The 70,141-nt window shown below is 45.6% G+C and overlaps 2 protein-coding genes across 4 annotated transcripts; one reads left to right on the forward strand and one right to left on the reverse strand.

The window, feature by feature from the left end:
* Positions 1-1,882: 1,882 nt before the first annotated feature.
* Positions 1,883-46,634, forward strand: CEP41 (centrosomal protein 41). 2 transcript variants are annotated; one of them, XM_058724261.1, is made up of 11 exons: positions 1,883-2,116; positions 15,659-15,722; positions 29,747-29,794; positions 34,061-34,122; positions 35,170-35,239; positions 41,146-41,290; positions 42,986-43,137; positions 43,782-43,849; positions 44,937-45,051; positions 45,525-45,740; positions 46,432-46,634. In XM_058724261.1, the coding sequence occupies exons 1-11, from the start codon at positions 2,084-2,086 to the stop codon at positions 46,578-46,580; spliced, it is 1,122 nt and encodes a 373-aa protein (XP_058580244.1). In that variant the 5' UTR covers positions 1,883-2,083; the 3' UTR covers positions 46,581-46,634. The 2 variants fall into 2 exon arrangements, with proteins under 2 accessions (XP_058580244.1, XP_058580243.1); XM_058724260.1 differs by lacking the exon at positions 1,883-2,116 and adding an exon at positions 2,287-2,567.
* A 9,922-nt stretch (positions 46,635-56,556) lies between these two features.
* CPA1 (carboxypeptidase A1) lies at positions 56,557-63,077 on the reverse strand. 2 transcript variants are annotated; one of them, XM_058724264.1, is made up of 10 exons: positions 62,950-63,075; positions 62,372-62,453; positions 61,689-61,922; positions 61,339-61,440; positions 60,695-60,796; positions 60,409-60,519; positions 59,701-59,791; positions 58,996-59,195; positions 58,526-58,610; positions 56,557-56,827 (listed from the first exon to the last, which is right to left on the reverse strand). In XM_058724264.1, the coding sequence occupies exons 1-10, from the start codon at positions 63,033-63,035 to the stop codon at positions 56,640-56,642; spliced, it is 1,281 nt and encodes a 426-aa protein (XP_058580247.1). In that variant the 5' UTR covers positions 63,036-63,075; the 3' UTR covers positions 56,557-56,639. The 2 variants fall into 2 exon arrangements, with proteins under 2 accessions (XP_058580247.1, XP_058580248.1); XM_058724265.1 differs by lacking the exon at positions 58,526-58,610 and adding an exon at positions 58,430-58,431 and having other exon boundaries at positions 56,654-56,821; positions 58,992-59,195; positions 62,950-63,077.
* Between the last annotated feature and the right edge of the window lie 7,064 nt (positions 63,078-70,141).

Below are 70,141 nucleotides of genomic sequence, written 5' to 3' on the forward strand. Positions count from 1 at the left end.
CCTGTCTCCCTCTCTCTGCTGCTCCCCGGCTTGCATTTTCTCACCTCTCTTTAAAAAATGAAGAACATTAAAAAAAATTCTTCTTTAGCTACAAAACCCTAAAGCCTCACCCTAAACACCGGCATCTCTGATGGCTGGACCCAAGACCCCACATTCTACACTCTCTCTGCAGGCTTAATAAGGCAGCCCAAATTGGACAACCAAAATGAGTCCCGAGGCAAATAAACCTGATATTCCCATACCCTCTGGGAAAAAAGGAAGATGACCAGAAAAGTGAGCCCAAACACCGAAGAACGGAAGGTGAGCTTCCAACTCCAAAAAGGCTGTTCTGTTCTTTTGATTTACTGACCTCCACTGCTCTTTAACTTGATTAATGCGTTATCACTCATCTGTTCAGTCCCCCAAGTTGGAAAAATTATAGCTATCCTTGATGCCTTCCCATCCTTTGCACTCATTACTTCCCACATGTATAATAGCTGTTCGTTTGACCTACAAAGGCCTTTAAAACTCTTTTCCTCTCTTTCTTACCGCCTTTTAGTTTCGTTCCTTACCATCACTCTCTTTTCTTTCTTCTCTTTATCCTACGCATAATCCCCATCATCACCGCACCTCCACACGGCACTGGCAAACATTCATTCTAAGTAGCAAGGTGTCCAGAAGCCTCTGCATACTGAGATATCCTCCCCACTGTCCCCTTCCCATTTTTTTTTTTTTTTTTTTTTTTTTTTTGCAGCCTCTAAACTCTTCCTTATTCTAGTGGAGAAGTGAGAAACTGGGGATTTTAGAGGGGTTAAAAGACTGGAGAACGCTAGGAAAGTTCAGACAAACTCAGGAGGCAGGAAGGGGCAAGAGACAGCTGTGGCCAGCTTAAGATCCTGGAGGTCAAGCAGCCATAAGTGACTACACGATTTAAGGTGTGGCCTTGAGGGTGCAACGCTGAAGTGTCTGAGAGGACAAGGGCACGTGAGGCCATGTTGCTGAATGGGTCGTCTGCACAGACCCTGAAGGAGCTCAGCTGCATGCTATTATGCACAAGCAGAGACAGCCAGTGAACATGAGCAGTTCAGAGTAACCTTTCTCCATTCCTGGAAAAACAACTTCGAGCAAAGGACAAAGGGTTACTGTGTTGTTCTCCCATGTAAAAGTAAATAGTAATTTTGATGGATTTGGTGGGACATTTTGGAGCCAAAGTCAAACTGTGTGTGTGATTGTTTTGTAAAGGTGGCTGGGACTTAATTTTCAGATCTGGAATAAGAACAGGTGGCAGCTGATGGCAGGAGTCACAATGGTTTCCATGACAACGGGATTGGTTCTTAGTCATCCTCCCATCCTCCACAAAACCTACTGGAGCTTTTCTCATAAGGTGCTTATTAAATATTTGTTAAGCGAATGATGAATCACAGAATGGTGTGCGCGCTTTGCAATTAAAGCTGCCATTCTCTAGCTAGCTAAAGCGCTTTTAAGGCAACAATAATTACTGTATTGACGCATGATCTTTCGCATGATTTGCACATTAACCTAACCTGAAAATAAGAAACTACAGATTCTCCAATTCCTGAGGAACAGCGCTGTCTCATATCTTTTCCCTATTGTACAAGTAGCCCAGATGTTTGCTTAAGATGGCCTTAGGAGGGGAGAGTGCCCGTGCCATGTCTGTGCTTGCACATTAGCTCCTTGTTTCCCCCCAAAGCCCCCTTAATCAATTCCTGCTCTGGGGCCCCTCCCCTCCCCCCCCCCTCCCCCGGGCTCCGCATAGCCGCTCACGCGCAGGCGCCAGCCTGCCCCTCCCCCCACGCCCCTCTTCCCGCTCTCAGGCAGCAGCCTGCCGGGCCTTGCCCAGAGCACAAAAGGCCTCTGCAGCCGGCGTCCCCCCGTTGCCCCTGGCAACCACTGAGCGGCGTCTCGCTTCCCCCTTGACCCTGGAAAGAGAGAGTAAACAGAGCCTCCATTGGCTAGCCGGGGCAGGGAAGCCAATCGGAGTAGAGGTTGTAAGGAGGCGGCCGAGAGAGGTGGTCGGGGTAGGAAGTTAGGGTTAGAGGCTCCCGGCGAGGCTAGAATCCCGGCGTGGTCGGTTGGAGCAGATATGTCTGTCCGGAGGCACATTGGGAATCCCGAGGTGAGGGTCAGGTCTCGATCGCAGAGCCGGAGGGGGCGGGCGCACCGGAAAAGGCTCCACGTGGGCCGGGAAGAGCAGCTAGCGACTTCCGTCGGCCGGAAGGCGGGAGGCGGCCGCCGTGAGGAGGGGTCTGGAGAGCGGAGGGAGGCGGGGCGGGCCTGGGGGATTGCGAGCCAAGTCCGGCATCAGGTGGTGAGAGACCACCCTCCCGAACGTTCGCTGTACCCCGCCATTTGTCGCCCAGAGAAGCGAAGTGCCCGAAGACACAGCCCCTTCCCTCAAAGGGCTTACAGTCTAGGTGTGGCAGTTCCACAGTATAACGAACATGCACATGAACGCCCTGAACCCTAAAAGGAGCAAAATCGAAAGGAGCCATCGTTTCTGATTCTGGGGATACAGGATGAGCAGGAACAAGCAGATCAAGCCATGTGTAAAGGAAGCAAACTATGACGTTAGTTTACCCTCTTCCCGATGGGACCTTTTACTTTCTTGTCTGTTTCACCCCTAGTACCCTGCTGCATTTGTGCGCATTTAATTTCAACAAATGTTTATGGGACTCGTACACCGCCGTAGGTGCTAGAAATACAGAGAGTAAGACAAGGCATTTGTCCTTTAGTAAGTGCAGCCTAGTGAGGGAGACTTGTAAACAGGATGTGAGTACAGTGTGGTTTGGGAACAAGTTCAAAGAGCGCAGAGGAAAGATTGGACTCACTTACGGAAGTGAGAGAAGGTCCTGGAGGTGGTATGAAATGGCAAGGTGATGAGCCAGGTGAGGGAGCGTCCCAGATAGAATAGCATAAGCAAAGATGAGGAGGTGTGACACGGGGGGAGTGGACAGTTCCCTGTAGAGAAGCAGGAGTAAATTCTGGAAGGGTCCCCTGTGCCTCGTTAAAGTTACTTGGCCTTTATACGGAACAGGAGTCGCAATTCATTCCATTTCGCGGTGGATATCTATGAGCTAGGTTGAGAAAGTTGTGAGGCTAAGTTTGGGCTCTGCAGGAGAATGCCAGGATCGAATGTGATCTCTACCACGGAGGCGAGGGAGGTAGGTGTGGAGACCGGCAGTTTGCCACATATTTATCTTGCTTGCTGGTCTGAACTTGAGAAACCTTTGAGAAGTTGTAAGTAACTGAGCGATGTGGTCAGATTTGCATTTTAGGCCGATGGCTATAGCTGCTTTGTGGAGAAAGGATTTGAGGAGGCCAGGAATGGAGACAGGCAGATTAGATAGGTGGTATTTATGATACAGACTTAAAGTAAGGCCATCGAACTAGGGACAGAAATGAAAAATATTTAGGGAATTAAGTCGTTAAGACTTCATGATTAGCTTTGAGAAATGAGAGTGGAATGGATGACTTAGTTTCCCAGCTGGGGCTACCCATCGGTGCTGACACCCTTGATGAGATTAGAGGAGTGTAGGGGAGAGAAGCACGGATGCCCTGTGTGGTCATACATTTGTGTCCTAGAGGAAGAGGTCCAATTTCCTTGTTTCAGTGGAGCACAATTTCCAGTAGTTTCTTGAAAAAGAGTGCATGCGGAATAAATATTTTTTATTTCTGTCTAAAATGTTACGCATGTCTGAAAATGTTGTTATTCTGCCGTCACATTTATCTGCCTGCAAGTTTGGTTGAGTATAGAATTCTTGGTGGGAGACCATCAGCGTTTTGAAAACATTACGTTGTGGTCTTCTAGCATCCAGCGTTGGCTGTGGAGAAGTCCAAAGCCACGTGTTCCTTTGTATGTGACTTGATTTTTCCTTTCTGGAAGCTTGTAGAATCTTCTCTGTGTTTCCAGTGTTATGTCTCACAAAGCTATGCCTTGCTATGGGTCTCTTTTCACTCATTTTGGTGGGAACCAGAAATTCATGTCTATTCTGTAAAATTTTGTTGAATTATTTTGTTGTTGACTTCTTCCCACTTTCTCCATTCTCTCTTGCTTGAATTCATTATTCTCATGTTGCTTCTGTAAGACTGATTCTCTAATTTGCTTAAGTTTTATTTCCTGTTTTCCACTTCTTGGTCTTTTTCCTCTTTTGGAGATTGTTTATTTCACTTTATCTTGTAATCCTTCTATTTAATTTCTGCCATCATGTTTTTAATTCTTAAGAGCTCTGTTTTGGACCCTGATGTGTCCTTATAAAATACTTTATTGTGGGGTGCCTGGGTGGCTCAGTCGGTTTAGCATCCAACTCTTGATTTTGGCTCAGGTCACGATCTCGCGGTTTGTGGGTTCAAGCCCCGTGTTGGACTCTTCGCTGTCAGTGCAGAGCCTGCTTTAGATCCTCTGTCTCCCTAGCTCTCTGTCCCTCCCCTGCTCCCTGGTCGTTCATGCATGTGCGTGTGCTCTCTCTCTCTCACTCTCAAAAATAAACACTAAAAAAAAAAAAAAGTAATAAAATCTGAAAAAAAAAAAAACCTTTTCATTTTGAAATAACTATAGGTTCACAGGAAGTTGCAAAAACAGTACAGTCCCATGTATTTTACCCGCTTTGCCCCACTGATTATATTTTATGTAAGTATAGTATAATATCAAAGCCATGAAATTGACAGTTATATAATACATGTATAGTTCTAGGCTAGGCTGTTTTTTCACTCGTGTAGATTTAATCAAGATTTGCACAGGTTTATATTTGTAATCAAAATACAGAACTATTCTATCACCACAGGTATCTCCCTCGTTCTATCCCTTCCTGGTCCCATCCACTTTCCTCCTCCTCATCCTAACCGCTGGCAATCACGAATGTGTTCTCCATTTCTGTAATTTTGTTATTTGAGAATGTTACATAAGTGGGATCACATGATATGTGACCTTTTGAGATTGGCTTTTTTTCACTCAGACTAATGTCCTTGAGACACATCCAAGTTGTTGCTTATGGCAATAGTTTGTTCCTTTTTGTTGCTGGTTAGGATTCTGGGGCATGGATGTATAACAGTTTGTTTACCCATTCACTTATTGTAGGATATTTTGCTTGTTTTCAGTTTGAGGCTATTATAAATAAAGAGACGAACTTTTGGGTACAGCTGTTTGTATGGATGTTCATTTTCATTTCTCTGGGATAGAGGCCTGGGAGTGTAGTTGCTGGGTTGTATGTGAGCATATATGAGTTTTTTAGAAACTATGTTCCAGAGTGACTGTACCATTTTACATTCTCCTCACCAGTGTATGAGAGGTTCAGTTTTTGCACATTCTTGGCGACATCTGGTATTGTCGATATTTTTTATTTTAGTTGTTTTAATAGGTGCACTGTGACATCTCATAGTGGTCTCAATTTGCATTTCCCCAATGGATACTGAGGTTGAACATCTTACATTTTTCTCACGTGCTTATTTCCCATTTATATATCTTCTTCAACAAAATATCTGTTTTTGTCTTTTGCCTGATTTCTAATTGGATTTTTTTTTACTGTTGTTTTGTTTGTGTGTTTGTTTTTTTAGTTACTGTGTAAATGTTGATTATTGCCAAAGCAGTAATCATTACGGTTACATTTTCTTTCTTACCACTTTTTGTTTTTCCTGGAGTTTCTATCTGCCTTTATTTTATTCTGTACTATTTATAAAGTTTTGTAAATATGTAGGAAAATTTTCCTACATCACTATTTATAATTTTTTTCCAGTTATCTTTGCCAAAACTTTTGCTCTGGATTTGTGTCTGTGTGTGTGCGCACACACTTGTGTGTGTAAAGAGAGAGGATTTTATTTTGTGGTTTTGTTTTACCCAAATGTTGTAACATTTGATATATGGCTTTTTGACTTGCTTTTTGCACTTAACAATAAGTCTTGGGGATCTTTCCATGTCAGACAAATACAGCCCAACTTAATTATTTTCTTTTAACGCTTACGTGAGTACTTGGTATGGTTGTAGAGCTAAAGTTTTTAAAATTTTTTTAATTTGTCAAGTTTTAATTTTTTAGTAACAGCATTATGAGATATATATAATTCACCTATTTAAAGTATACAATTCAGTGGTTTTAATATATTCACAGAGTTGTGCAATCATCATTGATCAGAACATTTTCATTTCACCAAAAAGAAATCCTGTAACCTTTCACTATCACTCCCCAATTTTCCCATTGTCTTCCCCATCCAGTCTTGACAATCACTAATCTACTCTGTGTAGATCTGCCTATTGTCTACATTTCATATAAATGGAGTCATGCAAAATGTCTTTTGTGACTGGTTTCTTTCACTTAGCATAATGTTTTAAAGGTTCATCCATGTTATATCATGTATTAGTACTTCATTCCTTTTTATTACTGGATAATAGTCTTTGCATAGACATACTCCTTTTATTCTTTTTGATAGACATTTGGGTTGTTTTTACTTTGGAGCTATTATGAATGATGTTACTATGAATATTCAGGTACAAGTTTTTGTGTGGATATATGTTTTCATTTCTCTAATGATAGTTTTTTGAACTATTTTTTTTCCCTGCATAGTGTATTTCCTCCCTATTGCAATTTTTCTTTTTGGTTTGTTGGAGATGTTTGTACTAGTCAACTCAGGCCACCATAACAAAATGTCACAGACTGGGTTGCTTAAACAACAGAAACTTATTTGTGGCAGTTTTGGAGTGCTGGGAAGTTCAGGATCAAGGTGCTGGCCAGTTTAGTTTCTGGTGAGAGGTCTTTCCTGCCTTGTAGATGACTGCCTTCTCACTGTGTTCACTAGATTTCTTTCTGTGTGCCCTGTGCAGAGGGGAGAGAGCTCTTTTGGTGTCTTTGTTTATAAGGACACTAATCCTATTACACTTGTGCCCCACCCTTATGACCTCATTTAACCTTAATTACCTCCAAAGGCCCCGCCTCCAAATACAGTTACATTGGGGATTAGGGCTTCAATATAACCCCCAAACATAAATTAATAATTTAGAATTAAAAGAAGCCTGAGAACACTGCGATGAATTTGGGGGTGTGGGGGAGACACAATTCACTTCATAGCAATGTTCTCAGGCTTCTTTAATTTAATACATAATTTAATAAATAATCCTAAATTATGAATTTATGGTTTGAGAAGGAAACTTAAACAGGTGATTTGAATCTGTATATTTGAGAGGGACTTGCTGATGGTGAGCCTAACTACAGGAAGATCTCACTGGGCCATGATTTGGGGAACTATCCTCCCAAATCTGTAGGTTCAGCTCTTTCCTCTTGGGCTGGTTATTTTGCTCAGAGAATTCCTCTAGTCTCCTGAAAATAAAAGCCTAACTGAATTCCTGGAGGAATTAGAGCTAGGAGCTAAATTTCAACATTAGTATGCATCATTCACTTAATGCCCCTATTTTCAGTAATGATATCTCTGCCTTTCTCTGTCTGGATACCTCCCAGTCCAGAAACTCTTTTCAGGGAATAAATCTATAGAGATCTGCCATGGTGGAGGAGGGGAGGTCACTCAGGGGCACACAGGGGACAGGGATTTGGAGATCCAGTTGTTTTTCAATCAGCCTTCAAATAATCTTCCTTATTTCAGCCCCTCCTTTTACTCCCCACTTCTGGAGGTGCCTGGAGCTGTCACTTCCTAAGCCTTTTAAGAATTGTTCTTGGCCTTCCCTTTGATTTTCTTGAATCAGTCAAGTCATTTTCCTTTGTTGATCTGCTTTCTAGACTTCAAAAATCTATTGCTGTACCTTCTCCCACTCTCTCTGGTTTTTTGAGCTTTATGTCCTTAAAATAGAAGACAAAATTGAGGTTTTGGAAGGAAGTGAAATTAAAGGCCTGTGTTCAATATGCTATCTTCATCCAGTAGATCATGATCTGTAATTATTTTATTTGTAATCTGTAATTATTTATTTGTTTATTTCTGGCATACTTACAAGAACATAAACTTGTATGCATCGTCGCACTGCCTGGCATGCAAATAAACATTTGTTGAATGAGTACGTGAATATATGGCTGAGCTGGGAGGAGAAGTCAGGCTACAGTTCCTTATTTGGATATCAGAAGCATACAAATGGAATTCAACCTAAGTGTTTGGCCCACAGAGAAGCTATAGATTGAGAAGATGGAATCCTGGCCAACATGGTGCTTCAATGGCTGCCAGAAATGATCTATGTGTCATTGGAGAATCAGGGGAGAGAGGTATCACTGAAGCCAAGGGAGTGGAAACTGAAGAAGGTGGGGCTGTATAGCAGTGTCAAATGGTACAGAAAGGTCAAGTGAGTTAAAGAATGAACAGGAGCCATTTTTCAGCAATTAGGGGATCTCTGATGTTGGCCAGCTGCCATAGGAACCATAGTAGAATAGTGGGGACGGTAGCCATGTTGCAATGCAAATCAAATAGAGGAGTAAAGTGCAGATACCCAGTGTAGAGGTCCCCCCCCCCCCGCCCCACCCAAGTTGCTTAGCTAGAAAGGAAGCGGGGAGGGGAGGGTGTTCCAATTATATATCGGAATATATGTTCCGATTATAGATTGATTCCTCATGAATCACCCCGTGTTTAGTGGCTTAAAATAATAGTCATTTTATTATGATCTCTTATGGTCCTGGAGGCTGACCAGGCTCGACTAGGCACTTCTCATTTGGGATCTCTTGTGGTTTTTCAGGCAGACAGAAGCTAGGGCTAGAGCTAACTTGAAGGCTTCTTCAAGGCCAGTGATACAGTCTGTTGGCTAGGCCCTCAGTTGGGGCTGTCAGCCATACTACCTACACATGGCCTTTTCCGTGTGGCTTGGCCTTTCTCACAACATGGTAGCTGGATTCCAAGAACAAATGTCCCAGGACAGGTAGGTGGAAGCTGTATTGCCTTTTAGGATCTAGCCTCAGAAGTCATAAGGCAACACTTCCATCACACTCACTAGCCCATCCAGATTCCAGTGGGGCTGGGGATGGAGACTTTGGCCCCACCCCACCATGGGAGGAGTCTCAACATCACAGTGTAAGTGAGGTGGGAAATTCTGTTGCAAACATCTTGAGAAGTACAGTCAGCCATAGGTAGTAGCTGCTGGCAAAGTAGGGGCTGCTGCATATGCATACAGGGTCCAGGTTAGTGTTTGAGATCAGTAGAATTGGGCCAGATCCAAACTCCCATTTAAAAAAAAAAAAGTTCTTTAAAAGACCTATGTTAAGTGCGAGATTGCCTTAAATGAGGCTCTTTTCAAGATTGAATTCATTTCCTTCATTTGATGGACCTCCTGTCTATACAAAGGAGATAAATAGGGAAATTCTGAACAAAATGTACAACGGCATTTTTCAAAATCCTTTAAAGGGAAATCTTATTACATACGTTGCCATTGAAATACAACCAACCTTGTGAGTTCCATTTTGAGAGAGGTGGGAAGTCAGAAAAGCTCATTCGTGTTTGAATGATTTGAGATTCGGACAGTGCCGCTCGTTTTCTAGTGATTTTCCTTCAGAACAATCCCATTGTTGATTCTCATACTTCTCCCTTCCTCTCCAACATCCATGGATTCATAAACTGTGTGTTAGTAATCTGCCAAAATACTCTTACAATTATGTGGCTCACAGCTCAGTATTTTTGGTACCTTCCATTGTCTTCAGGGCCTACTCCAGGCCCTTCGTCTACATTCAGGGTTCTCTACTTGGAGCCTGCCTATCCATGGTCCCACCAGACAGCACAGGATTTCATATACCCCTGGTTCTTAACCCTTTTTAGGTCACAAATCTCTTTGCAAATTTGGTGAAAACGAGGACCCCCCTTCCCCATAAAAATGCACACACACACACAAAATTTTGCGTAGTTTCACAGGACTCATGGACTATCAAAAATCCATCAGAGGATCTGATTTTCAGAACCCTGGAATGAGTGTGGAAGAGTGGAGGCTCTGGAGCCAGACGACCCAGTTTCGATCCAGGTTCCATCCTTCTCACCTGTTGAGTAACCTCGAGAGGTCACTCCACTTTGTGCCCGTTTTCCTACTATGTATGATGAAGATAATGCTGGTATCTACTTCACAGGCTGTTGTGAGGATTAAATGAGATAATGTAGGTAAAATGCTTAGTCGAGTGCCTGACAACATGGTTGAATGTTCAATAAATGTTAGCATCGGCTGCCTTCATTACGGTTGTTGTACCTTCTTTCGCAAATCGAAAACATGCTGTTCTTTACACTTGCTTTTAAAGTGGCTTTGCTATTAGAATTGCCTCCACTCAGAATGCTCTTTCCACCTGTTTCCTCTCTCATCGTATCCATAGAAGTTCAACCCTTGAGACACAGCTCCAGTGCCATTTCTCCTGCAAAGTCTCCCACATCCCCCAGCCGTGTGTGAGTGCTCCCTTTGCCTCAGACTCCCAGGGCCGTCGTGTGGTGCTGACACGCATGCTGTGTGTTGCTCAGCTGTGAGAACCATCTCCATCCGTTAGGCAGTCCTGACTGCTCTTGCTGGTGCGAGGCCTCACAGCAGGTGCAGAGATCTGGAAGGTAGAGCCATGTCCCAAGTGCCGGAAGCAAGGAGTAATCATGATTAGTACAAAGAGCCGTGACAGTCCAGGTAGGGAATAGATGTCCATCTGACTGGGACCTTCAGAGGAGTCTTCTTGGAAGACATGTTTGTGCTGGGTCTTGAAAGCAGAGTGGAAGTGAAGTAGCTGGGGAGGCATGGCCACACGGGGAGGACATTATCTTTGGTCCTTTCTAGAGATGTAAGCCCTCAAAGAGTCTTTGACATTTTTGATTGCTCTCCAAGAGCCCTGATCATGTCACAAACATGAACTTTCTTAGCTTCCTCCCTCCTCCCGAGGAACTTCATTGTGATCGCCTATCTGGTATCTTTATCTTGAATACATAGCCAGTATCCAGAGCTGAGCCTTCTGCCTGGGCTCCGGGCCTCATCCTCTGCCCCTCCCTCATTTCCATACCTTCTTGCTCCATTTCCAACTTCTATTATCTAGCCTCTAAACATCCTCAAATCTCTCCTTTCTTCCAGAACAAAACAAATCAACAAGAAAAACTTATCCCTTAGCAACTCTCAAGGGGGAAGAAAAAGGCCATCTGGCTACTACCCTGTGTTTTCCTCCCTCCCCATCTCATACAACCTGCTGTTTTGCTTCTGCTTCTGTCAACTTACTGTAACCTCTTCCACCAGGGCCGTCAACAACATTCTGGTTTGTTCAATCCAAATTTACTTTGTTACTCTCTTACTTGGCCTTCATGCTTGCTCACTTGTTCATGTTTGACCTCTTGTTCGCGGACTCGACGGCATTGAGCACTGTTGACCACTCCCTTCTTCCTGAAACTCTTCTTTAATTTTCATGACCCACTTTCTTCTGGCCCCTCGTGAGTCTCAAACATGGTGCTTTTCTCTACCAGCCCTTAAGTGCTGGGCTGTTTCATCTCAAACGGTCCCTGATGGTGATTTTGTCCATTCCTATGGCTTCCCCTGCTGCCTTCATGCTGACAATCACCAAACCTTCTTTCTGCAACCCCAGATCTCCTGATCTCCAGACCCAAAGAGCCAGCTCGCCATTTCCGTCTTGGATAACCCACAGATTATGTCACACTGAACATGCCTCAACATGAGAAACCTCATGTTTTTCAACGTGTGCTTCCTCCTTAATTCCCTTTTTTGGAGGATGGTAACACTGTCCTCACCCTCTTATACCAGTCAGTTTTCAATCTTACTGATTTTACATCTTGAGGCTGTCTCCCCTTCCTCATCTCTACTGCCACTTTCTTAGCATCATAGATCTTCTTAGCACACCTACCTCTTAATTGATCTTTGTGCCCCCATCCTTGACTATGATCCTATTAGCTCTCCAGAATGCTGCCAGAATGAGCTTTCTAAAATGGAAACATAATCCCATCACTTCTTCTTACTTTCTTCAGTAACTCCCCAATCGTCTACACTAAGGTTTCTCAACTTTAGCACTATTGACATTTTGGGCCAGCTAATTCTTTGCTGTGGGGGACTGTCATTGTAGGGTGTTTCGCAGCATCTCTGGCTTCTACTCACTGGATACCGGTAGCCTCCCCGCCACAGCCACCACCCACCTAAAAGGTGTTCAGACATTGACTGTTGTCCCCGGGAGCAGGGGGGCAGCAAAATTGCCCATTTAAGGATAGTCATCTACAGGGAAAAAAATCCAGGTTCCTTAGCATGGGTGGATACAAGGCCCTTTATGAACGCCACCCACCCCCCCACCCGCTTCTTCAGTCTCATCTGACCCCATGTTGCCCCCTATGCTCCAGGTCTACCAGTTGCCAGAAACCCTACCTTCCACCTACCACTCCTTTAGCTTGACTCATTTTCTTAGCCCTCAGATTTCAGCCTGGAAGTCATGGCTCAGGACACAGTTCTTGACTCTTTTGGTCACTTGTCTTTGTTCACTTGTCTTTCTGCCCAGCACCACTGAGAGCTGGAGGGCTCTGTGTGCTTAGCATGGCGGCTCACTCCTAGTAGACACCCAGTAAATGTCTGCTGAAGGGTTGGTGCTCAATAAGGCTTTGTTGAATGAATGAATGAGTGAATGAATGAATAGTCCTTCTTGAAAGAACTTTTCTCAGCTCTTTCATTTTCCACTATTCCATCCTGTTTATATAATTGAAAAAAAAAAAAAAAAAAAGCCAGTTGGTCAGTAGGTCAAGAAACAGTCACCCCCAAAACAAGAATTTTAAGGAAAAAAGTATGAAAGTTCCATAAAGTCTGTGATGGTCTCCTTAGAGTTTTGCGTTGTGGTTGGCACTCGAAAGCCAGGAACGAGAAGTTGGACCAAATTGGGAAAATGGAAAAGAGACACTACATTTTTCTACTGCAGCATATGGATTTCTCATTAGTCTATGTAAGGGAAAACCGGGGGCGGGAGGGGCCCAGCGACTGCAGCTGTCCACACTCCCCCCCCCCATCATTCTGCTGCCACCACACCTGGTCCCCAGAGACACCCTCACTTCTTAGCTATGTTGGCTTAGGTATGGACAAATCCTCTTGGTTCAGCAGAGACTAGCCTGGAGTTTTTCAAAAGACACTTTGCTAGGAAACTAGCAGAAAACAAAACAAAACAAAAGTAAAAACAGGAAATAGCATATAGAAATTATAAAAATACAGAGTACAGAAAAAAATGAAAACAAAATCCCTTAGCCTAAGATAACTGAATTCTACTATTAGCTTTTCTTGACTCAATTTACCAGACACGTTTTCCCTGGTTTTTGGGTTTTGTTTTGTTTTGTTTTGTTTTTTGATGTTTCGTTTTGTTTTGCTATGATATTGTCTTCTTCTGGGATATCTTGCCCTAAAGTTCCCCCTTTTAGTCTTTAAATATTTCCCTTCTCTCGCTTAAGAATCTTCTCCGTCTTCATCTAGGAATTCCAGAGTTGGAATTGGTGTTAGAGTCAGTTTGTCTTAAAGACAGTAGATTACTGGTCAGATGGAAACGGGGGCTCTCCAGGCTTTCTCTAAGGATGAAAAAGCTTTGGGGTTCCACACACACATCTGAGGCCCAATGCTAAGCATTCAGGACAAAGGTTTTACTTCCCTAGAGTGAAATGAAAACCAGAGACAATGTCATGAGTTTTTTTTAATAACAATAAAAGACCATTCTTGGCAAAATTAGAAGTTGATAATTCTCTGTGGGTGCCCCCAGTTCTTAGAAATTCTTCCTAGTCTCTGAAATCCAAAACTCTGGCCAACAGGACATGCTGTAGTTAACTGTGTTTTCAAGAGCATATGATGGGGGTTTTAAATTTTAGTTCTCCACCTGATTTTTTTTTTTCTTTGGTCGATAAAGCACACAACTCCTAATCTTGGGATCATGAGTTCAAGCCCCACACTGGGTGTAGAGATTACTTAAAAAAAATAAATACATAAAAATAATCTCAAGAAATAAGAATAAAGTTTGGTGTTCCCTTCCAAGGAACCAGGTAGTTACTATAATATACTTTGCATTCTAGATATTCATTTGTTGACTGCATCTCAATAAATGTGCCTACCACGTACTAGGTCCTGGGTGTACACAGATACGAGTACGTCTTTGTCCCTGCCTCCAAGGGCATATAGAGAAGGGTGGGGTGTGAACAATGGTACAGGGTACTCTGGGAGCCTGGGAGAGGAAATGCCCAAGGACAAGTCGAGGAAAGGCATTCTAGGCAGACATTTGCTAAGCCTGAGGATCTGAGGGAGTGCAGCACATTAAGGGAGCACTCGGGCAACACTAACATGGAGTCAGGTGTGAGAGTGGCAGAAGATGAAGCCAGAAACGTATTGAACAGTTTTAATTTCATATTCCACAGCTACCCGTGACTGAACATACGATTTTCATACTTGTAGACCAGGAAAAAGCCTGAGCGAGAAAGCTAGATCTTTTTTTTTTTTTTTTTTTTTTTTTATGTCTATTTATTTATTTTGAGAGAGAGCGAGCAAGCGAGCAGGGGAGGTGCAGAGAGAGGGAGAGGGAGAGAATCCCAAGCAGGCTCCATGCTGTCAGCACAGAGCCTGATGTGGGGCCCGAACCCACAATCTGCGAGATCATGACCTGAGCGAAACCAAGAGTCAGATGCTTTACCTAACTGAGCCACCCAGGCGTCCCAAGAAATCTAGATCTTGAAATGTCGATTCACTAGCCTTCCCTCACTTGGATGGCTCTCGCAAATGCCAGTGAAACTTAATATGGGTAAAGGTCTTGTGCTTGGATTTAGAGGTCCCTCCCAGAGTACAGGACAAGGGAGACCTGACCTAGGCATTCTCTGATGACCACAAACTTACCCTGGGCCCATGATGGGCCTCAGTGGCCCCGAGAGCAGATGCCATCGCGATGCCATCGGTGGAGTGTCAGACTCCAGGCAAGCAGCAGGGGAGGACTGCCAAACAGGGTCCCGGCCCAGTAGCATCTGGGGGCCGTGCTCAGGTCTGGGTCCAAAAGCTACTTTTTAGGGGAGATGTGGAGAAAATCTAAAGGGTGTCCAGAGGAGATGGCCTCATCATACCAAGAGTAAAACTAAAAAAGAAGGACCAGAGAGCTGCCTTTAAGTTATTTGAACAGATCTCTGGAGGCGGGGGTGGAGGGTGTCTCGTTCAGGGTTGTGACAGTGGACTGGGTGGAACTAAAGGGAGACTAGTTTGGGCTCAATGTCAGAAATAATTTTTACGAGGTTTTTTTTTTTTTTTCTTCCTAATTATATAGTGCCGTGAGATTATTTTGACAAAAAATGAAAATATTTTGACGGAAACAAGATAACCATTCTCACCTATGGAAATGCTGTGGCGAAGAGTCCTAGATTGAATGGACAGTTGGACCTCTAGGGCTCTTTCCTTCTTTAAATTTGATAAAATTTGGGGTGCCTGGGTGGCTCAGTCGGTTAAGCATCCGACTCTTGGTTCGGCTTAGGTCACAATCTCACAGTTCATGAGTTCGAGCCCCACATTGGGCTCTGGGCTGCCAGTGCGGACTCTACTTGGGATTCTCTCTCTCTCTCTCTCTCTCTCTCTCTCTCTGCCCCTCCTGTTTCTCTCTCTCTCAAAATAAATAAATAAATGTTTAAAAAATCATTAAATTTGATGAAATTTTATCACCTGTTCTGTTTTTTAAGTATCTCTTTCCCACCTTTGTCACCCTTATTTTTACACTAACCTGATTAATTTGTGAATTTTCTTATTTTTTAGTATCTAACCAAAAGAATACCACAAAACCCAAGGTATCAGCATATCAAGTCAAGACTGGATACTGGTGAGTAAATACTAGAAAATTACAACTTTTTTTAAAAATCCGATAATTATTGATAAGAAGCAGGCTGTTACGCCCGATATCAGTCAAAGCGCAAAGCTTCTCATTGTCCTGCCCCATGTCCTTCTGGGCTCAGAATTTCTCTTTAAAACCTTTTTTTCCCCCCCAGATCATCAGTAAAAATTTCCACTTACAGACCTTAGCTTATGATAAATTGAGAAACTGATAAAAAACGTTGTTCGATAAGTTAACAAGGCTGAAGCTAAATACCAGGGGGTCGGCCTCTGCTTTGGAACAACTTAAGTATATTCCTTCAAGCTAGGAGTGGGAGATAATATTTGTGAGCATGTGTTCAATTCCGTAGTCGCTGAGCGCCGACCACACGCAAAGTTATGGACTGTGGGACATAGATGAGTGTGACTCGTGACTTTTGCAATCAGAGAGCTTAGATTCAAGTGCAGGCAGACAGACTTGAGTGAGTCACTAGAATACCGGGCAAAATTCAATTAGTGCTTCAGGTAAAATGAAATGAAGAGTCGCATCGCTGCTTATTTCCATGCTCTTAACATTTTTCAGTGCCACGATGCAGACCACTGCTTAGGTCCCTAGTGGATTTGCAGTCTTGTGAGATTTTGGTTTCTTAATTGTTTCGTTTTCCAATCCTTTAACGTCTGCTATGGACAATCCGTTCTAGTAAGATGGTTTTGCTGGTGGATTGGGGCACCACATGGCTTGGGCAGTGCTGAATTTGCCATCAGTAACCTGAGGACAACTGAGGAAATACGGATGAGCTACCGACTGGGTTTAAAGCTCATTCATTTTGTCTTTCCCTTTCACCAGTCTCCTTCAAAATTACTGTCTTCCATTATGCAGGTTTCCCCATATAAAATAGACTTTCAGTTGAATGTTCTAAATGAACCACATTTGCAGATACTATTTCTTGGGACCTTTCTTTCAAACATTTCCAGGCTGTACAGATACTTATCCTTGCAAATATCCTGTTTGACAGGAGGTAGAAACTTTTAGCTCCATTTTTGAGGAGGAGGAAATTGAGGCACGGAGATGATGTGATTTGCTTGAAATTGAGGCACGGAGATGATGTGATTTGCTTGATGTTCAATACAGGAGACAGAACTAGGATTGGAATGCAGGGTGAGGAAGTCGATGGCACACCAGGGGATCTGGTGTGAAGTCCTGGCCGCTGTCCCTTAGGCCAGCTGTCCCCCCTCCCCCCCCCCCCCCCAGCCTCATTCCTTCTACCACGAATGCCTTCAACTCCTCCGTGTCTTCCTGTCTCCCCTTTAACTGCAGCTGTGACCCACCCTTCTGGAATAAGCTATTCTGTGAAGGACGCCATATTTTTTCTGAGGAGTCCAAACAATATTTCAAAGACAGCTATAAAGGAATGCATTTCTTTTGGACCCTTCTTAAAATTAAAAGTGTTAAGACCTGAGGTTTACCTCAGATACACAGATTTGTCTGTATCTTCGGGTTTTTTTCTCCTGGAAATTGACAGAAATGAAAACCCATTTCTTTCCCTTCAACTCCCCAAGTCATAACCAAAATTTGACCTAATAGTACCTGATAGTAATTTCAATTTTTTTTGAAACTGAGAGACTCAAGTCTGCTTTTTATAATACATAGTAATTGCCTGTGTCCTTTCATATCGTCGGGTTTTTAAACTAGTGTTTTTGCTAATTAAACCTTTTATTTTGAAGCAATTATGGATTCAGATGGAATTTTAAGAAATAATACAGAGATTCCATGTACGCTTAACCCAGTTTCCCATAGTAACATCTTAACGGAAACTATCCTGCAGTATCACAACCCTGATACTGACATTGATACATACAAGTCTAGATACCGAGCATTTCCTTCACCAGGAGGGTCCCTCTTGTTGCCCTTTTAAAGGCATCACCACCCACTTTCTACCCTCAGTCCCTCCTTAACCCCTGATAACCACAGATCTGTTCTCCATTTCTATAGTTTTTGTCATTTCACAAATGCCGTATATATGGAATCATACAATATGCAGCTTTTTTTGTTTAATTGGCTTTGCACGCAGCGTAATTCTCTGGAGATTCATTCCGGTTGCTGCATTTATTGGTTGATACCTTTTTATTACTGAGTGGTATTCCCTGGTATGGATGTGCCACAGTTTAACCATTTATCTGTTGAGGGACATCTGGACTGTTTCCAGCTTTTTGACTGTTACAAATAAGGGTGCTATAAACATTCATGTCTTGATTTTTTTGGTGAATTTAAGTCTTCGTTTCTCTGGGATAAATGCCCACAGGCGCAACTCGTGGGTCGGATGATAGTTGCGTTTGCAGGTCTCTAAGAAACTGCCAAACCGTTTTCCAGGTTTTCCAGAATAGCTACCCCGTTTTACATTCCTACCAGCGATGACTGAATGCTGCAGTTTCTCCACATCCTCACCAGCATTTGGTGGTGTTGCCATTTTTAATTTTAGCCATTCTGACAGACGAGCAGCGGTGTCTCATTGCAGTTTTGATTTGCATTTGCCATCTGTGTGTCTTCTTCGGTGAAATATCTGTTCATGTCTTTTGCCTGTGTTCTGATTGGATTGTTTGCTTTTTAACTTGAGTGTTGAATATTCCTCGTGTATTCTAGCGACCAGGCCTTTTGTTGGATGGATGGCACACATTTTATTCCAGTCTGTAGTTTGTCTTTCCATTCTCCTTACAGGGCCTTCTGACGGGTAGAAGTTTGTAATTGTGGCGAAGTCCAGTTTATCAGTGTCTCCTGTTTTGCATCCTGCTTTTGCTGTCAAATCGAAGAACTCTTTACCGAGACCGGATCCCAGAGATTTTTCTATCCTGCTTTTTTCCTAAAAGTTTTATAGTTTTAGGTTTTACGGTTAAGTCCATGATTCACCTTGAGGTAATTTCTACATAAGATGTGCAACTTAGATAAGGATTAACTTTTTGCTTATGGATGGATGTCCAGGTGCTCTAGCACCATTTGTTAAAAGGCTGCCTTTCCTCCATTGAGTTGTATGTTCACCTTTATCAGAAGCCAGCTTGGCCTATTTACGCGGATCTATTTTGGGGTTCTTTATTCTGTGCCATTGACCTATGTGTCTGTCCCTCTGCCAGTATCTCAGTCTTGGTTACTGTAGCCCTATGGTAAATTTGATGCTTAAAATTGGTTAGACCGATTACCCCCACGTTATTTTTCTTTACAAATCATTTTAGCTATTCTAATTCCTTTGCCTCCCCGTGTACATGTTAGAATAATCTCATCTACATGTACAAAAAAGCATTGCTCTGACTTTGATAGGAGTTGCGTTAAACCTGTATATCAATTTAGGATGAATGGACACCCTTGCTATGTTGAGTCTGCCAACCCATTACTAGGGGACGGTTGGTCCCCCCACTTCTCTGAGATCTCATTTTCCACCGTTTCGGTTACCCAGAGTCATCCGCGGTCCGGAAGCAGGTGTTCCTCTTCCTGACGTATCTCAGAAGGTCAATAGTAGTTTCATGCCACGTCGCAGCCCCTGTGTCATTCACCTCGCTTCTTCTCATCATGCATTGTATTATCTCACGTCGTCACAAGAAGAAGGGTGGAAGATATTTCTTTTTGTTTCTTTTATTTTTGAGAGAGAGAGAGGGAGAGAGAGAGAGGACAAGTTGGGGAGAGGAAGAGAGATGGGGAGACACAGAATCTGAAGCAGGCTCCAGGCTCCGAGCTGTCAGCGCAGAGCCCGACGGGGGGCTCAAACTCGCAAACTTGAGATCATGACCTGAGCCGAAGTGGGGCACGTAACCGACTGAGCCACCCAGGCGCCCAAGGATGTAAGATATTTTGAGAAACAGAGAGAGACCATTTTCACATAACTTCTATCATAGTATGTATTATAATCGTTCTCTTTTATTATTAGTTATTGTTGTTAAATTCTTACTGTGCCTAATTTATAAATTAAACTTTATAATAGGTATGTATGTATAGAAAAACATAGTGTATATATAGGGCTCAGTACCTATATATGGTTCCTGGTGTCCACTGAAGGGAGGGGTCTTGGAACATATCCCCTGAGGATAAAGGGGGACTATTATATGTCTCTCCATTTATTTAGATCTTCTTTGGTTTCTTTCATCAATACTGTAGTTTTCAGCATAAGGGTCCTGTGCAGGTTTTGTTAGATTTACACCTAAGTATTCATTTTTTTTTTTTTTTGAGCAGTTGTAAATGGTATTGTATTTCTAATTTTGGTGTTACTGTGTTCATTGCTAACATACAGAAATACAGCTAATTTTTGTATGTTTCTCTTGAATCCTGGGACTTTGCTAAATTCACTTATTAAGTACAAAAGGAGTTTTGTTTGTTTGTTTGGGGTCTTTTGGTAGATTCCTTGGGCTTTCCTATGTAGATGATGATGTCATCTACAAAAAAAGAATAGTTTTATTTCTCCTTGCCAGTCTGTACGTGTCTTTTATTTCCTGTTATTGCTTGCTTTATTTATTTATTTATTGATTGATTGATTGATTGATTGATTGCACTGGCTAGGACTTCCAGAATTATGTCAAATAAGAATGTTAAGAGTGAACATCCTTGTCTTTTTCCTGATCTCAGGGGGAAAGCATTCAGTCTTTCATCATCAGGTACAGTGTGAGCCATGTATTTGTCTGAGGAAGTTTCCTCCTGTTCCTATTTTTGTGAGAATTTTCCATCATGTATGATTTGAATTTCAGCAAATGGTTTCACTGCATCAATTGATAGAATCATATGATTTTGTCTTTAGCTTGTTAATAGGATGGATTACCTTGATTTGCAAATATTGTACTATTGCTGCATCTGTGGACTAAACCTCACTTAGGGTGTATAATTCTTGTTACATATTGCTCAGTTCTCTTTATCATTTTGTTAAAGATTTTTGTGTCTATATTAATGAGGTACATTAGTTTGTAATTCTATTGGGGGGGGGGACTGTCTTTGCCTAGTTTTTTATTTTTCTATTTTTTTTTTAACGTTTATTTATTTTTGAGAGAGAGAGAGAGTGAGAGAGTGCGAGAAGGGGAGGGGCAGAGAGAGAGGGAGACACAGAATCCAGAAACAGGCTCTAGGCTCTGAGCTGTCATCACAGAGCCCAACGCAGGGCTCGAACTCCTGGACCGTGACATCATTACCTGAGCCAAAGTGGGACACTTAACCGACTAAGCCACCCAAGCTCTCCTGTCTTTGTCTAGTGTTAGTAGCATCATAAACATCAGCATAACATCAGCATCATAAAATGTTGGGAAGTATTTCCACTTGTTCTGTGTTCTGGAAGAGATTGTGTATTATGAATTACACGCTTTAAAAGGGTGGCCTTTTATTGTATGTACATGGCACCTCAATTTAAGGAAATAACATACCCATTAGGAAAAAGATTGAATCGAAAACAAAACAAAACCTTGGAGTTAATTTTTACAGTTGGTTAATTGGTGTTCATCCTTTCTTAAGCATTTGGTAGAATTCTCTAGTAAAACCATCTGAACCAGGAGATTTCTGACAGTTTTTAAATTTTGAATTCAATTTATTTCATAGTTACGGAGAATATTCAAATTACTTGTTTCCTATTGAGTGAGTTGTGCTAGTTTGTGTTTTTTGAGAAATTAGTACATTTCATCCGAATTTTCATATTTACGTGAGCAGGACTGTTTGTCCTCTGCACTTATTATCCTGCTGATTCTTGAAGTGCCGGCCCCCGTTTTGTTCCTGATACTGCTAATTTGCATCTGCCCCCTTTTTTCTTTGCTATACATTTGTCCATTTTACTGATCCTTTCAAAGAACAAACTCTTGGTTTCATCAGTTTTCCCTATTTTTTCTATTTCCAATTCCATTGATTTTCGCTCTCATATTTATTATTCTGTCCTGCTTTGCGTTTCTAGATTCTTCTGTTTCTAGATTCTTGAGGTGGGAGCTTAACTTATTGACTTAAGACTTTTCCTCTTTTTTTTAATACACATAGTTCGTGCTATGAATTTCTCAGCACTGCTTTAGCCGTGTCACGCAAATTTTGATATGTTGTATTTTTATTATCATTCAGTTCAGTGTACCTTTTCATTTCCTTTGAGACTTCCTTTTTTGATTCATGGATTATTTAGAAGTGTGTTGTTTCATTTACAAGTGTTTGGAGATTTTCTTGTTATTTTGATTTCCAGTTTGATTCCATTGTGGTTGGAGGACACGCTCTGTATGTTTTGATTTTTTTTTTAACGCATCCTTGTCCATTTTATTACTCAAGATATGGTCTGTCTTGGTGTATATCCCATAGGCACTTGAAAAAAAATGTATATACCCATACTTTTGCTTTCTGTATTCTTTCTTCTTTCCTGAAATTCCCAGGTTCCTTCTTTTACTTTTGCTTTCCGATTAGAGAACTTTCTTTAGCTATTCTTTAGGGCAAGTCTTTCGGTGACACACTCTCTTAGTTTTCCTTCATCAGCCCAATGTCTTGGTTCCCTTTCATTCCTGAAGGAAAGTATTTTCTCTGGGTGTGGGAGCCTAGGTCGACAATTCCTTTCCTTCAGCACTTGGAAAATATTGTGCCGCTTCCTTCTGGCTGCCATGATTTCTGATGAGAAATCTGCTGTCATTTGAACTGTTTTTCTTATATAGGTAAAGATACCCATTTTTTCTCTTGCTGCTTTCACGATTCTTTTTTCTTTGGTTTTCAAAAGTTTGATTATGATGTATCGTGGTGTGGGCTTCTTTGGGTTATTCTGTTTGGCATTCACTTGGCTCCTAGGTACATCTATAGGTTTACGTCTCTTGTCAGATCTGAGGAGCCTTCAGCCATTGTATCTTTGAGCACTCTTCCAGCCCCACCTTCTTGATCCTCTTTCCGTGCTTTGATGGCACCACATCATAGCCCAGCAAGGATGGAAATCAAGGCTCCCCACTTGACCTTTGCTGCCAGGTGAGGGTGGTGTTTGGCTGGAGTAAAAGCAGTTACTGTCTGACAGTTTTCCGGCTTGCTGGGCTGCCCCTTTCCCAGTCCTTTGGGCGGGGACAGCAGGCTTTGATGGGGATTCTTTTTTTCTTGTCTGTCCATTGGTGCTTCTGGATTGCTGGCTTCTTTAGCTCTAAGTCTAAGATATATGAGGCAAGCAGACAGACAGCCAGGCAAACAGACAAAACAAAAAGCTAAGTAACTCAACCATTATGCCATTCTTGGGTCCCGAGGTCTCTAGCCAGTCTGCCTTCCTCTTTCCAACCTATCAGTCCTCTCTTATATTTTATACATAATGTCCAGGGTTTGGGGTTTTTTTTTTTTTTTTTATTCAATCTTTTTTATAATTGATACGTTCTTTTCTTTTTTTTTTTAACTTTTTTTTAGAGCAGGGGAAGGGCAGAGGGAGCGGGAGAAAGAGAATCTGAAGCGGGCTCCACCCTGAGTGCAGAGCCTGACCCGGGGCTCCCTCTCACAACCGGGAGATCATGACCTGAGCTGAAATCAAAAGTCAGATGCTTAACCGACTGAGGCACCCAGGCGCACTGATATGTTATTTTCTTAAATTGAAGTATAATTTACATACCATAAAATTCACCCTTTTAACCTTTTAAGCAATTCAGAGGTTTTTAGTACATTCACAAGGTTGTGACACCATCATCACTGTCTAATTGCAGGACATTTTTGTCACCCCCAAAAGAAAGCCCATATCCAATAGCAATCACTTCTCATTCCTTACTTTTTCCAGTCCCTGGTGACCACTAACCTACTTTCTGTAGCTACGAGTTTGTCTATTCTGAGCATTTCATATAAATGGAATCCTGTAATATGTGGCCTTTTGTGTCTGGCTTCACTCAGCATGATGTTTTCGAGGTCCATCTCTGTTGCAACATCTATCAACACTTCGGTCTTTTTTACCGCCAAATAATATTCTGTTGTATAGATCTTCCCCGTTTTGGTTAGCCAGGCATCAGTTGAGGGACACGTGGATGGTTTATACTTTTTGGCCATAACGCGGCTATACACATTATTGTGCAAATTTTTGCGTGAACATATGTTTTTAATTCTCTTGGTTCTATACCTAGGAGTCACGGATGATCGTACGTGGTAACTCTGTGTTTAATTTTCTGAGGAACTGCCAAACCGTTTTCCAAAGCAGCTGTACCACTTTGCATTCCCACTAGTGATGTAGGAGGGCTCTATTTTCTCCACGTCCTCGACGATGCTTGTTACTGTCCGTCATTTTGATTATAGTCATCTTTGCGGATGTGAAGGGGTATCGCATTGTGGTTTTGATTTGCATTTTCCTAATGACTAATGATGTGGAGCACCTTTTTATGTGCTTACTGGCATTTGTATATCTCCCATAGAGGACTATCTGTTCAAGTCATTGGCCCGGTTTTTAATTTTTTTTTTTTTTTTTTTTTAATCGTTGTGTTACAAGAGTTCTTTGTTGTCTTCTGGGTACTAGGCCCTTATCAGAAGTATGATTTGCCAATACTTCCTCCCATCTACTGAGTGGTCTAGTATTTTTGTTGTGCTTAGCTGGGGGAGTAGAGAAAAGTACACCTACTCATCTTCCTGGAGGCAGAAGTCTCCCAAACCAGTTTTATAATAGCTTTTGGAAGGGCCAAAGTGTACTTCGTTGCTTAAAACTCAAAAGTATTTTAAAGTCAGTGTGGGAGAGCAATCTTATTCTAGTGTTCGATTTTTTTGTTGTTTCAAATTTAGAAATTATTTTAAAGTCAATTTCAGGGGAGGATTTTATTTTCATGTTTTTCTGTGCATTTTTATGACTCACCTCCCTGTGTATTCAGAGAAAGTATCCACCTGATGTGCCGTGGCCTATTACGTGCCACGATCTGTGTCCCTTTAGCTCTCTGGGTAGCCATCGGCCTGGGACAGCCAGCGTCTATGCCAGCATTCTATTCAAATGTTACCACTTGTGTGGGTGCCAAGAGGTGCGAAGGGTGAGGAGTCCTGGTTAAGGGAGCCCAAGAATAACCTTACAGCCCGAGTGGTAGGTTTTTAAGCTCCGCAGTCACAGCAGTAGAAATAGGCACAGGTATGAGTGAACATTCCTCACTTCTAGGCTAAATAGATGGGTCTTTAATCTTTTCTTACCAAACAGTGAGCAATTCAGAGTTAATCACAAGAAATCAAGAATTGCGTGGTATCTCCAGTCTTCACCCACCTCACCTCCCGAGTTCTTCAAAGACTGCTCTCTTCCTCCTGGGTAAAGATGATTTTTGATTTCTATGCTTCTGACTCCACTTCTCCTCTAAACCCAAACACTGATGTATAGCCATGGCTGGACATAGCAGAACTGTTTTGAACTTCAAATATTTCTTTTGTTCCATAGGTGCCTGGGTGTGTCTTACCCGCTCCCCAGCATTGCCAGACTGTGCCATGAATGGATCACGCTTCCGATGAGATCCCTGACGGCGTTTTGTTCAGTCTCCACCGCAGGGCTCTTGTGTATTCTCAAGCACCCTCTGTGGGTTTCCGTTCTGCAGCACTGCAGGCCGATTCAGGGACACTTGCCAAACCACAGGGCTCTCCCTTTGTCAGTGTCCCACACTCTTTTGTCGCCTGCGTTTATCCCCTCATTTCAGTCTAGATGCAGTCTCATATTTGAAATGTCTTCAGTTTCCTAAAATTCTCTGGATTTCCTCCACTTAGTCTTTCCTAGCCTTGTTGTTAAGTTTTTTGTAAATTCACATTACTCTTGTTCTCTCCCCACAAGCGAGTCGTTTCCTGTTTTCTTCTTTAGTCTTTACTTTTCCTGAATATTTGCTAATAGCCTTGGTCTTAAGCACTCAAACTCATTACGGACTGGGTACTCTTCATTTTTATTTGGTATTTAATTCTGTCCTTTTTTTTATGTCAAAGGAAGAAATGTATGTGCAAGCCTCTTACAAAGCAGAAAGCACTATGCACTCATATAACTTACTGAGATTAACAAAGGACCACTGTGCCTCTTTTCACGCTTTCTGCTCCTTCTGAGCCAAAAGAACTTCTCCGGAGAGGAGGGAAATATTGAAGAAAAATAAAGCAATGGAGTTGTCTCTTAGCAACTGAGTTCGTGCCTTATAAATCTTGCCCACTTTAGATTACTGCTGCTCAAAATCACTTGCTTTTCGTACTGGCTCAGTACAAATAATGTTATTAAATAATAAGGAAACAAAGGGAAAAAGTCTAATGAATGAGTCACCCAGTTTATCGATTGTACTCTGTCTTTGCGTAACACTATCGATAGAGTTGGGTTTATAAGCTAAGTAGAAGCTAAATACCACCTTGAGCATTTCGAGGCTACCTGAGTCTTGAAACCATATGGATGTCACACAGATCGTACATACATGGGTTGGTAATAGATCAGGTCGTGCAGAGCTTAAAGCAAATCAGGTGTACGAAAACCCAAGCCAAATTGGGATGTGATTACTTGTGTTGTAAAAGAATTTATTATAAGGATTCTTCAGACAGTACGTCTTCATAGTAAATTTCACTTAGCCAGTGATTCCTAGTGCCTTTCGTGCTAGACAGCGGAAGAGATAGAGATTCTGTGTGTGTGTGTGTGTGTGTGTGTGTGTGCGCGCGCGAGTGTAAACAGCCTTTGGCTCTCCGTATCAGAAGGTAGATAAGGCTTGCACACAAATAAGGCGGCTCGATGATAAATGCCTTGTGAGTGGGGAGCTGAGTGCTGGAGAAGTTCAGAGAAGGGAAAGGTCACTTCCAGCTGGGTGAGCTATTATGATTACATGGACAAGATGACCTGTTAGAGAACAGAAGACCAACGCAGACTTTGTCAAGTTTAGTAATTAAGGCAAGATTGAAGAGGCAGGTGTGACGTCGGCGCCTTCAGCTCTGGAGCAAGGAGTTTAAACTTCAGTCACGAAGCAGCGGGGAGCCGCTGACATTTTTTTTTTTTTTTTTTTTTAATCAAAGTCTTGTCTAGGAAAATTTATCTGGCAGCAACGTGTAATTTCAGTTAAAAAAGAACTGGTTTGCCGATAGTCTTTTAGACTCCCCTTGTATAAAACAAAGCTGCATTTATAAATAAGCCAATTATGGAATTGACTCACTTCTAGCCTTTTTAAGAGGTAGTCAGAAACCTGCTTTCAGATGCAATTAGACCCAGTAAGATAAGCTGTGTAGTTAAGATACAAGCAGTGTATGAAGGAGGGTAAAATACTAGATCTCGTACTTTCTACCATCGTTTTGAAGGATTTTCTTTTTTTTTCCTTTTGCCTCCATGAGTCGGCCATCCCCGGGTCTTCCTCCAGCTGAACCAATGCAGACGTCCTCCATTTTCTTTTTCCCCCCCTCTCCTTGGACAGAACGAATGTCTGTCATGAAAAGACCTTCTTCTCGGTAGCCCTCTCAGATCTGTTCTTAATTGTGCCAAGTATTTGTACACCTCTGCAAAAGACTGTTTTCCCTGCCTTCTCCTTCGGTGGGAAAAACAAACAGGAGGAGTGACAGCCTTACCTCACTGGGTTGTTGTGAGGCTCTGTGGCTACAAAGATGAAGTGTGTGTGGGGGGGGGGGGGGAGAGTCCAGAAATGTTGATAATCGATGGAGAAGTGGACTCGCGACACTCTTGTTAGTAGCCACCACTGTAGATTGGAAATGCAACGTTTTGATAATAAAGACCATATAATAAGGCTGGCTGTTGTTTTCCATGCGTGGTATGCCTTGGGGAATTCAGAGCATAAAATGGTTCCCATCTGCCCCTGTTAGGGAAGGAACACTCCCTCCGTATTGACCTCACGGTGAAACCGTGTTTTTGAACCAACACATCTAGAGAAGCGGTGTTGTTTTTGTGAGCCGTGTTACAAACAAGGAGGTGGGGAATATTAATCCTGGCTTAGCTTCTAATTTGCTGTGTCACTGAGCAAATCAGTCATCTCTTCTGCACCTCAGCCTCCTGTGAGGAGACTGCCTGAAGCTGCCCTAGCCAAAAGAAACCAACTGCCACGCCAAAAACACGCAAATGTAGGATCTCGGGAGCGCGGAACCAAAAGCTGTGATGTACAATAGCTGACGAGTAAGATGGCTGGTCGCTGAAGAGCTCACTTCTTCCCTCACCCTGCTGACTGGCGGGGGCGGGGGGGGGGGGGGTTCCCGCCTCAGGTCAAAATTGCGGGGGAGAGGGAAGTACGTTCCGGAGGAATTCCTGGTTCCCTCCGGAGATCTGGTCCCATCTCAGATCCATTCCAGTCTGAAGAACCTAGAAAAGATCATATTTGATGCCAATCTTGGTTTGTGGTGCTATTTGGACCTCTTAGGCGTTTTTATTTTTTTTTTAATTTTTTTTTTTTTTTAACGTTTATTTATTTTTGAGACAGGGAGAGACAAAGCATGAACAGGGGAGGGTCAGAGAGAGGGAGACACAGAATCTGAAGCAGGCTCCAGGCTCCGAGCTGTCAGCACAGAGCCCGACGCGGGGCTAGAACTCACGGACCGCGAGATCATGACCTGAGCCGAAGTCGGCCGCTTAACCAACTGAGCCACCCAGGTGCCCTCTTAGGCGTTTTTAGTGCCTCCCTTGAGAAGGCTCAGGCCTTCCCGCGGCCCTGACTACCGTCATGCCTCTCTGAGCTTTTGGAAGGCCGCAACAGCCTGACTCCAGGACTACACCGAGTCCTGCTGTTCTGTCCTGATTCGGAGAGTTGTGTCTTCAGACGGGAAAAAAAAAAAAAAAAATTTTTTTTTAACCCAGCAGAATTTTATTCCCGGATGGATTCATAAGTGAAGATTTAATACTAAGGTGATGTAAGTTGTTTTTTGAAAAGGTATTTTGGGTTTCAGAGCAAGAATTTTCTTTCTCTACTTCTGACCTCAGCCGTGCAGAAAAGTTCAGGATGGTCCTTAAAAACATCAGTCCACGCCATTAACTGGAAGCGTTTCTTTTATCTGAGGTTGGGACGGAATCTGACGAGCCCCTCTCAAGGCTTGAAAGTTAGGAGCGTGATTTTAGAAATGAGAAATTCTTTTTGACAGATTTTCCCTTTTTGCTGTACCTTTCAAATGCCAGGCAGAGCTTGCTGTGTTGAACTGAATCAAACCGAAGCATGCCCAGTAAAAAATAATAGCCCCTCGCTTGGGAACTAGACCTCAGTTCTTTCGGAAACCAAAATGATCCTGGCCGAGTTTTAGCGTGTGGAAACTCTCCAAACCACCTTGGCGAGAGCCTGGTATTGTAGAAGCAGGCTGTAGAACACGAGGGCTGGGTGCTCTTCGCAGTGGTGGGAATCTGCTCTTCTCAGCAGAGCAAATCCGTGATGAATACTACTGCACAGACTGTGTGGTCTAGTTCAGGCTGCAACATCAGCATGAATAGTTGAAGACCAAGTTCAGGAAAGCGAGGGAAACCACAAAGACTAAGTGCAGGGCAAGGGATTGCTTGGGTAGCCACAGCGGCACATTTTAGACATTCAGAGATCATTGCTTCTTTCCTTCTCTTCCGCACATCTTCCCCACGAAAAGGTTATGGGGGAATTTAAAAAAAAGGAGGAATGCCTTGACTTGAAAAAAAAAAAATTACAGGGGCGCCTGGGTGGCTCAGTCGGTTAGGCATCTGACTTCAGCTCAGGTCATGATCTCAAGGTTGGTGAGTTCGAGCCCCACGGCGGGCTCTGTGCTGACAGCTCAGAGCCTGGAGCCTGCTTCGGATTCTGTGTCTCCCTCTCTCTCTCTGCCCCTCCCCCGCTTGTGCTTTGTCTCTCTCTCTCTCTCTCTCTCTCTCTCTCTCTCTCAAAAATATATAAACATTAAAAATAATAATAAAAATAAGTGTTTAAAAATTTTTTTTAAATATAAAGTGATCATCCGTACTGCCTCGTGTTTATTTGGCCAAAACTTTTTCCTTGATTCCTCATCACTTAATGATGCTGTATAATCCAAAAGACTGTTAAGTATGTGTGGCCCATTTGCCTACAGAACTACTACTGTAGTTCTGTAAGAACAGGATAGGGAGGCTTAGGGAACACTTGTACTCCATTCTGTTTTTACAGAGTTACTCATTTTCTTCCGTTAAAAAGCCTATCTTATTCTCTTTTTAGGTAACAGCCTGACTAAATACACTGAGAAGCTAGAAGAGATCAAAAAAAGTGAGTAACCCTATTGAAGGTTTGGGATAATGGAGCCCATCCAGAAGTCGGTTATTAACAACCTTAACCCTTCCCTACAGCTGACACGCACAGAGAGCTGTGGGAGGTGGGTGAGCCTGGCAGGTGCCTAGAAGGATGTGGGAAACGCCGTGTACCGTCCCGGCCAGCTGCTAGGGTTGTTGCTTGAGGGCCAAGTTCTGCCCGACTTCCATCCCATAGGAGATGTTAGTGTTGGAATGTAGAATGAGCTCTACTTAAGCAGCGAGTGTCCAAGCTTCTGGTTTCGTTGTACTGCAGTCTCCACGACCTTTTCCAAGGTCACGATCTTTCCCATTCTCTTAGTTTTCTCCATACCTGAGATGGGAATAATATTATCTCTTATTTTATAACATCCTTGTGTGTATAAATTAGCCAGTATCCATGAAAGACACAGAGGAGCGAGGGAGAAAGCTTAAAGCGGTGCTATGCCTTAGAAATCCATGCAGTCTCTGCTCTCCTTCAATTAAAAATCATATTTCAGGCGTTCCTTCTTAAAAACTACTCATCTGCAAAGATCTGCTACTAGTCATTTTGCGCATCCCCCTTGCACAAGAGCATAATTTTTCATTCTGCGTCCCAAATAGAGGTAAAGTGTACACATCGAGGCGAGGATTAAAGAAGTAGGAGCATCTATTTTCTAAGATGGATCTGTTCATATCCTCAGCAGAAGAGCCCAGTGACAGGGGAGTATTTCGCTGATGGTAGCAAAGAGGCACTCCGACGGTTAACAGTTCAGGACTTCCCTCTGGTAATAGACATCTTTTGGGAAGAGAATACTACAAATCCAGAATTCGCCAGGACTTCTGTTACTACACAGCAGACCTTTTCATGTAAATGATAGTGTTTCTGCTTCTTTTGAATTGCTGGGGTATCGAGAAACCGCAGCCATCAGTGTGGACTCAGGAACAGCTTTATGCCGACTCTATTATTTGCCATGTCTAGCTATGAGGGCTAATGTTCTAGACATTTGGTTTTTAATGTGTCACGTCACAGTATTCTTTTCTTCTCGGGTCCTTTATATTAGATGTTATCGCTTTATTCCATTATACATGACACAAGTGTATATATTTTAAGTACGTAGTAACGTTTTCAACTAGGAAAAAAGTCTCATTTACTCACCCATGCTTCATTGTCGTCGCCCGTAATTCATCCGCAGCAGGTAAAGTTCAGCCGGCCTGCTTCTGTTTGGGTTTGAGGTCCCCTTTTGCCTCCCCTGTCCATTCGTAGCTTAGCGTAAGTTCTCACGTCCACACCAAAATCTGTCCCCTGAAAACGCCCCGTTCCCGCCCAGATTGCCAAGCCCTGTTGAAAACATTTCTTAAAAGCGCAATGTGATTTCTTTAATATCTAAACTTTAAATGGAGCTTCTCTTCCCCCACCCCACCCCCGCCCCCCAAATACCTCTAGAATAGAGTCCTTGAAAATGTTTGCTTCCCTCTTTAGAAGTTTCGGACTTCCTTTTAGTAAGACAGGAGGCCCCTCTCACCTTGTTTCACACACAGTTTGTGCTGATTCCCCGACTAGAATTACTTCAGATTCTGGTTTGAGATCTACGTTTTGGAAGCTATTTCCTTCTCTTTTCCCATTTTCTGTTGTAGATGTTCTTTTGGGTCGAAAGGGAGGAGAATATTGCCTTGTCTCCTGACACCCTAGATCCATCACTTTTCTCGGGTTACCTTAGATGCCGTGTCTTTCTGTGAAATCACAAACCTTGTTCTGTTACTTCCTTTGATTTGTCTTCCCCTGTGAGCCCAGCTTCCCTTTGCTAATAACGTGTTTTAACAGAACCCTGAAAACGCAGAATTCCTTTGTAATCTGAATCTTCTTTCAACTCTCTCTCGAGAAAACAGACACCCTGTGCTTATTGACCGCGCACAAAGCCTATTCTTGGCTTCTGGTGGTTAGATGACACCAGCGTGAAGCATCCTAGATAGTCAGGTCTCTGTCCTTCCAGTAACTCGAGAGAGTCAGACTTAGACTCCAGACTTACTGGAGAAGAAGACCTTGATAACGGATCTGCAACTCGGATTTTTTGTCTCCATCCCCGAGTTGGGGAGCGACGATGGGAGCAGAGGCTCCATTCTTAAAGCTCTGTTCGCCCTTGCAAGGACGGGCTGACGGAGTGTTCCCAGTCATCCTTTTCCATAACATTTAAAACTTAACTGTCAGACGTCTAGTTTGATCTTTTATCTCTGAGTAATAATGTCAGAAAGTCCCAGTGATGGCTGTCCTTCTAAACAAGAACCAGGTATGTAGCGTGCAGGCTCAAATGCACAGTGGGGCGTGTAGTGCCTAGAGGGTTCTAGAAATGCCAATGGGTAGAATGTGGTAGAGCCTGGTTTGGGTTTGGGATCATCTGTACGTAGTCAAAGGGGATTTGCATGTGTACCTTTTGTACTGCGCATGTGAAGAATTGGGGAAGTATTTCAAACTTTGTAACTGTACCAAAAGAAGATCAGTGGACGAATGCCGCAGCGCAAACCCCTCGAAAGCTGTTGCCTCTCTTTCTTGGCTGACTTATCACCATTTTGACTTATGTGAGTGGCTTTTGGTGGGCAAATCGGTGGTGACTGAGAGGAATGCTGTAGCTATTCAGTTGGATTTTTTTGCAAGCTTCTGCCCAACCTGCTGGGGCTGCATCCCGGTGAGTCTTGGAAGGTCCTTTGCATCTAGGTTTGTTACCTTGTTGTGTCCAGAGGAAGCTACCCTGAGAATTTTCTAGGCGTAGTGGTTCGTTGTGAGCCACATCGCTCTCTTTGAGGCGTCTCAGAACAGAGAAGCTTTAATGCGTTGTAACAGTCAGCCTTGATATATTTACAGAAGGCTAGTTTTTAACGTACTGTCATTTCCTGACCATGGTTCGTAAAGTGTTTGGTAAACCAAGCTAACATCATCCTCCAAAGTGTTCATTGTGTGTTCGTTTTTAGAAAATTCACGGAAATGATTAGTAACACCAGGTAAATCGTTTTAAATACTTCTAATCCTTTCCTTTGTTGCTAGGAGTCTTGGTTTAGGAGACTTTTTTTTGCTGTGAAGGCCATAGTAATTATCCATCTAACCTTTAATGATTCTGAAATAATGTGGCAATACTTGAGGAGTCGTGACCACCAATATGAAAATGGAGAAGAGTAGTGGAGTGTAGGGGGGTGGGTGGGGGGGAGTTCAATGCCAAAAATTCTTTAGAATCGGCAGTCATCTTCAGAAAATTGCATGGAAGCTAACTTTTAGCATGCCTCCACGGGACAGGTATTAGATCAAGTGAGATTGGCTAAAATTTTAAAACGACCATTCAAATGTGATATGAAGAAATGTTAACAAGTGCAGAAGTACCCCCTTTTGAGTTATGAGTCAGAACCAGAAGGATAGCGGTGAATAAATATGGATGTTTGTTTTTTTTTTAACTGAGGTAAACACACACACACACACACACACACACACACACACACACACATAACATAAAATTTACCATCTTCACTGTTTTTAAGTGTTCGGCTCAGTAGCGTTAAGTACACTCACACAGCTGCATGATAGATCTCGGGAACTTTTTCATCTCGTACAACTTAGCGTGTGGATTTTTACTGCAGGTGGAAATGCAGAGAAACTGATAGAGAAGATTATCAGGACCAGGCATAAGAACTGTGTGCCCAGCATTGTACCCCGGGGAGAAAAAAAGGTTGTCCCGTGTCTCCAGTGTAATTTGTAACCTCAGGAACAGAATTGTTCTCTCTTTGAGGCAGGGTTAGAATAGTAGGGTGTAAATGTCTCACCAACTGTTTGACCTGGGGCAACTCAGCTTCTCTGGGTCTCTGTCCTCATCTGTAAGATGCAGACGTTTATTCCTTGCTCTGTTCTGCAAAGGATTGAAAGTGGCTTACAACATGCATGCAAGGCAACACGGTCCAAAGAGAGATAGCCGAGTAAAAGGAAAATGGCAAATGGATGAAATAACATGAGGGGTAAAGTCACTAGACACAAAAGGGTGGCTTATAAACTCAACTCTAGGCCTCCTACCAGCTGAAGCAAAGGGGAAAAAAAATGAAGAGATGATAAACATACCTGCCACACTTAATTCCGAGGATGTCATGAGGATCAAATGTTAGATAATATATGTAAAAGCATATAAATAACTTGAAAATCATACCATGTAACTCGACGACTAGACAGAACGAGTACCTCTAAGAAAGAAAAGTATACCTACAAAATTATTTGTCCTATCCTGCTTTTCAGATTACAGATACAAAAAAGATGAGCTTTTCAAGAGACTGAAAGTTACAACTTTTGCCCAGCTGGTAAGTTCAGCGATCTTCCCATTGGAGTAAAGACTCTAATGAGTGCCGGTTTATGTGAGTATTTCTAAATTCCACTCTAGGTAATATTTGCAGAAGGGTTTCTTCTGTCTGTACATTTCACCTATGGGAGGATTAAGAGGTGTGCAGCTCATTCAAGGATGGTGTGAGCTATCTTCTTTGATAAGAATTTGATAAAGTAAAATGTGCATTCTACTTTTAAATCGTCGCATTTATGGTTTAGGTTGTATTTTTCCTTGCACACTTTAATTTCATGTTTCGAATCTCGAATTCTGGTGTCTAGAGTTTCATTGACATGGTGGATCATGGGTCTTATGAGCTGAGCTGTGAAAAGTGCTTTAAAAACCGTGGCGGGGAGGGGGACGGTATACTGTGTTGTGATAAATACATTCAGGGGCACCCGGGTGGCTCAGTCAGTTGGGCGTCTGACTTCGGCTCAGGTCATGATCTTGCAGTTTGTGAGTTCAAGCCCCGCATCGGGACCCTGTGCTGACAGCGTGGAGCCTGGAGCCTGCTTCAGATTCTGTGTCTCCCTCTCCTTCTCTGCCCCTCCCCCCTCACCCCCACTCTCTCTTTCTCTTTCTCAAAAGTAAATAAACATTAAAAAAAAAAAAAAAAATATATATATATATATATATATATATATATTCATAAGACATTGATTTCTTCATTGAATGTCGAATTGCTGATTCAATTCTGTCACGGTTAAGTATTGTGTGTTATGTTGGGACTGGAATGTGTATGACCATTTACGCATGTTTCTTGTCCTAAATTATCCTTTTGGACTTTTAAGTTTATTGTGTGATGTTTTAAACGAATCTGTGTTTCTGGAATGATCATCTGCGGTGTAATTCCCACTCCTCAAAAGTCAGGAGGCCTGAGATTTAGTCTCCAGTGGAGGACACTGACAGTTTCTTGAAACAAGAGATCTTTGATGTTTCCTCGTCTTTTGTTAAAGACAGAATTGCCTCTGTTTAAAGACTAACAAACATAAACACATCTACATATTTCATTCTTTTTTTCTATCAGGTCATCCAGGTTGCTACCCTATCTGATCAAACACTGGAAGTGACAGCTGAAGAGATTCAAAGGCTAGAAGGTAATGAGAATTGAGGACGTGGGGGAAATAACCGATTGACCGTGTGACCGAAGTTCTCACCCTGTCCACCTTTGCTCTTGTGTCCACAGGGAATTGGGACTTCGATATATCTATTTGTAATTAGATTGTTACCGTCCGAGACATGCTCTCTGGTGCTTTAATTGTTCATTCTTCTGTCTTTTAAAAAGCCATCTGGTTTTCCAGCTCTAACATTTGTAGTTGTTAATGTTTTTTTGTGTGGTGGGTTGGTTGGTGTGTTTTCGTGGTTTTAAACGTTCTGTGTGTGTTTAATATACTAATTACTTTTTCTCAACGGATATTTTTAGTGCCTTCTACCTACGTACAGGTCACAGAATTAGGTGCTAGGAGACTACAGAGACGACACAGCCCTGCTCACATGGAGTGGGTAGTCGCGTGTGCACACGTGCGCGCATGTGTGCGTGTTGGGCGAGGAAAATGAGAACAGAAGCGCAAAATTGCTAACGTGGCAGAAATTCATAATGAAGGATTAGAAAGAAGTCATCATTCGTTAAATATACATTGCTAAGCACTTCACACAGCTTTCTTACTTCACCTTACCAGAGACTCTGGAAGAAACAAATGCTTAGAGATGAGAAGCCCAAGCCTCAGAGGTTAAATGGCTTGCTCAAGGGGATACAGCCAGTAAGGGATGGGCGTAGGATACAAATCTGCGAGTCTCCGCTCATAACCAGGGTCTTCGCTCTGGGAGTTCTGAAGAAGGAAGGGTACTTTCCAGCTAGAAAACCGAGGGAGGCTTTCTTAAAGCCTGTGAGCTGAACATAACATGTTCATAACATAACAGAATCTGAACAGGTGCAAGTGACAGGCGAGAGTCTTGCAACCTGAGCAAAAAGGCACGGAGAGCGGGTTTGGAGAATCGCGTCATCTAGCCTGGCGATGACCCGGGGAGGCGTAGGTGCTAGGTTGGAGACAGGGCTGGGAAGATAGCTTTCCAGCTCCAGGTTTCCTTTCTTAAGTGCGAAGTCGAAAATAAAACCTCTCAGTGGCACTGTCGTGAAAAGAATACGCAGAGTTAAGGTCTTTATTCTATCCTGAGGCCCTCAACCATCAACGTGTGGCTGTTTATTGAAGGGGAATATGTTTTGTTAAGGTTGATGCAGGCCAGGAATTTGACTTCGGATTTCAAGACCAGTTTCTCAGGAAGTTCGAACACCGGCTTTGTGCAACTTAACTGTCATTTCCCTGGGCTTGTTTTTGTTAGGGAGGATAAAGAGCATCTGACAAAGACAGGAATTTATCTTTGACAGATGCCTCTCACACGGCAGAGAAATAAGGGTTCTTTGTAACAGAGATAATTGAGTCTCCTCATACAAGTACTCCCAATTTTAACCTGGTTATATAAGTACCTGGATTTGGTCCTCGAATTCATGGAGATTACAGCACCAGAACATATGGGCACATGCAATTTTCTCTTCTGAGATAAATTTGCACAGCAAAATAGGCTCTTGTAAAGTAGGACACCATAATGTGTGAGTAATATTAGTGTTTTTCTAGCGCTCTACACAGAATAATAACTCACTCAGGAATGCCTGTAGAACAGATTGTATGCATACTGGCTATTTTTGAAGGAGGAAAAAACCTCCTTTTGTGATGTTTGTTGTTTTTTTCCTGACTTCAAAGTATATTTCTAGAAAATTAGAAAATTGCAAAAAACATGTAAGGAAGAAAATTAAAATAATAATCCCTGTTAACATTTTGCCCTACTTTTTCCCCTAACTGCGCACCCGAATCCCTATTCTTTGTGCATACTTTTGAGTTATGCTGTTCCAGATTAGCATTTCATCGTGCCTGCTGTCCTGTGTCATTGAATAGACTTCAAAAGCTTAATCGTAAAGGTTGTGTCGTCATGTAACGTCTGTCCTTTGGACATACCATAACTGATTTAACTATTCTCCTACCGGACATGACAGCTTTTCTAATTTTTCACTTTTCTAAAATAATGCTGCTGTGTAAATACGTAAACATGAGTGTGGTTCTGATTATTCCCTGAAGATAAATTTTGCTGCAGATGGTCAAAGGGCGGAACCATTTTCAGACGCTCGGGCGCTGATTCCGCACTGTCTCCCCGTTTGCATTCCCGAACGAACCCGAATGGTTCTCCCCGTTTGCATTCCCAGCAAATAAATGAGAAGACCTGTTCCTCCCCATCCCAGGCAGTGCTGAAGAATTCTCATTTTTGCACGTGCTTGCCAACTTGATGGGTCAAAAGTAGTATCTGGTCATTTTCTTTTGAATCTCTCCGGTCATGAAACTGAGCCTTGTGTATGTGCGTGATTATTGGCCACACACATTTCTTCTTCTGAGAACATTACCTGTCCTTCCCCATTCTTTTTTTCTCACGGAACTCTCTTCTTTTACTGATTTGAAAAAGCTCCGTGCATTAGGGTCTCTTTAAACATTGGAAACAAGTACAGCCTTGAAAATGAGAAAAGGCTTCACTTGACAATGTGAAGTTTCCAAATGCAAATCTCCATCGTTAAGTAAAAATAAAACAACGACCAAACCAAGAACCTAAGCGGAGAGCAGTATGGATAGTGTTCTCCTGATATGTAAAAAGGGGAGGAAATAAAATATGTGCAAAAGTACGTAGTTGTTTTATTTCTGGAGGGAGGCATAAATACGTGCAGGTGTTTCCCTTGGAAGAGGGGGCCTGAGGGCCTAGAGGTCAGGAGTGGGAAGGGACTTCCTTTCCATAGTAACAAATTTATCTTGTTTGCATTTTTACCTGGTGCACATGATCTTTTTCCAATTAAAGCACTAGTTAATTTTTTTTAATTCTGTAAATTCACTATATTAAGCCTTTCTAATGCATGTATGTCATAGATGTTTTTCCTAATTTGTTACTCACCTTTTAATTTTCTTGGTGTTCATTTTTGACATCCACAAGGTTTGCATCTTTATGTGATTAAATCTATTAGCCTTCCGCGTTGTGCTTTCTTTTATTGCCTTAGACTCGTAAAATCCAAGCTAAGATAAATTATTCACCTATATTTTCTTCTATTACCTTGCTTGGTGGTTTGGGTTTTCTCCCTACATCAATCCACTTGTTACGTTTTGTGGCATATGATGTGAGGGGGTTATCTAAATTTGATTTTTCTAGAGAGGTGACACGTTATCCCACCACCATTTATGCAAGTGTTCTCCCTTCACCCACTCGTTTGCGATGTTACCTTTGATGTATGTTAGCTTTTATGTATATTCTGGGATTTGTTTCTGTGTTCTCTCTTATATCCCGTCGTTCTGGTTTGTGGTTCAGGTTCAGCCTTGTTTTGATCATTTATCTTTGCCACATATGTTACTATTCGGTAAGGCATGTTCTCCAAATTACCCGTATGTACGTGTGTGTGTGTGTGTGTGTGTGTGTTTTCCTTCTCATTTGTACAATCCCTTTAAGCTTTTCAAAAACCCCATTGGGATTGTTTTAGGACTAAAAATGAAATTTGGAAAGGATTAACATCGTTTCACTTTTGTCACCCAGTCAGGAATGTGAAGATACATCACTCTCTTCATTCAGGTTTTCTGTAATGTCTCTCAAGTAAAATTTGTCTAAGACCTATAAAGGATGTAAGTTTGTACGGGCCCTTTGCATTTCTTAATAGTCCTGTTTTCTAGGAGAACATATCTTATATCCGCAGTTGTTACTGGGAATGAGATGCTCTTCATGTTCCTTTCTAATTGGCATGTGGGAAAAACTGTTTGCCTGTTAGTATTTCTTTTCTTTATCTACGTGCACGCTTATTTCCCTTATTCTCAGAGGATTCTCCTGAAATTTCTAGGTAGATTATATCATATGAAAAATAAATTTTGGTGTCCTCTTTAATAACGAGGCGTCTTCTCTTTCTTTCTTCGCTCATCATACCAGTGGAAACAGCAAATTCTCAAACGTTTTGGTACAGTCTCCCTCCGCACGCTTCAGAATTATCGAGGACCTCAAATAGTTTTGGTGTGGGTGCATTATATCTCTCGATATTTATTTTTTTTAATTTTTTTAAATGTTTATTTATTTTTGAGCCAGAGAGGGACAGAGCACGAACGAGGGAGGGTCAGAGAGAGAGGGAGACACAGAATCCGAAGCAGGCTCCAGGCTCTGAGCCATCAGCCCAGAGCCCGACGCGGGGCTCGAACCCACGGACCGCGAGATCGTGACCTGAGCTGAAGTCGGACGCTCAACCGACAGAGCCACCCAGGCGCCCCTCTTTTGATATTGAGGGCATTAAAAAATTTTAACTGAGAGCTTAAAAATATGTATTCATATTCATATTCACTTACAAATAGTGATATTGAGCCCATGACACGCATAACTAGGCTTTTAATGCAAAATAGCTGTGTTTCCAAAACAAGCAAACAAAAAGTTTATTGAGCATGGCCTTGTTTCCCATCTTCTTGTAAACCTCCGCGTCTGACTTAAGAGTGGACAGCCGATTCTCGTATCTTCTGCGTTCACTCTGTGGCAATATGCTCTTTGGATTGAAGTATAGGAAGGAAATCTGGCCTCACACAGACCTGTAGTTGAAAAGAGAGAATCTTTTAATAGTTCTTTCAGATAATTATGGATATACATCTTTGAGGCTGTACTGAAACTTGACAACCGGTAGCTTCTTAAAGGTTAGTTGTAATGTGGAATCTGAAACCGGATCAGTGCATGGTTTGGATTCCATTACCTTAAGCTCCTTGGTCTGTCCTGTGCTTTGAATGAAGCTTTTTAGCCACGCATAATTTTCTAACCTCACTCTTTGGCCACTTGGAAAATATTGATTCGCCGAGTTAGGAAGATCTTCCAAATACTGACAAATTTTGTTCGTTACACAACATCTAAAAAATCACACTTACTGGGGCGCCTGGGTGGCTCAGTCGGTTAAGCCTCTGACTTCAGCTCAGGTCATCATCTCACGGTCCGTGAGTTCGAGCCCCGCGTCGGGCTCTGGGCTGATGGCTCAGAGCCTGGAGCCTGCTTCGGATTCTGTGTCTCCCTCTCTCTCTGCCCCTCCCCCATTCGTGCTCTGTCTCTCTCTGTCTCAAAAATAAACGTTAAAAAAATTAAAAAAAAAAATCACACTTATTAACATCATCGCCTGTTGTATCAGAAAAATCATTAAGTACAGGGAGGCACCCAAGCTCCTGAGGGCAGCTAGTTTCCAAAACTCTGATTTTGGGGTAGGATTTAGTCGCTACAACAGAGCCCATCAGCTGTTTTTTTCCTTGAAACGACAAGTTCACTTAGATCATTTTTGAGAGAATGTCTGCCACGTGCACGAGTCTAAGTAACTATAATTTTCCTGTCAGTTTTTCTTCCGGGTAAAAATGGTGTGCAGGGCAAAAGCAGCAATAATCACACTAACGCTTTCCCTCGAGGCCCCAGGGGTATCTTGGTTATCTTGGTATGGAGCAGACTTACCGGATGTGGGCCCCCGATGTCATTACACAGAATGTTAAAAAGGCGTATACTTAAAGATGAGACTTAATAGAATTATTATCACAGCTCCATCAGGGACTGGCTAAAATGTGACCACTGTATTTATTAACTGAGTGCGTTCGTGTTGGTGAAAAAAATACGATAATTCCTAATCAAACTTGGTGCCTCTGCCCTGAGTGTTACTAAGGCGCTCACAGTTTTAGCCACTGTTTCTTTGGCACCCTGAGGGGCAGATATCAACCCGGTAAAAGAGACCTCGCAGGTCCCCCTGAAAGGGTCTTGGGGACTCCTGGGATCCGCGACTACATTTTGAGAACTTACGTGTTAGAACTTAGGGGACAATTTAATCACCGTGATAGGATTTCCTTGCCTTGACCTCATTTCAGTGGGACTGCCCGACAAGTGAAATCAACTCTGAGGTCCAATATACCTGTTCATTTGCAAATTTTAGACAATGATTCTGCGACTTCGGAGCCCGATGGGGAAGTCAGTGCCAGGACCAACGGGAAGGGGAGCCCCGGGGAGCAGTCGCCAAGCCCTGTCCAGTCCACAAACAGCGCGGGAGCCGGGGACTCCAGTCGCTCAACTCTGCAGAGGTATGCCAATCAGATTCATGTTTTCACTGTATTTTACTTCATACTAACCTGGGTTCCAGTTTCAGTGATTTAATCGCCTTAGAAGCTGACTGGCAGTAGTCAAGTCCCACATTTTCATCCCAGCCCCTCTATTTTCTCTTGATATAAATGCCATCGCCTGAATCTTTTCACAGCATCTCGGTGCGTTTAGGTAAGAATATATTGATAGGAGAGCATTAATTTTCGCTCCTTAATTCCATTCTTCTCAGCCTTCCCGTGTGCAGGTTTGCTATTAGGACTCAGCTTTACATCTCCTATCTTTTGATTCCCACTCCCACCCCCTTTTCTGTCTGCTGCAGCTTATAATTACCCTGTCTGAGATCACAAGAAAAATAGAGTGCCCTACACCATACTCTGCTATTACACAGGTGCAAAGGAGCAGGAAAGCGGCCCTCGGTGTCGATTTGCAAACCGCATGTGATGCGTCCTTCTTGCTGTGGTGCAACCCTTTTCTCACAAACACTAGGCATTGATTATAAGACGGTGCTGATTTTCCGCACATAACCATCCCTTCTACAATGGCGAAAACAACTGTAGTCGAGAAACCAGGTCTACCAGAGAAAGAATTGCTATCATCGGTACCGCTGTTATTTTTCTGTAACTACTTTTACGCAAGAACTTGAAAATCGCATTCACGAGATGGACCAACGGGACTTCCGTTGAGGACGCGGTTTCCTATGAGACAGATTTTCTTCTCCTTTGGTGCAACGAAATATGCGCTCTGTAGCATCGAGTGACTGCGTTGAGCAGGTTTAGACGCAGAATTTGATTTGCCGTGCCGGGAGAGGAGACGTCAGTGCGTGCTGGCGTGTGGTCCGGCACGCAAGCCTTCACAGTTGCCTGGGAAAGGAGTCCTCTTTTCGTTCCAATACAGATATTTCACTACCTGCCGTCTTATTCATAACGCCTACTCCTCTTATTCCTTTGATTCATGTTTTTACTACATTTCGCCTCCAATCTGAATACGGCGACCAACCTTACGACCTTAGAAACAGAACTGTCAATGGTGAACTCACTCACTTCGATCCTCGTTTTTCCCGTCTCGTTATACGAATGCCGCCAAATCTGGAAGCCTCTTCAACTTCTACGCTGTGGCCTATAACCTGGGAATGAGTACAGATAACTATTGACTATATTAAGGTTCAAAATACGTATCGGCTAGGTCGCCCTATAAGTAGAGGGAATACATTAAAACGTTGCTGTTGGTTTGTATTACGTATGACGGACAGAGAAGGCCTCCGTGTTTCCTGTCCTATCAACCTTATTCTTTCCCCTTTCGCTCTGCTGTCTTACACTCCTCACATTCCATCGGATTAACTGTTGGCCTCTTTCTTTTCTCTGAATGCTGCTCTTGTTGCTGGAGGCAGCATGTGCCCTACAGTCTCTGTCCCCTCAGCCATGCTAAGGACCTAACATGCCTTCTCTGAAGGTGACACGGACACGTGGGTCCCTTCCTCGCGGTCCAGTGTGATAGAATAGGAATCCATAGGGTCGTGCATTCAGAGACAGAACTGAGACACCATATGCATTTTCCTTCTTCTTTGACGTGCCCTTTGAGAAGACATTGAGCACTCTCTTGCTATTCTGAAGAAACGCATTTGACCTTGAAGCCACGCACCCCTGAGTGGTTTCTGACGACCTGCTTTTCACTTGCAGCGTCATCAGTGGTGTTGGGGAGCTGGACCTAGACAAAGGGCTAGTGAAGAAAGCCGAGCCCAACACCAAAGACCGACCTTATCCCGACTGCCCCTTCCTGCTGCTAGATGTGCGAGACAGAGATTCCTACCAACAGTGCCACATCGTTGGAGGTGAGAGAGAGGGGACGTTCTAGCATCTGAGTCCCAAGAACAGAGCCCATTCTTTAGTCCAGGCCAGCTTGAGCCACATCCCAGGGTCAGCAATTCCGGAAGTGACGTGTTAACCAAATCCACCATGGGAACCTGTACGTTGGCTCTACCGTAATGCTCTGAGAGAGGCTTGGGACGTTCTCAGATGGCCCCGCGGCCTGGGGCTAAATGTCAGAAACGGTGACACGAAGCTTCATGTTTTGTTCATAGTGTCCTGTTTCTTTTCTCTCGAAAACGTGTCCACGTTTATGGCTTATTGATTTTGAAACTGTATTTCTTTGAACTCTTAGACTTGAAAAAAAAATTTTTTTAATGTTTCTTTATTTTTGAGAAAGAGACAGAGACAGAGCGTGAGCAGGGGAGGGGCAGAGAGAGGGGGAGACACAGAATCCGAAGCAGGCTCCAGGCTCTGAGCTGGCAGCACAGAGCCCGATGCGGGGCTCGAACCCACGAACCGTGAGATCATGACCTGAGCCAAAGTCAGACACTTAACTAACTGAGCCACCCAGGCACCCCTGAACTCTTAGAGTTTAAACCAGGCAGGAATTTGGGGCAAAATTGTACAGAAAGCAACAACCGTCCTAAGCTTTTTCTTCTCTCTGCAGCTTACAGTTACCCAATCGCAACTCTGTCTAGGACAATGAACCCTTATTCAAATGACATTCTTGAATACGTATCCTTTGTTGCATTTTATGGAGTTGGGTGGTTTGAGGACTGTACGAGTTGAACTTGCCATGAATCATGCTCCTAGGGAAAAAACCTCTGTGAAGGACCTTTGATATTAATTAGCTTACTTAGCATATTTTAGAATTTGGGTTCTTAGCTCTTGCTGAGTATCCTGACTATCCTGGCAGATGTTTCTAAGCCATCCTGCAGTGGGCCAAAAAACATTAGGTTAAAGGCTGTGATCTATTGAGAGTTAGTCCTAAGACTTTTGTTTTTTCCCCTAGAAAGCTTTCCCAAGTAAAACTTAAGGAAATTTTTTTCCCTCTGATTTAAATTTTTCCCTTCTTAAAATTTTACTTTTTTTTTTGCTTACAAAAATTACACAAATAGAAAATAATTTCAACTCGGGAAGATCTAAAAAGGAAGACTGATAATCACCACTGAACAACTCCGATTATGTTTTTTTGCATACTTTATTTCAGATTGTCCTCTATGTATTCTTTTGAAAACCAGAGTAGAAATCATACCGTATATATAATTTAGTATTTTGATTCTTCCTCTTGCCGTAGTACAGTGTATTTCCCCATGCTCTTTGTAAACTCCTTTTTGGTTGCACTACGTTATCTCATCTTATATACTCTACTATGATATACTAAACTGTTCCTCTCTAGTGGCTTTTGGGTCGTTCCCTTTTTTTTTTTTTTTTTTTTTTTTTTTTTTTTACTATTATAAATAAGGCCACGGTAGACACGTGGGGCACACAGGTTTTTTTCTATTTCCTCACCTGTGGAATGGAGGTTGTTAATACTTAACTTTTCAAGGTTGTGAAGCTACAAGAATCAAAAGGCATCAAGCAGGGAGCTAGTTCTGTCTTGGACCGTGGTCATACTAGTTTCTAAAAGATAAGACTACCCGCCTGTGTGGTTTCCACGAGAGGAAAAAATCCAGTAACTGCTGGGGTGATGGGGTTGTCCGACGTTCTCTGAACTCAGAAAGGGGAACCTTGACAGTTCTTTGTTCCTTGGGGGTTTCTTTAGCGTCTAGGAGCCTGAGCTCAGTGTGGGGGGGGGGACCTTAACTCATGTGACTCTTAGAAAAATGCTCACGGCAAGATCATCATTCTGTACGACGACGACGAGAGGCTGGCCAGCCAGGCGGCCACCACCATGTGTGAGCGGGGATTTGAAAACCTCTTCATGCTTTCCGGAGGTGAGTGGGCTGTATTCTGCTTAGGACCGAAAAGACAGAGAGTCGGACTCAGAGTCCTTCAACCCCTCCCCCGTCACCCTCTTCCTCTCCACGCGCAGAATTAAGAATTCTGGAAAGAGAGACAACCATGCTGGCTGCAAGGGGTCAGGAGTTATGTGAAACTTCCGTTAGCTCCATCGGCACATGTTTTTAATTCCAGAAATAATGCTGTTGCTTTAGGGCTCTGTAAGCAAGCCTTAAGGCTGAAGACTGCAGCAGAAGGATTTCTGGTGGAATTCACAGAATCCCACCTAACCACCATGTTTCTCATGTAATTTACTTAATGGCGAAGCAGTTAAGATTTCACGTCCTTGTGTTGGCTTGGGCCAGCAGACCAAAGACCAGGAGACACGCAGGCTCCTTTCCAGCTTTCCAGGTTTCACCTTAGCCTCACCGTGTTAATGCCGCCTTTTCTGATGCTCTTCCACACCTAGGTCTAAAAGTCTTAGCTCAGAAATTCCCAGAAGGGCTGATTACGGGTTCCCTGCCAGCATCTTGCCAGCAGCCCCTTCCTTCTGGCTCTGCCCGGAAACGATCCAGCCCCAAGGTGCCGCCTCCACCAGCTGAGAATAAATGGAGATTTACCCCAGAAGACTTGAAAAAGATAGAATATTACCTGGAAGAGGAGCAGGGTCCTACGGACCATCCTAGTAAGATATTTTGACCTGTAGAGATAACGTTTTGGGTAGAGAATGTTTTGTGGAGAACGTTTTGAGGTTTGCGGCTTGGAATATCGTCCTATGAAAAGCTTGATCTCTTATATTCAGATTCTTACGTTATTTGCAGGGCATGGGGAGTGTGCGGGTGCCGTGTGGGGAGGGGCGGGGGCAAGGGGAGGTGATCCCAGGTTGTGGGGAGAATTAGGCATTGCCAATAGAGAGAAAGGACTTATCATTCAGATAAGGTATGTATTTCAGGCTGAGTTGAGAGGCTAAGCTGAGGCACTTAGATTTCCTCTCCCGCAGGTTTTGTTTCCCTCTACAGCTTCTGGGCACCTTGAAAGCACGTCCAACCTTCCCTTGAGCACACTACTTTCTCTTGTCTTTTCCCTAATCACTCCTGTACCCGTCTCTACCAAGAAGAAATGAAGGCCAGACTAAGCTGGTTGGGATAACAGAGAGGAAGGGGGGAAAAAAAGCTCGCTGGGCTTCCTTTCGTCCCTGCCCCTTCCCTACCTCCAAGGATGAAGAGTAGGGTTTAGCCTAGAGTAGATGCTGAATAGGGCTTCATTAGCTTGCAAGTGGTTATACCGTACGACTTCATTAGCTTAAAAGTATACTTGGCAGATCGTCCCTGGAGTCATTCTTGCAGCTCTGCTCCCTGCTTTCTTGCCTCCTGCAGGCCGGCTGAGCCAAGCTAATGCCTCCGGAAGAGACTCCAAGGTTCCAGGCACCCGCAGCGGTCATAACCCGCCCGCCAGGGGCCCTGGTGGCCCCCCGAATCCCCGCTCGCTCAGCAGTGGCCACCTGCAAGGCAAACCCTGGAAGTAAAGACTTTGCCTGTCTTAGTCAAATAAATACTTTGTCTCCTTTCGGAACCCCTGAGCAGTTCCCAAGTCGGTCATTTTCAGCAACTGCTGCAGAGGAAAGACGACGCCATGTGCGATGGGCCCTCCTTCCTCTGTGTCCACCTCCCTTCCTGCATCCAACTCGGGGGGAGTGTTACAAAAACCAGAGGCATGGCAGGCTCTAGTGTCTTCCCTATTGTTTACAGAATCTTTAAGTTTCTGAACCTGAGTAAGAAAAAAAGAGTCTAATTTTTGGGGCTTTTTTTTTTTTTTCTTTCTACTTAGGTCCAGCTTATATTGGTTCATATCCTGCATTGTTTTGTAAGTTCTTCAGGCACATCCGGTACGTTCTTCCCAGCCAGTTCTTTTTCACTCGCTGTTCTTGGCTTCGTGGAGGTTGTCCTGGTGGGCTCTGCAGCCCCAGAAGCTGTCCCTGGGCGTGGATGATTCTCAGCTTTCAGCCACCCCCAGGGGCGGGCCCACTGGCTGAGGAGCTCTCTGCCCGGCACACGCCGCAGGCTCCGTGGTGAGTTTGGAGGCTGGCACCTTGAGGTTTGCTAGAGCCACTCTCACACTTCCTGAGTGCTGCTCCCCACCAGATGTTTTCCTGGAACCAGCACTGTGCTGACGTGTGCTCAGCCACCTTCACACGGGCCACCGGCTTCCTCCAGAAGAGCCCTGTCCGTTACACAGGCCTGTGTTAAGAGCCAGTGAGGCCCCCCCGCCCTCCCCGACCTGCCCCTCATTCATGGTTGGTTTATCGGTTGTAAATTTCCATTCCCCAGCTCAGGTCCATCTGTCTTAGATGGATAGAAATTATGGCCACTTGAAAACATCAGCCTCAATCGGGCCACTGCAGGCACACATGGTGAGGAGACTCCGAGGTCCTTTGTCAGAGCCGACAGCCCCTTTAAACCCTGGCTTAAAAATACAGTATTAGTCTAATTGAGTAATTAGTACAATTTCCTGCTTACTTTTCATTCTCACGACTGAGCTGTGATTAGGAGGTCGTGATTATAGATTCTGGTTTGGGCCAGAATTTTGAATCAGCATTAATTGAATTGCTAGATGACTGACATTCATTCCATTTAATTGGGGGAACAAAAGACCTCAGGTAAGGATGAGGAACTCCTGAAATCATCAGGAAAAGGGAAAGAGCCTTGTTAATTTTTATGGTCTGTGATCTGTAGCTGTGATAAGGGACCAAGGAATAAATTGTCCTCTTTGTCATGGCAACCAGCTTCTGAAAAGCCAACTGAAAATTGCCTATCCTTAGGTGGTTACTGCTGCTGGGTAAGATTTGCCTTAACGGGACTATTTTCTCGCCACCAAAAAAAAAAAAAAAAACAACTGGAAAAAGAGAAGGCACCGCAGTATTTCTAGCATGGGGGGGGGTGCGTAGTTTGTAAGAGAAACAAAGGTAATAAATATCTCATAGAGACATATGGAAAAATAACTTTAAGATTCAGCCCAGCTCTGTTTTAGTGTGTTTATTCTTCTCTACTTGATTTCCAAAGTGCAACATATTCCGATGCTTTAGAAATCAAAAAACCAGGGACATTGTTCAGATGTCAAGCTGTACCCAATTTTCCACAAGATTCAAGAATCTTGTATAAAATTCAGCCAACGTACACATAGCTTTAATGAGGAGCCTGTCATGTTTCCCCATAAATTTATTGCCTGAGAACTTAGTTCAGCCTTTTGCTAATGCCAGAATGCTCTGGCTTTTTATTTTCTTTACAGCATAGATTTTTTTAAAAATGCCAATTTTTCCACCCTCAACTTTCCCCTAGCATGGACAAGATTTTCAGCCATTTATGACACATATACATTTTCAAGGGGAAAAAAAAAAAACAAACCCCATCTCTCTCCGTAACAAAGTTCTGTTTATGCCATTTTAAAGTTGACTGGTCAGGAGTTTAGATTTCCCCACTCAGTTCTGTTCTGAAAGTGACGATAGTCCCCCTTTGTTCCTACACTGCATTCCAATCACCAAACCCCCCTAGTGTTTTAGAACCTACTGTATATATGTGGAAAGTCACTGTAGCCAAACCTATTAGAATCGCTGCGCGTTTAGCTGAGGCGTCTGGCAGGTTGAATATATTTATGTGTGTTTCTCCATGGTGCTTCGCCTGTTGGTAAGGATTTTAAATAACTACCCCTCAAAGACCTGTTCTGTTTCTGCTCTTTGCGTGTTAAGTGTCACTCGCAGACAGTTTTTACATGCTCAAGTGACCGTCCCAAACGTTCTACTTTACTGGTTTCTTCATTAGATTAACGGACATGTATTATTTAAGTGATCCGTGACACTCTGTGCAATTATGAATGCTGAAGATTAAAGTACATAGCTGTTAATTTGTTGTTTGCTATTACTATGCTGAGATCTGCCCACTTCTCTCGCACTCTCTGTTGAGACGATTTGGGGGAGCCACATGAGACGGAGGGGATTTGAAAGCATACCTCTTTTCACTGCATCTCCCAAGAAGGCACACAGTCTCCGCGTAAAAAATCAGGACGCCCTTCCAATTAGGGTAAGGGACCGAACTTAGCTCTCTGGACAGAAGGCCTGGGTTTCTGCTCTTGCTCAAGCAGGGGCCGACTGTCCCTTAAACACATCACAGCAGGACTTCCTTGCCAGTGTGTCAAGGGTGACAAGGCCTGGGAACTTGTGACCCCCCCTACATGATGGTGGGTGCTTTATTGATGTATAACTTCAGCTTCGCCTCAGCAGTGGTGATGGGCAAAGTCTAGATGATACGCTCGGTGCTTTATGAGGGTGTATATTTAAGGAGAAAGGAGAGAAGCGAGGAAGCAAGAAAAGGAGGAGGGAAGACTGAAAAGGAGAGCTATATAACTCATTTGAAAACAAAAAGAACGTCTCGGGCTGTAAATATGTCAGGTCTAATCCACTGAAAGGTATAGAATGATGCCAATGGCCTAAAAATCATTTTATCTTTTTACCTTTAGTAGAAAACCGGAATCAGCACAGTCACATTGGACTCAGTGTGAATCAGAATCGTTAAGAGAAAAAATAGTGTTCGTTAGCTGCTGAGGGGATTTTTCCTGTGCTGCTATCAAGGTTATACACAAATTCTTAAGACTCTAGGCTACTCACCAAGAAAACAGAACAAAACAAAAACCTTCTTTTCCCTAATTCCCTGGTGGCATATCAGTGAAATCAGAGTCCGAGGCTAGGAAGAAAGATGTAGGTCATTTTTCTTGTGTTGGTTTTGATTTCTGTCATGTTACATATTGGTCATAGATTCCGTCTTTATGTTATCCGACGTTTTGGCGGGGGCAGTAATGAATTCCTGTCCTCCTGGTTTTACATTCATAACTCCCCTTCTTGCCTGACTGACGGTTATCACTGAGAAACTTTCTTTCCCCACCTGCGAAATGTTCCCCGTGTCTTTCATATGCATTTATTTTCACAATTCTTTCAAAGATATTATTCCCATGATACTTTTCTTTCTTTACAAGAAATGTCAGAAACATTGATTATAATTCATCAGTTCAATTATGTGGGCATGATGCTAGGCTGATACGCAGTTCAATTAATTTTTTTATTAACAAACACGCTTCTCCTGTGAAGCCAGGAAATAAAACACACTGTGCTTCCAGAGCATTCAGAATACATTTGGTTATTAATACTCTGCTCTCCTAAAATTGCAGTAATTTTTAATAAAATTGTTATTGCGGTCCCCTCAAACTGATCCATAGGTCAGTTACAGCATAAAAAAAATGTAACGGTGGAAATTTTTCCGCACTGAATTCTGACAAAACAGGATTCAGTGCCTGGTTTTATGTGTGTTTACAAAACAATATTTGTCACGCCGCGATCCCCTTATGGTCTCCCTCTCTGGCTGATCCTCCTTTGTTGTGAACGCGGAAGCAGATTCTCTCCGCCTGCGTAACATCTTGAGACACTTGGTAAAAACGTGTGACAGACAGAGGCCACTTATTAAGTGCTCTTGAGTGACGGACTGCATTTTTTTAAAGGATGCAAATAGGTCTTCTGTTCGAAATTATTTTGACTATAAGCTCCCAGAGGGTGAAAATGGCCAATGATACGACAGTGACCTTTAGTAAGCGTCCGTGAACAATCGGACCTGTCGAGAAGGAAATCCGGGAGGCAATGCCCATGGTGGTAGCCACTCAATGCTGGTCTGCCATTCTGGAAACCCGGAAAGCTCGTTATCTTTTGTCTCCCTGTATACATCCTGCTTTTGTAGGAGAGGCGTTCACAACCCTGAGATTTTTGGATTACCTACTGCAGGAGGCACCCTGGGAGCCATTAGGGGTGTCGTTATTACCCTGGCCGTCTGCAGTCTGCCAGGCCTGTTTGCAGGGTCTCCTCGGGCTCAAAGTAGCCTCTAGAATTCATCACGCACAGGTGCACACCGTCCCCACCGAGAGTGGGTTCTTTTTCTCTTTTGTTTCACACCTTGAAGCTCGCGGGAGAATAACCCCAGCACACACGCGTGGAGTGCTCCCTCTGTGTCAGGCAGTGTGGCCAGACTCCTCCTACGCGTTCTGACCCTCAGCTCTCGCGACGGTCCCGTGAGATGGGTGCCCCAGTGTCAGGGGAGGAGACTGAGGATCAGGTGGAAATTAAGCAACTCATCATGAGGCCCTGACTCACTGAGCTAAAGGTGGAGACGCCAGGAGCCAGCCTGAGGATTGGGGCTTCAGATCAAGTTCTCGCTCAGCCGCTCAGCTCTGTGCTCGCTCTGCGTAGGTGCGGCCACGCGCTCCCTCGGCGATGCCTCCAATTTACCCACGCAAATGCAACTTTCCCCTGGCTGTTGGCCTCCCTTCCCTCCTCGTCACCAGAGATCCCCCCGCCCCTCCAAAAGCCGCCTCCACCGCCCCCCACACACCCCGTCTACACAAAAGGCAACAGGAATTCAGAGGCGGCACATCTCCTGGGAATACGTGTTTCCCTATATCCACTGTCTGCATCGAATGACCGATCTCGAGGACCGGTGCGCCAGGGTTTCTGAGATTGGTTTCGTTCCTGAGTGAACCCTAATGAGGTCTCACTTAAGGAATGGGACTTAAAAACTTTTACCTAGACCGTTGGAAAAGAAGTGGGCTTGTTCTCGTAACTTGAACCATTCACTTAATAAACCATACTGCTAGGACTTCGTGTCTGATCTTTGCTTTGCTTTGCGGTGATGTCTCTGATTTAGGCGGGGACCCAAGGTGCGTGAATTGGCTCACGGCCACAGGCCTGGGCCTCCCGGAGGAAGCCGTGGCAAGCCGCAAGCCTCTGCCTCGGCCCCCGTTCCCAGAGCGCTGTTTTCCACCGTGCTGTTTTGAAACCCGCTGCCGTGGTTGAGCAGGAGACTTTCAATTTTCTTCTTTGCATTTGGCAATAAGCACTTGGCAGTCTCGGTCTCTGGGGCTCTTAGATGATGCTCGCGATCTGGGTTGCCAAATTAATGCAGATCTTGAAAACTTTGGGGAAAATCCATTACCCTTTGACAGTTTTTCAGATTTGACGGGCACCCCGTGCCTTTTTTCTCAGAGCTCTTCCTTCGTGTGGCCAATTTGAATGTTATGGTTGGTCATATCAGTTTCCTGTAAGTAGCATCTGGGACAGAATGATGTTTCTGTCCTTAGAGTCCTTAGAGCGAGAGCCCTTCTGCATCCTCAAGCCCACCTAGCCCCACTTGCCCTTGCAAAGCACTTGCTGAGATGATGAATGGCCATGCACTGGATGAAGGACCAGTGAGGTCATACCTGGATTGTATTCAATGACATTTCAATTTTAACTTCAAGCCAAAACCAGAAAGCTACACATGCGTATCAGCGTATTCAAGAGACCACCCGAAGGATTCTCACGGACCTCCGATGGCTCACAGGCCACACGGAGAACCATATACAAGGGTCTCAGAAAAAAGTCAAATGAGTTCCTTTAAGAATAAAGATTTTTGAAAAGCCCTGGAGAATAGGCATTAGCGTAATCAATTCCCCGGATTGCTACAGGAACTGAATGTGAGCAGAAAGGGCTCTTGGGGATTTTCGTCTGAGCTATGGTAGAGTGCTTAGGGAACAGCTCCCAACTGGGAGCGGGAGAAAACCCCTCCCTTGGTAGAAACGCGGTTGCTTCCAGCTCTATCGGGAGGGTAAATTTTTCCAATGATAAGATACATTGTTCTGGGCAAGGTGGTAAAATGGAAGGCCAGAACAGAAGAAATGAGTTGAGGCAGATTGTAAAAAAAGAATCTGGGCGCAAATGAAGATGACCGCTTAGATGTTAGATGTTGGTATTAAGTTGATTTTAGATAACTTTAGCCACGGGGTTATTTGGTGTGTGTGAACTAGTTTGGTTTTTTTCCTGATTATAAAAGCTTACTGCAACAAATCCAAAAAGGTACAAGGAGGAAAACCATCACCACTATCCAGGGCAACCTCAATTATCATTGGAGAGTATATCCTTCCAGGCATTGTGTATGTGTGTGTGTGTGTGTGTGTGTGTGTTTCAAACAAAAATGAAATTCATACTCAACATGCAACTTTGTAACTACTTTTCTTTAAGCAACTGTATAAATCATATACTATAAAATCCATGCAGTTTAAGTATACAATTCAGTGTTCAGCAAATTTACGGAGTTGTGCAGCCATTACCACAATCCTATTTTAGAACATCTGCATCATGTGGCTGGCTTCTTTCAGTATTGCGTGACCCATTTCCCCACGTCTACACGGGCTGCAATGGCTTCACGAGACTCCATTGTTTAAACATGTCATAGGGGTATCAAGACTGGTGTCTGTTTAGGCTCTTTTCCTTTATATTTCATTTTTTTACTATTACGGCCTTGTACATACATGCATTTGAATTTGTCTGAATATTTTTATAAACTAAATTTCTCCAAGTGGACTTTCTGGGTTAAGGCAACAATACATGTGAAATTTTGATTTATGTGGCACCCACCTTCTGCCCCCCAGGAAGGTGGAAATCTGTCTTCACACCAATGGTACATGACAGGTCCCATTTCTTCATACCCTTGATAGCACTGAATTGTCAGTCTTTTTATTCTTTGTCAATCTGATGGAAGAAAAATGATTTATTTGCCTTTCTTTAATGTACAAAAAAATCACTCGGAGGATCAGTATGTCTCATACGTTTATTGGCCTTTTGTGTTTCTTCTTTGGGGAATTGCTTATTTTTCTTTGGAAATTTTAGTCCTTTTTTATTCAAAACCCCTTTTCTGGGGCGCCTGGGTGGCTGAGTCGGTTAAGCGTCCAACTTCTGCTCAGGTCATGATCTCACAGTCTGTGAGTTCGAGCCCCGCATCAGGCTCTGTGCTGATGACTCAGAGCCTGGAGCCTGTTTCAGATTCTGTGTCTCCCTCTCTCTCTCTGACCCTCCCCCATTCATGCTCTGTCTCAAAAATAAATAAACGTTAAAAAAAATTTTTTAAGCCCCTTTTACTTATAAGAACTCTTTGCCCTTCAAGAATATTAATACTTTTTCATATACGCTGCGATATTTTCTGAAAGTATTATTTCTCTTTTAGCTTCATGCTTTTATGTATAAATTTTTCTTACCCACAGATTTGTAAAACTATGTATCTGCAAACAAAATGTAAACCTCTTCCTATACTTGAAAATAGAAAAAAAAAGTATTAACAAGTTCCGTATCTCCATTTAACAAGTATTTATTAAGTGCCTACTCTGTGCCGTGTATTTGGCAGACCAGTAGGGGTTACATGTTGAACAAAACAGTGCAGTCTCTCCCCTCATGGAATTTTCTGGTGCTCCATTCCTTGTCTTACCAGGTTTCTTAAGACTCTTGCTCAGGGGCGCCTGGGTGGCTCAGTCGGTTAAGCATCCGACTTTGGCTCAGGTCATGTCTCGTGGTTCAAGAGTTCCAGCCCCATGTCAGGCTCTGTGCTGCCAGCTCAGAGCCTAGAGCCTGCCTTGGATTCCGTGTCTCCCTCTCTCTCTCTCTGCCCCTCCTCCGCTCGTGCTCCATCTCTCTCTCTCAAGAATAAATAGTAGGGGCGCCTGGGTGGCTCAGTCGGTTAAGTGTCCAACTTCAGCTCAGGTCACAATCTCACGGTCTGTGAGTTCGAGCCCCACGTCAGGCGCCGGGCTGATGGCTCAGAGCCTGGAGCCTGCTTCCAATTCCGTGTCTCTCTCTCTGCCCCTCCCCTGTTCATGCTCTGTCTCTGTCTCAAAAATAAATAAACGTTAAAAAAAATTTTTTTTTAAATAAATAAAAAACATTAAAAAATTTAAAAAAAGGAAAAACACTCTTGCTCAGAGCCTCACTTTCTAAACTACAACTCAGGGAATTCAAAATAACTCACGAGCCTACACTCTACAGATTATAAAATTCTTAAGTTCATTCATTAGTAAAAGTAGAGAACATTCACTCAACAAACATCTATTGGGCATCCGTACGTCAACTATTGTAGGTGGTTTTGGAGATTGAATGCCAAAGTGGTGCCTGCTCTCAGGAAGCACAATTAACCTTAAATTAAGCAATTCTATCCTGGAAGCCTAAGTAATCCAATTTTGTAAGATTTACCGTCCTTGCTAACTTAACATTTTTTTGCCTATCCATTTTTATTAAGCAAAAAATACGACTGGCTTTTCACTGGCCCAAACTGAGCCATTAAAATGGGTTCCATTCATAGGTTGGATGGAAATGTTTCCCGAAAGATCACTTGAAGGGAGTGTTATAAAACCTTTAGGTCATTTGTCCGTAAAGACTAAAACACCATTTTTCCTTGCCTCCTACACTTCCACGTGTCTAAGTTTATGTACGAGAGATAAATAGGTATATATCCTGCCTTGTACATTTTGCTTTTTAGAATGGTAGCAAAATGTACATTTTGCTTTTTAGAATGGTAGAAAGAAAGAAAGAAAGAAAGAAAGAAAAAGAAAAAGCATTTGACCTACAGGCCATGCTCTATGGAAAAGACAAGACTTTTAAGATCTTGGAGCCGGATGCCCTGTAACACCTCAAATGGCTGATACAGGGCAAGACCGCCACCTTCACCCCCAGTTTCCATCTCTGGGGAGCTACCAATCCACCCTCACCCACTCCCCAGTGACTTCCGTGGGAGTAACCCCTGCTCCGCATTCGCGTCCGAAGAGACTCGGAAGGAACAGAAGTTAGACTCTTGCTCTGACAAGAGTCGGGATGCCCTATGTATTGTACTGGCCGCCGAGCGTGATCTCATAGCCAGCAGAATCACCAAGCCAAAGGAGGAAACCCAACGAGTTTTAGGAGCTCTGGAGAGTGTCAAGAGGAGAGCCTTCTATGTGAGAAACTTTGCAAATGATAAGGAGTAATGGTGGTCAAATAGAAAAGGAAGTGGAGACCTGAAGGATGCTAGAAAGGATGTGACGTATGAGAAGAAAGCTTCTGTCCCTAAAGGCAAAGTCGTTACGAGGCACCACAGTTAGTAAAAGATTCTGGGATTGGTGTTTGTTCTCTATCTTCAGTAAATTATTTCATTCGACCTAATCGTTTTCTTCCGATTTAATCCAGGAGTGGGAGACCGTATCTGGCTTTACAGAAATGGGCCGGGCCTGGCTGCAATGTCTATTTGGGACAGCGGTGGCCACCAGGATTATTCTATCTCATACTTAGAGTTACGGCTCTTGTAGATACATGGATCCAACTGGCTACACTCTTGTACGAGCTGAATTCCTGACCACTGCAGGGTCCCAGGCATTCGATCAGCAGCTGTGGCTGCTGCTTGCTACTAAGGTATGAACACATCGCCCCACCGATGAGCTAAGCCCAGGGTGGTCTAATTAAAACAGACACCACTTGGATCCATATTCAGAGGACCTCGGAAGGCAGGGGCAATCGAGGGGTCATCTAGTCCAACCACCCGCACATTTCCGGCGAGGCCTGCAGGAACTAAATCACTTCTGCCCTAGCTTGAAAAGGCGGACGTGCCACGTACGTTCCCACATGTAAGCCCCCAAGATTCTGTTCCACGTACACTCAGACTTTATTTGGTCGCCCGGGCGGGGCCAGAGAGGAGGAAGAAGAGAGGGCCGAAGGACCAGTTCAGTAGGGGTGATTCAGGGTGTATTCCATGATGGTCTGAAGTGCCAGCCACGTCTCCTGGGCCGTGGGGACGATCTGGGAGGCCGGCAGCAGGAAGCCATAGCGCCCCGTGTCCCGGAGCTCGAAGGTGTAGGAGTACTTGATGCCCTGGCTGTAGGTCCAGTCAATGGTGCTTCCGCTGGCTTGGTCTGGGGCAGGAGCAGATGCCGGAGAGCAAAGGTCAAAAACTTAGAAACACTGGTACGGGCTGGGCCAACGGTCCTAAACCCGGAGCCTCATGCAGGGTTGACTGGAGTCAGCGGCTACTAAGTGCCTGCTGTTGACCAAGCAGCCTGGCTCCCTCCCAGGAAGTCCCCCAAGGGGTCTGAGCTCCAGAGGCCCAGACAGGAGGACCGGCAGTGGATCTCCTATCACAGGGGAATGCGAGAAAGTTCTTGCTGTTGCAAAAGCCCCGCTGAAAACCACCTCCCTCCAACAGCTGCTTTGGTCAAACCTCCAAATATACCAGAGTTACCCGCTTGAGTAACCAGGATCTGTCCCCTGGGGCTCTGGTCTGCAGGAGAGAGTGCAGAAGGCCAGAGGCAAAGCACAGGCCCCTCGTCTGTCTTTCTGGAGGGAATTTTGCCCAGGTTTGCGGTTAACAGCGGGTAACGAAGTTGGTTTGGAATTGGGCAGGGGTGTGGGAGGTGGACTGCGTATCCGGACTTAACCTGGCAACGCCGACTGAAGCGACAACCTCTGGTGCGGTTTGAAACCCATTTCCAAACGAGGCCTGAAGTCCAAAAGCGAGGCCAGCCCTCAGTAAGACCGTGGCCCACTCATCTACCAAGCCCTGGGCGCGCGGGGGCGGAGATACGTGAAGGGTGCCTGCAAGCCCTCTCACCTCTGTCCTCGGCCTCTGACTCAGTACTTCTGCCTGTCGTCGGCCAGCAAACTTACTGCATTCCTCAGGGCCCTACGGGATCTGCCCCCCCCCGCCCCCCACCTGTCCCCGACGACCCCCGTGTGCTCTCACCCTGCGGCCATCACCTAGGGCTCCATGTTGTCCCTGCTATCCCCCCAACACACCAGTCCAGATCACATGGCAGGGCCTTTGTTCTAGAAGGTTCCTCTGCCTGCGAGGCTCTTCCCCCAGATAGATAGCCTCTTGGCGCCCTTCCTCGTGTCCTTCAACACTGGCCCAAATTTTCCTGTCTCAATGAGGCCTACCCTTCAACCCACCCACCCAACTTCCATGCCCGATATTCCTGACTCCGCTCACCAGGTTCTAGTTTTTCTTTTTCTCCCTAGCATTCGTGGCCTAACACACTGTATCATCTACTCATTCGTGTTTATTGTCACTCTTCCTGACTAGAACGTACGTTTCCTGATCTTCGCTTACTTCCAACTATTTGCCAAGCACAGCAAGCAAGGCCTGGTACAGAGTAGGTGCTCAATGAACATTTGCTGACTTAATTCCATTCTGACATAACAGTGCTCCTCACAGGAGCATTGCACGTACAAGTAAGCTGGGAAAAGATAGGACATATTCTCTCACTGAAAGGCATTGGAGGAAGAGTATTTTTTTTAAGGTGAGTTTCTTGGTGATCTACAAACGCCGGCGGAACTCTCCATGCCCTCCTAAAGCTGGACTTAACCCCAGACAAGGGGACAAAAGTTCTCAGAGGAACTGATAGGCTTGTCTGAAGGTATCGACGAAGGCAGAGTTCACTTCAGGAAAGGGCCCCACTGCTCCCCGAGGCACCGCCGAGGGCTGTTGTCCTTGCCCATGCTCCCAGATCTAGGCACACCCCTGGCTGCTTCCTCCAGGAGGAACACCGCATCAGGCAGGAAAAGCCGGCTAAGCTTCCTCCCGGTGCCACCCCAGAGACCGTGCACCCACTTACAAATCGTTTTGATGATGCTGCCGTACTTGAACTTGGTCCCATACAGAGAGGCCAGGGCCGTCACAGCAGACTTGGCCAGCTCATCCTGGAGAAAATGCCAAGCGATACCACCTGTTACGTCCAGTAACGCCAGGGCCAGGGTAGCCCAGCGTCTAGCTGGGAAGTAGCCCAGCAGAGAGCACGGGGCCCCGCGCACAGCGGGAGCTCAGCAGCCCCGCGATCCCCGAACCCCGCAGGACGTCTGGCTGGCCGTTGATCACACCGCGGCTCCAGATTGAACTTGTGGTACAAGCTCAAAGTCTAGCCCTTCCCCTTGCAGTGTCATGGGACAGAAGTGACTCAGCCACTCTGTACCTCAGTTTCCCAGACAGAAAGCGAGACAAGTCCGCCTTGCCGGTCTTCCCAAGGCATCAGGGGTCCGTGGAAAGGGGTGCTGGGCACGGCAGGGCAAGCAAGGGATCAGCACATACCAGCTCGTCCCGGTCGGGGGCTGGCTCTGCCTTGTAGCCGTAGGGATACAGGAGGAGCTGGGAGTAGCTGTGGATGGAGATGAAGGCCTTGATGTTCCCGTGGCTCTTCACAAAGTCCACGATGGACTTGACCTCCACTTCGGAATTTGCAAACTTGCCACGGTAAGTGTCCGTGCAGGGGTTGCTGCTGGCTCCGGCCACTGTGGGAGGAGAGGGGGGGTAGCATTCCTTAACAGCCAAGCAGCGTGGCTTCCACACCCTCAAGTTCTTTGCGTGGAAATAAGGGTGGGATGCAGGAGGGCTCACCCCCACCTTGGAATTAAGGAAAGGCCAAGGCCTTTTATAACCTGGGGGGCCTGCCTCCCTCCCCAGCCAGGTGGACGTGCCCAGAGAGGGAAGGAGGGCTCCCCAAGCAAGATCCATTCTTGCAGTGAAGAGACCACAGAGAGAAGGAGCTGAAGTTACTCTAGAAATCCCCTACATAGGTTTCAGACCTAAGTTCCAATGGGGGGAGATTTGTTTCTACGGACGAGGAGCAAGAAAATCTCAGAGGCCCTCCTCCCTCCCTGGGAGCCTCAGCGGAGAGGCTGACATCTCTGCCCTCCCTGCTGGGGCAGGAAAGGGGTAGGGGGGGTAGCAGGACACAGGCGGGGAAGAAGCCATCTGGGTTTCCCGTCCCTGCCCCCAAATCACACTGGGCCTTACTCCCAAAGCCAGCATCCCAGTTCCGGTTGGGGTCCACCCCAACACAGGAGGAGCCCGGTGTGAGGGATCGAGTCTTGCGCCACATGCGATTCTGAGGAAGGAACCAGACACCTGTCGGTCACCGTGCTGGGCCGGGGGCCAGAGCCCGCGGAGAGCAGTGCGGGCCGTGAGCGGCCACAACCGACACGAGGCGCTCCGATCAGGAGCATGGGCGTGGACACAGCACGGATCAGAAGCCACGTTCAAGGTTGTCGGGAAGGTCTGTCTGCAAAGGGGGCTCTTGGTTGAAGGAGAACAGAGGCAACAGTGGACGGCACTTGGCCAGAGGTTTCTACCGGCGGAAACGAAGGTGCCCCTCCCCCCGCCCCCTGCCCCGACACGCGGGATTGGTAGCAGGCTGTACCTGCCATAAAAATAAAATAAAGTTAGGAAATAAGGTCCAGGGCAGCGGGTCTGGGGGATTTTGTCCCCCCTCCCCATCCCCAGATATATGGCAATGTCTGAAGACATTTTTGCCTCTCTCAACGGAGGGGTTGAGAGTTGAGGGGCCTCATCAAGAAGGCCTAGGATGAGAACCCTGGTCCAGCAGAACAGGTCTGTTTGCCTCTCCTTCAACTTCTGGGGGTTGAGATTCGGGGTGAGTAGCCTGCGGGGCTCAGAGGCCAGGGGCCCGCCGTGTTTTCCCCAAGAACGAGAGGAAGTCTGTACCTTGCTGTGGGTGAAGGCAAAACCATCAGGGTTAGTGACAATCTCCAGGAAGATGTCCATGGAATCAAGAATGGCAGTGAGATTGAAGTCCTGGCCATAGTCTTGTGTGATCTGGTGGGGGGGACACGCAGGCAGAGTGGGTCAGGCCAGGCATCGGCCACCCTAGAGTAACGGACATTTGCACCTCTGCATCCCTGCTTCTGGATGCAAAGGGGAGGCCCGGGCTCCCGTGGGCCTTGACCACCAGCCCACCAGGTGAGAACCCTCCTCACCTCCCCAGGCTTACCTTCTTGGCAAACCAGACCCCGCTGGCCTGGGTAACCCACTCCCGGGAATGGATCCCCGTGTCAATCCAGATGGCGGGACGGTTGTTTCCCCCGGTGCTGAACTGAACAAGAAAAGCAAAGAGATCCAGCTCGGGTCTTATCTTGCCTCCTTGAAGGGGAGCACACGCCAGGCCAGAGGCCATCGGCTCCCTGGGTATCTCAGGTTAAGGCTTTCCTTGTGGGGCCATCACTCAGGTGAGGGGTGGGGGTGGGGCCCGCGCAGGAATCCCACAGAACTTGGCCTCCAGCCTTCACCCTGGCCTTGGGGCAAATATGACTCAGCCAGAACTCCGGGCCCTACTCTTTTCCTCTGCCCAGACACAGTTCTCTGTGGGGTGTCACAAATAAACCATTTTATCTGGACTACCCGGACTCTCGGATACTTTCCGCAACGGGACGCTTGCTTGAAAACACTCGGTCACTTAAAAGTTTCAGAACCATGTGTGCCCGGGTATGCCTACGGCTAGACCAGCATAGAAATTGCGACCTTCCCAAATGTCAGCACGGGGGGTTCATATAGCAGAGCGTTCTCGGTGACCCTGGGCTCACCCACGGGCCCCCACACACAGATGTGGGTGCCCATTTTTGCCTAGGTGCCCGTTACCTTCAGCACATAGATGGGACGCCCCTCATAGGTGTTGCCGATCTGGAGCTTGCTCACAAGCTGTGGGTGCTCGGCCACCAGCATATCCATGAAGCTGTAGATCTGAGAAGGGAGAGAAGGGGAGGCCGGCTGTCACCCGGACACTTCCCCCCTGCAGCAGCGTCAGCCAGCCTGCCACAGGCCCTGCAACGTAGCGGAGCGGCAGCCCAGACCCCCCTCCCCCCCCATCCCCCCGGAGACGGGGCGGGTGCTGTGCATGCCCAGGTCACCCCTGACTCTGGCCGCACTCTGCCAGCCTGATGCAGAGCTCCGTGCCGGTGCGGTGCAGAGTGGTCCCGGGGGCCCCTCACCTCCTCCAGGGTGTGGTAGGTGGCATAGTTGAAGGTGTCGGTGGAGCGGGACCGGGCCTGGAAGGCGAACATCTGCTCCTGCTCCTCGTCCAGCAACGACTGCACGTCCTCAATCATGATCGTGTACCCGAGGCCGTGGGCCTCCAGGAAGGCCTTGACAGCCTGGATGCTGGGGAAGGGCACTCGGACGTCGATGGGAGAGCCGGGCTGGCCAGGGCCCCGCCAGAAGTCCAGCTGGAGAGGACGAGAACGGGCACCGTCACGGTGAGCCGGGCAAGGGCCAGCCGGGAGGGGGTGCCGGCGCCAGGGGGTCACGTACACCTGGGGCTACGGCGTGGGCGTTAGGGGCCGGGGACCGAGGGGAAACCGTGGGCCCTGGACGGCGTCCACCACGGTCAGGGAAATGGCCCGGGAAGCATCGCGGAGGAGCTTCAAGATGGCAAGCAAAGAGAAGCGCTAGAGAGAAGGCCCTCCCTTTGCTCGGATGCTCAAGGGCAGGAAGAGTCTGGAACTAGGAGGTTAAATCATTTCCCGACAGGAAGCAGTCCCACGGGTCCTTTCTGGGTGGCTGAGGAGAGCAGGGCCAGGCCCCAGGTGGCCCCAGGGGATGATGGGGTCCTGGGGTGGGCCCGGCTGGCCTGGAAGGAGCCCTGGGTCCTCCTGGAGGACTCCCCACTTCCGACCTGCAGGTGCTCGAGGTCCTCCAACTCCTTCACCTTCTGGACCTGGGCTTCATCGGCAGCAGAGATTCGGAGCACCTGGTGCCTGGGCAGAGAGGGAGGGGACACTGGGGGCCTGAGCAGCTCTGATTGGCCCTCCACACTCCCCAGGTGGGAGGACGCTGCATCCAGTGGCCTGGAAGCCCCAGGCTGGGCTCGAGCCTCCGGGCTGAGCAGGGGGAAGCACGAGGGGTCTTCGCAAGGGGAGGCCCAGGCTCCTTGGAGCCTTCTGGACACAGCTGCTACCCCGTCCCGATTTAGACTATTTCTCTCTCTCTCCAAAGCCCATCAGGCCTCCTCCCACCTCCCCTCCTGAAAACTCCTCCTTCAAGCTCAGATTTCTCGGGGGCTCGGGAAGCTGCCCAGAGGGACCAGACCCCTTCCTTCTCAGCCCTGGTGCCCGGTCAGTCTGCCTCCTAGGGCCCGCTAGTCTGCTCCTCTCTGGAGTCATCCCATAAGTCAGTCTCTCTCCTCCAGACACTGGCTGGGGGCGGAGTCCTCCCGTCTCCTGTCTGAGCACCCCCTTCGCTCCATACCCTTACCCCACAAAGTCCTCTTTGCCAAGGACAGCCCCTAGCAGCACACTCCAAATCAGCAGCCCCCTCATGCTGCAGCCAGCTGGGAACATCAACTGAGGCCGAGAGAAGGTCCTGGGGCTTTTTAAACTCTCCCAGGTCTCCCGGGTCCTTCCGACCCTGCCCGAGAGCTGGTCCCCTCCCCGCCCCGCCTTGCACCTGGGCCCTGTCCCACGGGGAGGGAGGATGAGGGCCCCGATCTCTGATACCTTCTCGCCCTCCCTGATAAAGTGGCAGGGAACAGGGCAGCTGGGGAGATAAGCCAGGCCTCAACCCCTTGGCCATGAAGTGCGAGCCTGAGCCTGAGGGTCAGCTGGAGCCTGAGGGTCAGCTGGGAGCCTGCTCGCCCACAGCCAACCAGCTGGAGCCTCGTGTGGGGTGTCCCCTTCTCCCACGCTCCTGAGGGCCAGCTCTTCTGTTCCTGGGACAGAGGACGCTGGGACTCTCTGTCCCCATCCAGTGCTTATACCCGCTGGCTTCTCACCACACTGGCTCTGTCCAGGGCTGCCCCTCCCCTGCACAAGGCACATCCCGCTCTGGGGTACAGCCCCCTGAAGGGGGCTTCAAGGCTCCACTCCTCCTGGCCGGCCTCGGCGGTCTTGCGGGAGTCAGGCCACAGCGACCGCAGCTGGGGCAGGAACTCGACTCTTGCCAGTGTTTCCCTCCACCACCACCCCCCCCCCCCACTACAGGGCCCAGGATCGCGGTCGCCCTTGATGGGAACTGTAACCAGATGTCATCTGAATAGAAAGCGTGGTGGTGGGAACCGGGGCCAGACCCCTGTGGGGACTGCACTGTATACAGGAGAAACCGGAACTCACAAAGGGGAATTCGCTCGGGCTCTGGATGCTGATCTCATGGTAGAAACATCTAACACAAATCCGCCCTAATCCACAGGGGGCCCCCGACGGATACCCAGCACCATCTGGGGGCCCTGCTCTGTGTCAGGGGCTCAGGCTCGGACACTGACAACAGCCAAGGTGGCCGTTTCTGGTTTCCATCTGTTCCCTCTGCCTCCCTATCCCACCCCCTACCTGGCCTACCCTCTATGGCTGGGGCAGAGTGACCCCATTAGTTTTACCCCCCACTCTCTGCCAAGCCTAGCTCTGAGAAGACAGTGAAACACTGAATTCACCCTCAACAGACGTTGAACCTCATGAAGACAGTTCCTCTCCACTCCAGCAGCCTTACCTGACCTCCAGGCCCCAGATGAGACCCTCTTTCTCCCCGAAGCTTCCTCTGGCTTCTTTTTCAAGTATCTACCCCTTCTCCGAATGCTCACCCCTTGCCTTATTCATTCTTCTGGCCCAGGTACTGTGCTGTGCCCTGGGATGATGCCCAAGTCACGCCGATCCCTGATCTCAGGGAGCTCACGGTCTGGTGTGAAAAACACAAGTAACCAACCAACATGTCAGTTCTCCAAGAGGTCTTACGAGAAGCTGTCACCAAGACCAGGGTGGAAGGGCAAAAGTCTTACTGGCTTGCTTTCCTCACTGCAGGAGACCCGAGCAGTGCTTTTCCTCTGACGTGAGTGAGAGGCACCAGTAAGGCCATGGACTCTGCACTGTTGGCCTGTCCAGGAGGGTCCAGGGAAGACTTTCCCAAGAAGGTGACATCTGACCTGGGTCTTAATGACAGGATTTTGCTAGGCTGAGAAAGGAAGGGGTGTTCGTTACACTATTCGGTGCTGAAACACAAACTCACATTTGCTCCTCCTTAATGTATGTCTCCCAGCGAGACTAGAAGCTTCCTCAGACCAGGAACTGTTTCTTAGCCATCTCTCCTACTCCCCCTCATCTCTCAGTGCCCTGTAACATTCTCAAGCTTTCAAATCTGTCCCCCAGCAGGAAAAGAGGTTTCGTACAGCCTGCCTTCAGTTTGCATTATGAAAACAATATTTCTTTTTGTATTTCTAACTCTAAAGCTGTCCTATAATTTGACTCTGTTTCACGCACATTACACATGTTGGGGGCGGGGGGGGGGGTGTTGGCTAATTCTTGGGGCTTCTGTGAATTCCTTCCAGAAAAGACAAACCCATTGCAGAAAGGAGGAGGGGTGGGGGAAGGGCCCTGCCCTGCCAAGTGGGCCTCTTGAAGCCTCCAGCCAGACATCTAAGGTGTCCAAGAGTCATGTAATCTATTTTCTTGCAAGGTTGGAAAAGATTAATTCAATGCTGCAAGCTAAAATGAGGGCCAGCACTGGCAGGAAGCTGGAAACACAATGGGAGAGGACTTTGGGTCTCAGGTGGAGGCTAGGCCTAATTCCCTGGGCCCCTCCAAAGCACCTCAGGGTGCTGAAAATTGCCTTTTGGTAAAAACCAATTTGCTAGAACGAAACCTGGGGCAGAGGGCCACAGTACTGCCTTTCCACAGTGGCTTGCTTCACATTGGTCCAAAGCAAGGGCAAAGATGAAGGCCATCGAGACCTATTAGCATGAGAAAGAAGCCACCAGCCTGGTATGCAGATTCTTGGGCAAGTCGCGGGGCTGAGGCCTGAACGCAAACAGAGGAAGGACAGCTGAAGCCACATGGAGTAGAGTCCAGCGTCCCTCCCTTCTTCCACAGGCCCCACATCAGGCTCTATGCTGATGGCTCAGAACCTGGAGCCTGCTTCGGATTCTGTGTCTCTGTCTCTCTCTGCCCCTCCCCTGATCATGCTCTCTCTCTCTCTCTCTCTCTCTCAAAAATAAACATTAAAAAAAAAGGACAATTGAGGAACCCCATTGTCTTTTGCAAGTGATGGGTCTGGGGGTAGGCATGTGACTCCGTTGGGCCAATAAGAGGTGAAAGGAAGCCAGCAAGGAAGCTTCTAGAAAATGTGTCTCCACTCTTGAGAAGGAGACACCTTTCTCTGGATATTATCAAGTCTGTTGCCCCACCTTTGGACTATATAATATGAAAGAATATACATTTCCTCCTTATTAACTGTAAAAAGCACTGTTGCTTATTGTTTGTTGCTAACTGATGCATCTACTAAGCTTTTAAAGTGCTTGTGTTGTCAGAAGACAATACAATTTTAGCCTAGGGGAGCCTTTATGTGAAATGGGAAAAGGCATTAGTCTCCCTCTGGGCAGACATAGTCCCTCATCCTCTCAGCAGAATGTTTTTGTGCAGTGTACAAACTGGACAACTATCCATGGCAACCCTGTTGCCAGAGAGTGCCCAAGCATGATAAACAGAGGCTCTAAGACAATGCTTAAAGATCCCCAAACTAAAACCTAGAAAATGGGTTGTTATAAAGGCAGGAGAATCAGTTCCCCATGTCCATATTGGGGATCAAAGGAAACAGTGGACAAGAGGGATCCTCGCAGAGAGCACAAATGGGCACAGTCAAAATGACTGGATGCAGGAGCTGGATGAGACTTCAGCTGTCTCCCTTCGGCACGCGTGTTTCAGGCTGTATGTGGTACACTCGTGTGAATGGGAAGAGAAGTCTATGAGAATTTGAGGCAGCTAAGTGGTGGACTGTAATGAACACATCTCATTTTCCCTGCCCGGCGTCCTCCTCCTTCCGAAGGACCACCCCTCCCGACTCTAACTAAGACCAGGTGATTCAGGTGGTTCTAGCCACCCCACCCCCACCCCCCCCTCTTGGAAGAACCAATTAGTTCCATTTCCCCCCCTCAAGCTTTAGCAAGGAGGCTTTCTATCACACGTACCTAAAAAACAAAACCAACAAACAAAAAACACAGCCTCTGACTTCCGGAAAGAGCAAAAAACAGGAGAGGGAATGCCTTCCAAAAGTAAATCGCCACAAACCTATTATATGATTGGGGAGATCACGTGCACATCCCTCAGCCTCAGTTTCCTCATCAACGTATTGAGAGAGTAGGACAGAATGATCTCCTTGGTCTCTTCTAGCGGTAACGCTTTATGATTCTAGGACATTTGTATTCTGTACCCCCGAACGAATCACAGCCGTGATGACAGGTCTGGGTAGGGGAGAGATTGGCTCTCCAGGTTTGTGAACAGATCAGAGCAGAGCCACAGGGGTCCTGGGGCCTGTGATGGATGAGTGTTCCCAGGACAGTGCGGGTGGAGAGGGCCACGTCCTGCAGAGGCTGCAGGGGGAGGCCGCAGGGGGAGGCTGCGGGTCTCGGGGGCTTCATGGAAGGCTGGGAGGACGAGGCCCTGGTGGCAGCCTCCTTGAGTTTCGCTTTCCTAACGGAGCGCCCAGTAGGACCTATTTGTTTGCTTTGAAGCTGCAGAACTCCCACTTTCAAGTGGCTAGTGTGGGTCTCCAAAAGGGAGGCAGGATCCGTAACCCAAAGACAGAAACACTCAATGGGTTTTTAGGAAGCGTCAAGTCAGAAGCGAAATCTCAGAACAGAGATGTGGAAGAGAGAAGACCTAAGCAGGAATGTCCCATAATGTAAAAAAAAAAAAGAAAAGAAAAGAAAAGAAAAGAAAAGAAAAGGAAAGGAAAGGAAAGAAAAGAAAAGAAAAAAGAAAAAGAAAAAGAAAAAGAAAAAGAAAAAGAAAAAAGAAAATGGGGGAGGGGAGAGGCAACGTGGGAACCGGGTCAAGAGGGTGGAGGAGAAGGAGGGGCTGTCTCACAAAGGGACACGAACCAGCTCCAAAGCCAGTGTCCAGTTGAAGGGTTTTACTTTCCACATTGTATTTCCCTTCTGTATGCCCAAGTCAAATTTTGTGAAATGTTACCCTGCGTTCTTAACTGTGCTTTGGGGAACTGATGGGGGGAGGGCAGGAGGGCAGATGGGGAGCCACAGAGTTTGGCCAAGACAGCAAGAGGTGAATGAGGAGCAAGCCGGACCAACGGATTTGCGAACACGTCGCGGTTGCCAAGGACTGTCCCACATACTTGGGGAGGGAGAACATTGGAAGGCGGAACAGGCTAAAGTTGTCCTTCGGGACACCGGCCCCCTCCCCCCATCCCCAGAAGAACATGACTTGCCCCCCAAGCTCAAGATGTGGCCTGACTTCACCCGTGTGTGGAGCACTGACAGGCTGACGTTCCCTGGATTCTCTCAGCCTGTAGCAAGTGGCTGTCTGGGCCTTCTTAGTTTTCTGAAGCAGCTTTTTTTTTTTTTTTTTTTAATTTAATTTTATGATTTCAGTAAAGTCATTTTCTCTCTGGGCCGGTCGGGGGGCGGTCAGAGGGGAGATGGCGGAGGGCGGGGAGTGGGGGTGGGGAGAGCTGAGGGCTCCTCACCGGGCTCCCTGGACCGCGGCCACTCGGCCATCGCTCTCCACCTCTGCCACCCGCCTGCCTTCACACAGGACTCTTTCAGGTTCCAAACTGCCTGCCTGGTTTGTTTTTTTAAGAAAGCAATAACCGCAGCCCATTCACTGTGGTTCTTTATAGCTTTCCATATGTATAATCACTCTTTCTCTCTTCAGTTTTTCCAGTGTTTTTTTTTCTTTTAAATAAATGCTCATAAATTTTACTGGTGAGAAGGATGAAAAAACATAACCTAAAAAGAGCAGTTTGTTGGAAGGGGGGGGGGGGTGGGCAAAAAAAAAAAACAACCACCAATCAGGCAGCATATAGAAAAACTGAACTCCTGTTTGGCATTATACACCCCAGAAATGAAAAACAAAAATGTTCAGATTTTATGAAAAAGAGATTATTCTGTAATATCTCTAAAACTCACATGTTTAAGTCTTGAGCTTTCACTTGATAAACTCCTCCAACCATCACGTCCCTGGGCTTGCTGAGGAGACCCCCTCGGTCATAGGAAGAAGAGGCCTCGCTTTAGTCTTCTCCCAGATGTTAGGTTCATGCAGGGCCTCGCGAGTCCAGAGACCCCCAGCCTTCATAACTGTAAGATGAGGGGGTTGGGCCAGAAGCTTTGAAAGGGCCCTGGAAAGTTCTGTGGCTTAATCATTTAGTCAGTCACTTGATTACCTAGAGCCAAGAAACTGATTCAGAGACCCCCTTCAGATCTTCTCTCCCTTCTGAGAAGCAGCAGCCGACTGCTGGCTGTCTTTCCAATATCCATTCGCCCCTTTCTCCTTCCCAGCAGAACTCTAATTTCACTGGGGGCAGCAATGTGCTCAGCTATAAAGTGATTTCCCAGCCTCCCTTGCAGCTGAGCATGGCCACCGACACAGTCCCAGCCAATAAAGTGTAAGTTGAAGTCCGTGGATCGCCCAACTCAGCCGCTGGCTCATGTTTGTTGCCCTTGCCCCTCATCCTGCCTGGAATTCAGTCACGTGATGGAGGTAGACTGGAGGTCAAAATGATGGCCAGAACAGTCCAGAAAGGTCTGGGTCCCCAGCACGCCAAGGAGTCAGGTTCAGTCAGGTGGGCTGGTCTACCCACCTCAGGCAACTTATTACATGAAAAAAAATAATAAAACCCCGATCTGCTAAAGCCATTCTGTCACCTAATGCTAAACCTAGTTCTAATGCGTACGAGGACGAGGACGAGAAGCACTCTTTTGACAAATACTGAGTACCCACTGTGCACCTGACAGGAACCGAGGGTGAATAACCCGAATGTGGTCCCTACCCTTACAGAGCAGTCAAACTAGTGGCAGAGACAAAGCAACAAAGAAGTCAGTTACTATCACTGTAATCGAGGAAGTACGTAAGGCCTCGGCAAAGAGAACAATAGATCGACTTCTCATGGATGGTCCTAGAAGGACTAAGTGAGGAAATTATACTGAAGGGGAAAATTTAAGGAGTAGGTCTTTTGGAGGGAGAGTGAGAGAATGTTCCAGAGAAGGAGGAGCACAGGCAAGGGCTTCCAGTTGGGAAGGAGCCAAAGGAGCTGTGAGGAAGTCAGAGAGCTTGGGGCTGATGACCAAGGTGTTCAGGCAAAGCGGGAGAGGTGTGCAGGGCCAGCCACGTGGCACCTTGGGCTGGGGTGGGGGGGGGGGGGTGGTTAAGTCATTGAAGGGTTTTAAAGGGAAAGTTGCCTTTCAAGAAGACCGCCATCTGTAAAACAGCTTCAGCCCCAACTCTTGTGAGCCTGTTGGCCTCGCAGAGGTCTTTCCAACATGGCTGTGAGAACAAGCTCCTGGCCCCTGGTCCTGAGGGGCTCTGGGCAAGACTCAGGTCCCAGGCCTGCCTCTCAGTCGCTGGGCGCCCTTTGGCTATTATCCTCATCCTGAGCCTCTTGATTTGAAAATAAAAAGTGAGAGTCTTACTTCTCGGAGCCGTGAGGAGGCAATGTGTTGAAACCTGTCATGCGC

This window comes from Neofelis nebulosa, chromosome 4 (genome assembly GCF_028018385.1).
Source record: "Neofelis nebulosa isolate mNeoNeb1 chromosome 4, mNeoNeb1.pri, whole genome shotgun sequence".
Taxonomy (NCBI): Eukaryota; Metazoa; Chordata; class Mammalia; order Carnivora; family Felidae; genus Neofelis; species Neofelis nebulosa.

What these genes read in the sequence shown, in the direction of transcription:
- CPA1 (XM_058724264.1), bottom strand. Translation starts at nt 63,035, where the DNA reads ATGTTCCCAGCTGGCTGCAGCATGAGGGGGCTGCTGATTTGGAGTGTG. An exon ending in GTCCCATCTATGTGCTGAAG is followed by an intron (nt 60,797 to 61,338) that starts GTAACGGGCACC and finishes TTTCTTGTTCAG; the next exon opens with TTCAGCACCGGGGGAAACAA. An exon ending in CTGGGATGCTGGCTTTGGGA is followed by an intron (nt 59,196 to 59,700) that starts GTAAGGCCCAGT and finishes CTCCTCCCACAG; the next exon opens with TGGCCGGAGCCAGCAGCAAC.
- CEP41 (XM_058724260.1), top strand. Translation starts at nt 2,517, where the DNA reads ATGAGCAGGAACAAGCAGATCAAGCCATGTGTAAAGGAAGCAAACTAT. An exon ending in AGAGATTCAAAGGCTAGAAG is followed by an intron (nt 35,240 to 41,145) that starts GTAATGAGAATT and finishes TGCAAATTTTAG; the next exon opens with ACAATGATTCTGCGACTTCG. An exon ending in AGTCGCTCAACTCTGCAGAG is followed by an intron (nt 41,291 to 42,985) that starts GTATGCCAATCA and finishes TTTCACTTGCAG; the next exon opens with CGTCATCAGTGGTGTTGGGG.